The following is a 72089-nucleotide window of genomic DNA, read 5'->3' on the forward strand; positions in this document are numbered from 1 at the left end:
CTACGCCATGCACTAAGAGTTCCCTAATTAATCACAGGGCCATGGGGTACAAGGCCTATGCCCGATTGCTGCACACATGGAAGTCACAGGAGCCTGACTAGGGGTAGATGACTCTTACCACTGGTGGGGATGGGGTGCCACTGAGCCTGCTTCACAAAGGGTCCTTGCCTGCAAAGCTCACCCTGGTCTAGTGTAACCCACTGCCCACCTCTCCCACGCAGACACCTCCCATGCACGCTGAATCAGCTGAATGAGAGTGTACTCACCCCCTGGTGGCTGCTGTGATGCCCTCAAGTGCCCATCCAACTCTGGATACGCCACCGCCAGGATCCGGAAGATCAGGGGGGTCATGGTGCGACAGACACCCCTCCCACGTTGGGAGGCCATCCCCATCTGGGCCTCCGCCATCTTCTTGATCCAGCAGCGATTGTCCTCCCATCTTTTACGGCAGTGGGTGCTCCGTCTGTGGTGGTCCCCCAGGGTCTGGACGTCCTTGGCGATGGCACGCAAAATATCCTTCTTCTGGTGGGTGCTGACCTAGAGGAATAGTACAGGGGAAAAGGAGTATATATAACCGTCCGGACCGTCATTGTCATTGGCCCACGTTCCCACCCTTGCCCTGACGCACATACACTCACCGTCGTTTCATCAACACCTCATTCCCCCCCATTCTCCTATCAACACCACTCCAAACAGGCATTGCCCATACAGCATGCTCACAGTGTACTCACGTGTTTGTCTGGAGGACCGTAGAATAGCGTGTACTGGGGGAGGACCCCATCCACTAGTTTGTCCAACTCCTCCAAAGTGAAGGCAGGGGCCCTTTCCCCAGACAATGTAGCTATTGTCGCTTCCAGACTGAGGTCACAGCAGCACTTGCAGTGTAGGTCCTCTCCTGTCGAAGATCAGGTATCAAGTGAGTGAACAGAGAGAAAATGGCAGTCACGTCCACGTCGGTGCGTACCGTCACCGCCGGCGTACATCGTCATTGGCTCCTGGGACCCATAGGGTCCAATGTTAACCAATGCAAGATTGCGCCACGGTCTTCGACAGCCTACCGCGACGGTGTACAACACCAGCGCAGTGACCTCATATCCCATTGTCCCACCTTACAGGTCAGGCAGCCGCCATTTCAGGGGGCCACATGGCATTAATTTTAAATGCGTCACATATATCCAGGCCTTGCATGCACACTAAGACAGGCACATAGCGGATTGACAAATGTGTGGAATAAAGTTGTGTTTTCGTACCTCAGTGTTGGCTGACCCTCTGCTCGCTGTTCTCATCCATAGAGCACGTCTGCTGGGGCAGCTGAGGAGATGGCGGCATCCTCCGGTGTACAGACCACTGGTGGACCTGTCGACAAGGGAAGAGCGAAATGTAATTGTCACCTACAGACTTGACCGTGCCACAATCCATGAATTGTGTGCCCAGTTGGAGCCAGACCTGATGTCAGCTACCCGCCATCCCACAGGTATACCCCCTCTAGTGCAGGTCCTGTCAGTACTCCATTTCCTGGCAAGTGGGTCTTTTCAAACAACAGTGGCCATAGCATCAGGGATATCCCAGCCTATTTTCTGCAGGAGGATGGTCCTGAAGGAGGTGTTGTGGTAGCTGTGGAGCCTGTAGACAGTGAGGAAGAGGAGGCAAATGAAGAGGATATCGACAACAGAAGCATTGTGATTCATTAATACTTCCAGTGAGACACAGGTAAGAAGACATCACTGCCTCCTACATCTGATACACTTGTTTTACCTCTCATCTGTCTGTCACTTTCACCCCGTGTATGGACCCTGTTTTGTCACTTTCCCTTTCGATTTTACAGATGTGGGTCCCACTGTGTGGCCTCTGCTATGTTTCCTCATGGAGTAGAGTTGTGTGACATAGGTATGTTGACAATACAATGGATATTGCTGTTTCCCTCGGTTATTGCAAATACACATTTGTGAAAGCACAGACTGACTCCAGATAGTTTTGTGATTTAAGGGTGTTTATTTAAGTTCTAAATAGTGGAGGGGGTTGTAAAATGGTCAGGGGTGATGGTGGAGGAATCTCCATGGCAGAGTCCAGTCTATTAGTCTCACATGTGCATTGTCCAAAGGGGTATAGGAAGTGGAGCTGGGGCAGTTTAAGGATGGACAGGGTGACAAAGTGAGACAGAAGGATGACAATCAGGGTGATCTAATTTCTTGGCGGGGTTCTTGGCATTGTTCTCTGTCTGTGTCCTGGATCTCAGGGACCGCTTGCGGGTGGTTCTCCATCTGCAGGGGGTGGGGTGCTGGTGTTGTGGTCCTGTGGCAGTGCCTCCTGTCCACTAGCGCCGGCGGAGGTGGTGGGCAGTTCATCGTCCAGGCTAGTATCAGGGGCCCCTTGTTGTGCCACAGTGTCCCTTCTGGTGTTCATGAGTTCCGTCAGCACCCCTACAATGGTGCCCAGGGTGGTATTGATGGATTTGAGTTCCTCCCTGAATCCCAAATACTGTTCCTCCTGCTGCTGCTGGGTCTCCTGAAACTTGGCCAGTACCGTTGCCATTGTCTCCTGCACAGCAACCCTCCCAGTTCCCCTGTGTTTCTGGGACTCTGTCCCCTGAACTGTGTGCCCACTACCACTGCCCCCAGGTCCCTACTGTTCTTGGGGTGGTGGGTTAGCCTGGGTTCTCTGTAGTGGTGGACGCACTGCTACTTGACGTGTCCTGGGGATAGAGGTATGGGCCCGCAGGGTGGGTGCTGTGCTGCTGTTTCCAGAGGGGGGAGGCTCTGTTGTGGCTTGTTCCAGTGTGAGGGGAACCGACTGTCCCGAGGTTCCAGATGGGCCAGGCTGGTAATCTAGATCCAGTTGGACAGAGCTGCTGTCATCACTGTGGGCCTCTTCTGTGGGTGGAGTGGACATATCTGTAACCTCCTGTCCAGTGACATTGGGTAGGGGTCCTGCAGGGGTGTAAAGGCATGATTATTGAATCTGTGTGTGCCATGGTGTGCAATGGATGTGGTGTGCAATGGATGGGTGACCCGGTACCCCAGTGCTTGTATTCCTGTGTTGGACTTTGTGTGCTAATTGTTTAGGGGTCTGTGTGGGTATGTGTAGTGGCCAAGCATTGGTGATGGGTGTCCATGCTTTGTTGTTGCATGCAGGGCTTGATGTTGGGATGTGTGGTTTGTGATAGTGGGTGAGGGTGAGGGAGGGGGTATGTGATAGAATGCAGGTAGGGTGGGGGATGTAATAGTTAAGATTTGACTTACCAGAGTCCATTCCTCCTGCTACTCCTGCGAGGCCCTCAGGATGCAGTATAGCCAAGACCTGCTCCTCCCATGTTGTTAGTTGTGGGGGAGGAGCTGGGGGTCCGCCGCCATTCCTCTGAACTGCGATGTGGTGTCTTGAGACCACGGAACGCACCTTCCCCCGTAGGTCGTTCCACCTCTTCCTGATGTCATCCCATGTTCTTGGGTGCTGTCCCACTGCGTTGACCCTGTCCACGATTCTGTGCCATAGCTCCATCTTCCTAGCTATGGTGGTGTGCTGCACCTGTGATCCGAATAACTGTGGATCTACCCGGATAATTTCCTCCACCATGACCCTGAGCTCCTCCTCAGAAAACGTGGGGTGTCTTTGCGGTGCCATGGGGTGGTGTGGGTGATGTGTGAGGTGGTGTGTGTTGTGATGTGTGGGGTGATATTTAGGGGTGTGTGGTTTTTTGTGCGTGGATGTGTATGTGTGATGGTGTTGTGTGCCTCTCTCTGCTGGTGTTGTAATTGCTGTGCTGTCTCTCTGGCCTTCGTCTAAATTTTTGGTAGTAAGGGTTTGTGGGTAATGTGGGAGGGTGTTTTATATTGCATTGGGTGTGTGGGAGTGGTGTGTGTATGTGTATCAGGTGTGTGTATTTTGAATTGTCCAATGTGGTTGTGTTTTGTAAATGTGTGTGTATTTTGAGCGCGGTGGTGTGTACCGCCAATGGTTTACCGCGGTTGAAAGACCACCACATGGATTAGTGGGTCCTGATAGTGTGGGAGTATTCCTGTTGGCCTGACGGTGGAGGTTTTGTTATCGCCAGTTTATCACTGACCTTTGGTGTGGCTGACTTGTGTGGGTTTCTAGATTTTGGCAGATTCTGAGCTGTGGGTCGTAATAGCTGTGGCGGAATTCCGCAGCTGCGGTGGTGTGTTGGCAATCTTCTGCATGGCGGTAAGCGGCATTTAACAACAATGTTGTAATGAGGGCCCTAATCTTTAGGTACTAGCTAAGTGTAGAAAATGATGCCCAGAATGGTGATAATAGAATATTTTTCCATAATTTGCTGTATCAAGTACAGTATAATATTCAAGCTCAGAAAGCATAGAATCAACAGTTTCAACATCCCAATGATCATAAACAACCCTAGGTGTAATATTTTCATTCATTGAGATATAGGGAATTTCAATGACCTCAGTAGGGCTGAATTTATCATATGGTACTTTATCCCACACAATCCCATTAGGAATCAGAATAAGTGAAAAGGGAAAACACTCTTCTGACCTTAATGGAAGAAAGGTAAGGTGTCAAAACCTCATCCCCCAGTTCAACAGCAGGGCATTGAGAATGATAGTGACCATTTATCAATAAAAAGAAAACAATGACAAACACAATCTAAAGCATGAAGGCAAGCAATGTCAGTAGTGTCCGTAGTACCCTGGATGGACCAAATAATTGTTTTTAAGCCAGTTAAAATGCATACATGCTGCTGAAACAGGTGGGGTAACAGATGCAGAGCAATTTGAAGAAAAGGTGCCATGTCGACAAAATAAGTTATAACCAGAAGCTGGTTGTGCAAAAACAGGAGCCGGTGCAGAGCTAGTAGATAGTCCCATTGGATATGGTTCTCAATAAATGATGCTATCCATCTGTGTTGAATTGGAATAATAGAGATCTAGATGTTTCTTGTTAGTTAAGTGGTGACAGGAGGTAGCAGAAGTTTGTTTTTCACCCCCCTCCAAGCTTGGTAAGACAACTGTAGCAGTGGTGCTTGCAGAAGCATTGTTTAGTGTTTGAAGAGGTATATCTCGTTGGGTAGTGAGGAAGGCTAAGGAACTACACAGGAATCATTGTGGTCTATTGTGCAGGATTGGCCACATGGTGCAATTTGACATTGTTAATTGAAAAAAATAGGTTTTCTTTAGAATCTGGCAGTGGTGGTATGATGACAGTTCTTGTGCTGTATATTCCCAGGACTGGAACCTATGATCTATTGGATGGGCCAAACTCCTTTTTTACCGCAATCTTTTTTTGTACTAGATCCCCAAAACTTCAGAATCCAGCAGGTAGATGTTGTTGGCAAATCCCACATTGCCAAGGTGGCGGCATAGGCAGATGAATTTTCATCATGGAATTGTTGTGTTTCCTGAAAAACATTAACAGATTCATTTATGCCAAATGGTGTTTCTGCTGCCTCTGTGCCAGGGCCATCAAGATCTGGGACATACATGGGTATCCCACAAAGGACCTCGTATGGGGTGCATCCTCCCAATGACCTTCTGGTCAGAATATTTAATGTTCTCTGGACCCCATATAGGTGACAAAGCCAACTGCGACCAGAACCTAATACCCTTGCTGTTAAGGATTGGTTTAGCGTTTGGTTCTTTTGCTCCACAACAGAATAACCCTCAGGATGATATTGAGATAAGAAATGGAGTTGAACCCCCATCTTTGTCAAGGTGTCCCTAAATGCACTGGAGGCAAAGACAGGGATGGTCTGACTGGAATGCTGCAACTGAATATGTACCGATAAAGTCTTGCAAATCTTTAATAACAATTTGGGCTTCAGCTGATCGTTCTGGCCAAACGCACAGGAATATATAACATGAATCAACAGTGACTAAAATGTATTTGTATGAACCATCAGGTTTTAGGGGACCGCAATGGTCCAGGTACACACATTGTAGTACACTAAGGGGCTCATTTACAAGCCCCTTGTGCTGCTGTAGTGTAATTTCATTTGATACTGCAGTGGCGCAGAACAGTCCCCAACCCCATGCTATATTTGCAAACTGGTGCAATCGGACAATTGTGCCAGTCTGTAAACCCTTGCGCCACAGTATACCTTCACCAGGTATAATGAATGCAAGGGAGGCGTTCCCCACTAGTGTGCACGCTGAAATGGTGCAGTAAAATCAACAAGATTTCACTGCATCAGTCTTTTGTCATTTTTTAATGCCTGCTCAGGGCAGGTGTTAAAGTGATGCTGTGCTGTTTCCATAGGGCCACTCAGCATTGCTGGACTAACATAAAAAATGTTGACGCTAGTCCAGCAAAGCACCACAACTGCATAAGAAATTCTGACTCAGATGTGCTAACGAGCGTCACGGTGCACTGTATCATAAATAAAGTGATACCATGTGGTTGTTAGGGGACGCAGGGCGGTACAAGAAAACTGGCACATTGTGATTGATGTACCAGTATGTTCTAAATGATGCCCTAAGCGGGCATCAATCATGATTTGTTTTGTAAAAATAGGACACTGAGTAATGCAATTTTGGTTTTATTGAAGTTAAATTTGTAGCCCTAGGCAGAAATCCTAAAATGGTGCAATCCACATGGTCCAAATGTGCATTGAGGTCATCAGCTGTAAGGTAGATGCCATTGACATAAGATAATGCCTCAGGATCAATATCATGTAATAGGCTGTTCTTACACCCTTGGGGCAAATGACAAAATCACCTCTGAGAGCCTAGCGCTCTGAAGGCACTTAGATCACGGCTTTTCAGTGCTAGATCGTGGCAGAAAAAACATTGCAAATGTTCAAGTTTGTTTTGTATTTTATCACACTATATTGTTGATAAGTGGTTTGTGCATTTTGGATTGCAAATGTGCATGTTTGACTATTTAAATGGCTGTAACCTAGGACGATTCTGCTATGGGGAATAACAGGTTGTTCATTGCAGAGACACAGGGTTCTTTTACTCCCTGGTACTTAAGTTGTGTGAGACCCTCTCTCATGAGTGCTTTAGCTTCATGTTTAATCAGATATGGAGGCTGGATCTGTGGAGCGGATTGGTATTACATGGTAGGGGGAATGTCTATCCCATTCTATGTGGTTGCGGTACAGCACAGAAGCCTGTGTCAAAGCCCAATCAGCAGCGTAGGCTTTCTTTACTACGTCCTGAACTAGTATTGGCAAAGAAGGTAAATTGACATCTTGCACTTCTGGGAGAACGGAGAAAAATTCAGGTGGCCAACCTTTTTCTGCCAATAAAATATCATAATTTAGTGTTCATCTTCTCCAGAAGATTACTTTAATAGTGTGCTCTATGCCTCCCTCAATCTGTATGTTCAATGTGTATACCCTGTTGAGTCAGGAAACATGTCTGTCTGCTGTTTTGACTTCAAGGAAGTTGGTGTCACACCCAGAAGATCTATAAGACTCTGGCGACACTGTCTAGCAGAGTCACTGCCTACGTCCTGTTCTTCAACAATTTTCTCAGTACAAGTGGCTTCTTTAATTGGAATTGCTGCCACATTTTCTTTTTAAAATTGGGTTTTGCAGTGGAAGTTTATCTTTGTTTTCATATGAAAGACTCTAAGGAGCACTGTGAGTCCTTTTTGGCTTCACGTAATCGCTTCAGTGTTCTGACCATCCTTTCCTGTAACTTCATTTATCCAGTGTGTCCTAGAAGAAATGAGATTGACACCTGTCATATATTGATATCTATCTGGCGTTTTTAAATTTTCCCTATATCCAAGGTTGTATCTTTTTTCTGAGGTCTCCGGTGGTAGAGATTCTCCTCTTTGTGTTTCAATATTTATTTTGTTTTTCTTTATCCAAGCATTTTTTGGAGCTCACTTGTGCTTGCTAGGACCCTCCTTGGTGGAAGTACTCTGCAACTGAGGTTTAGTTAGTCTGGCCCCCAGACTATCCAGAACTATACTAGTTTTGGAAATAATCTTTTGCACCTCACACTCCTTGTCCCACTAAGGAACCTCCCAGCATTGCTGGTGAATTGCCAGTGCTTCTGCTTCCTCTTTTATATTGCTTACAATTATTAAGTACAATGTGTCAAAATTGTGCATTTGTGCATCAGTTTCACCCCCAAGTCCAGGGCCAGGGTTGCCCATGTTCATTTTGAATGTGTTTCAACACTTTCTCTAAATTCACAAGTGTCGATGTAGCATGTGTGGTGGTTTATATTATGGCAAAGACTGTGTTCCAAGTGCCTTAGTCCTCTTTTGAGGGAACCATTCCAAATAGAAAGCACATTGTGGGAATTCTATGTTTATCTTAGGGTCCTGTATGCAGAAAGACTGCTTCCAGGTGGTTTGTTTTTTTGGCACAACTCAGAATGGAACCTTTTCCCGCTCAGTGGGTGCTTTCCACCTATTGAATGAACAGTTTGTGGATTTATCCCTGTAGTGTCCAATTGATTTATACCTGGGGCAACCCTCCCAGGGTCAGTGTTTGAGGTCCACATTACAAAATATATTATTAATGATCTATATGTTGCTACTAGCTCGTGGTATAGTGTGCATATGTCAGCTACTGGCAGAGCTTGCACATTGGGATGTGGTGTGTATGTGGACAATGTTGACCATGTAGGACCATCATTGCTTAAAGGACCCAGCCTAACCTAATGGGTTGTATTACATGTGGAAAGGTCACATTAAACCAATCTTGGTGTTCTTGATAATTTAGAGGTATTACTAAATATTGGTATGGTCTGTACTGTAGTGACACATTCGCTATTCTGTACGTATGAAATGTGTTAGAGTCAGTGTTTATTTCTGGGAAGGTGACCCATGAGTCGAATATTTCCGTTCTGTAAGCCTCTTGAGCTTCAACTACTAAAGTGACATCATCCCCGCCCTTATTTGTTAATCCATTAGCTAAAAGAAACTGTGTAACTTATTGCCTACAGTTCTCTCAAACACTTACTGTTTGTGCTATATTAAAAATAGATATCACAGTTGCTAATCCTTTTAAGATTCAAGCTTGAACAACCTGGAGCCCAGATAGGTGTTCTGTATTCAGCTGAGGAGATTTTCCCTAAGACAAAGGATGTCTCTGTATAATGGTACTTAAGTTAAGTTTGGTGTAGGTGAGACAAAGATACTCAGTGATCTGTGTAATTAGTGGCTTACCAACGTTGGCAGTGCCATGCCATAGGACTCCCATTATTGGAATAAGACTGCTGGATTAAGGGCAGCAACACTACCGCTTGTGGGTGACTGAGTCAATTCCACATTGTCTTGGTAGCTGTCGGCACAACTATTTGGCTAGCTAGCAGCACCAAAGCCAAACCTGAAAGAAAAGGTGATATGCTGCAGCATGATGCATGGCACTTTGTGGCTTCTTAGGGGAAGTCATGGTCGATAAGTCTCATCCATTTCTTTTGTTAGCAAAATGTCTCACACACATATAGGCCAGAGAAAATTATGCAGGATTATCGATAAAAAACTGCTATCTACAACAAAATATATGAACTGCAATTATTGGGGCAACAAGACATAACATTATTAGAATGGTGGTGACCAGAAGGAAGTAAATAAACAGTCAAAACCATATTGGAATAACATAAATAGATGAATTGTACCTAACCGCTAAGCGGGAGCATAGTGGTGATAGCCCATTCTGTCTATACTTGGTACATGAGATGAGCACCCACCCCATTACCTGGAAGTTAGGGGTCTGTCCACCATCTCCTGGGTTGGTTGTAGAGAGAGGGCTAAGGTCTGCAACAAACTGGCATGTACTGTTGACGGAATCCTGGCTGGAATGACCTCCTTGTTGTCCCTTGGCCTGCATAGTGTTTTTCTAAGAACACACACTTCTGTTCTGTGAGAAGGCCTGGCGTGGGCAGGTGCCTAAGTGTCAGACTGTTTACATACTCTTGTGGTGACAATTGCTAGCTAGATTCTCATATACTGTTCTTGTCAGCCTTGGACAGAGGGACAGAGGTAGATGGTGAAATGTCATTGACAAAATAATAATAGTAATGCTTTCTCAGAATCACAAAGTTACAGCTGATTAGAAAATAAAAGCATCCCAACTGAAAGCAGACTAACTGAAAATGAACAAAACTGAATAAATTAAATCAAAGCACATATGTAGGTGAAAGGCCATAGGCTGCAGGCCTAAGCTAAGCTAAAATATGTGTGCCTGAGCAGATTGTAAAATAAACCAACAACATACTTTTCTTAATCAAATTGCCTTTTTACTAGTATTGAGTTAAACTATTTGTATTTATTTACTTAACCTCTATTCCAAATTTCCTAAACCTAAACTACATTTGGAACTCTTAATGCATTGCAAAGAAATGATCTTTGCTTCTCAGCCCCCTTTGATGGGCCAACTCAGTCTCCATTTTCAAAGCAAAGATGCATACTACACAAACATGACATATTTACCTGTTCCCAATCAACGGTTAGCACCAAAAACAAATTTAGGAGTTTTTCCCTACCAGAATGTATACAGCTTAAAAGGGGCATGTCCAACCACTGAATTTCAATCTACCCTGTGCTATATTTAACTTAGGGGTGAATTAAAAGCAATGAAAAAGGTGTTTATCGCTTGGCATAGGGGTAATCTTGCCAGGTCGATTTGGTAGTTTAAAACTGCCAGTTTGACCTGCAAACACAGGCCTGGGGTATGTTTTAAGGGGTTACTTAAGTGGGTGGCACAATCAGTGCTGCAGAACCACCAGTCTGTAAAACACACAATGCTCATAGAGGAATCTTTTGCATATACATATTTCAGCAATATTAAATACTATTAATGTTATAATTAACCATAGATCAAATTCCATAAATTAATTAATCATCAAACAGCGTGTAATTTGTTTCTGGGAAAATGAAGATTTTTTATATTTTCACTAATAATATAACCATCAACATAGCAAAGCAACAAAGTTTTTTTTTTTACAAATGCACTGGTGACCCCTCTAGTCTTTTACATCCAAGGGACAGAAGGAGAGCACCAAACCTCCTGACTCTCCAACCACAAAAGGTTTGAGTCCTTTATGCAGTCTTTCAAACAATCAAAAATCAATCCTAAGGGACTCCAGTAGCTCATGTGAAGATTTGCGTCATGGAGAGTATAAGATCAATGTTTTTGTCTCCCAAGGCTCAAACCGTCCATGAGACCATCCTCAGGACCATGTTTCAAAGTGGATTAAATCACAATAATTGTTCCTTTCAACATCAACTTCCTAGAACAGCACTGCTGAATTATTTTCATCTGGTACAGTCAACGCTAGTCATTTTCTCAAGTATAAAGAAAGGACGATGTAATTTCACCACAGATACATCAACTCCCACCGGACTTGAATCAAGTCATAAAGCTTGTAGGAGGCTGGCCTGGTTTGTAGTGGGTACCTAAGGTACTTACACCATATAACAGGTCAAGATATCCCTTATTAGTGAAATGTAGACAGTGTTTAGAAGCCATGCACTCTAGGGGTTTTGTGGATGAGCAGCCAAGGCCTAACCAGGAGGCTTGCAAAGCTTATCCAATACCACTGTAGTCATGCAGTACTCACACACATGAAAGAAAATACTCAGGTTTACAAACACAATGGTACTTTATTTTGGTGACACAAATGCCAAAAATATCATAGAGACAATACTCCCTTAGGAGGTAAGTAATACACAAATTGTATACATTAGTATGCAGAAAAAGCTGCAAAACCAGTTAGAAAACAGTGCAAATAGTGAAAATCACAATAGTTAGAAATAGGCATGGGGCAACACAAACCATATGCTAAGAAATTTAAATGCGAAAGTTGTTTTCGCACCGAGGAAAGAGTAGTGTGTAGAGGGGTGCTCTGTAAATAATAGAACCCACTGCAAAGCCCAGTAAAGCAGGAGTAAATCACAGTAACTTTCCTAGAACACTCAAGAACACAAGAAAGATTATGCAAGAACCAGAAGAGACTGCAAGACACCAGCAATGGATTCCTGGACCTGAAGACCTTTGGAAGAAGGGGACCAAGTCCAAGAAGCATTGAAGAGTCCAGGGAGAACAGGAGCCCCTGCTTACCCAGATGAAGGTGCAAAAGAAGAACCACCGGTAAAGAACAAAAGTTAGTGCTGCACCCAAGAAGACAGATGTGGGTGACTGGTTGGTGCAGAAGATGTCCCACGCCATATGGATGATTGCAGTGTGGTTTGCCTTGCTGGATTCCGCCAACAAGGCTTGGCACACGCAAAGCTTGCATTAATTGGAAAATGGCGCTGCGTGGGACCAGGAGGGAACTGATGGGCTCTGCCCAGGAGGAGGGTAAGAGGGGGCTCTCAGCAATTCAGAGAGCCCTCAGATGACCAGGCAGCACCACAGGAGTCCCACAGCATAGGGACATAGAAGGTGCAAAAGGAGGCCCATGCAGCACTACACAAAGGGAACTCTGCCGCTGAAGAGCCATTCAAGAAGCTGTGCGTCACAGGAGAAAATGCTGTGGGCCAGAGCTGCACAGTGCAAAAAGAACTTCATGGAATGATGCAAACAAGCCTTGGCAACTGCAAAACACATGGTACACGGGGGTACTGTCTTGCGTGGGGAAGCAAGCTTTTACCTCCAATAAAGTTGGACAGTAGGATGTCTGAACCATCAGGACCACTGCAGTCTACCACCCGTGATGCTGGATCCACGCACTTCGTTAGATGAGGGGACCCATGCCACTGGTCGTCACTGCAGAGGGGTGCCTGCTGATGCAGTGGAGTGACACCTTCTCTCCAGGGGAGATTCCTTCAGTCTTCTAGTACAGGCTGAAGACAGGTGTGTCCTCTGAGGATGCATGACCAGGAAACAGTTGCAGTTGCTGGCAGGATCTGAAGATACAATGCTGTAGAAGTTGTCTCTGCTTCTTTCTTGCAGTTGTAGAGTTCCTGGAGGGTCCAGATGCAGTTTCTTCGGTAAGAAGATGATGTATAGGATGCAGAGGATTCCTGCTGGAGTCTTGAAATCCAAATCTGAAGAACCTCCTAAGAGAGAGACCCTAACTAGCCCTGAAAGGGGGATTGGTCAGCTACACAGTTAAGCACCTATCAGGGGAAGGCTCTGACGTCACCTGCTGGCACTGGGCACTCAGATGCTCCTAGAGTGCCCTGTCAACTTGGAATCTAAGATGGCAAAACCCAGGAACCCTCTGTAGGAGCTCTGAGCACCACCCCTGGCTAGTGACTAATTTTACCAAATCTGATTGGCACACTGGAACACCCTTATAATTCCCTAGTATATGGTACTTAGGTAAACAGGGTATTGGGGTTCCAGGAGATCCCTATGGGCTGCAGCATTTCTTTTGCCACCCATGGGGGGCTCAGACAATTCTTACACAGGACTGGCACTGCAGCCTGAGTGAAATAACATCCACGTTATTTCACAGCCATTTTACACTGCACTTAAGTAACTTATAAGTCACCTATATGTCTAACCCTCACTTAGTGAAGTTTAGGTGCAATGTTACCTAGTGTAAGGGCACCCTGGCACTAGCCAAGGTGCACCCACATTGTTCAGGGTAAATTCCCAAGACTTTGTGAGTGCCTGGACACCATTACATGTGTGAACTACATATAGATCAATACCTATGTGTAGCTTCACAATGGTAACTCCGAACATGGCCATGTAACATGTCTAGCATCATGGAATTGTCACCCCAATACCATTCTGGTATTGGGGTGACAATTCCATGCATACCCGGGGCTCCAGCATGGACCCCGGGTACTGCCAAACTAGCTCTCTGGGGTTTTCTCTGCAACTACTGCTGCTGCCAACCCTCAGAAAGGTTTCTGCTCCCCTGGGGCCTGGGCAGCCAAGTCTCAGGAAGGCAAAACAAAGGATTTCCTCTGAGAGAGGGTGTTACACCCTCTCCATTTGGAAATAGGTGTTAAGGGCCTGAGAGGAGTAGCCTCTTCTGGCCTCTGGAAATACTTTGAAGGGCACAGATGGTGCCCTCCTTGCATAAACCAGTTTACACTGGTTCAGGGATCCCCCAGCCCCTCCTCTGGCGCGAAACTGGACAAATGAAAGGGGAGTGACCACTCCCCTGTCCATCACCACCCCAGGGGTGGTGCCTAGAGCTCCTCCAGTGTGTCCCAGACCTCTGCCATCTTGAATGCAGAGGTGTGAGGGCACAGTGGAGACCTCTGAGTGGCCAGTGCTAGCCGGTGATGTCAGAGACCCCTCCTGATAGGCTCTCACCTGGTTAGGTAGCCAATCCTCCTCTGAGGGCTATTTAGGGTCTCTCCTGTGGGTTTCTATTCAGATAACGAATGGAAGAGCTCACCAGAGTTCCTCTGCACTTCTCTCTTTGACTTCTGCCAAGGACCGACCGCTGACTGCTCTAGGACAACTGAAAAACCACAACAAAGTAGCAAGAAGACTACCAGCAACATTGTAGTGCCTCATCCTGCTGGCTTTCTCAACTGTTTCCTTGTGGTGCATGCTCTAAGGGCTGTCTGCCTTCATTCTGTACTGGAAGCCAAGAAGAAATCTCCTGTGGGTCAACGGAATCCTCCCCCTGCCAACGCAGGCACCAAACTTCTGCATCACCGGTCCTCTGGGTCCCCTCTCATCTTGACGAGCATGGTCCTGGAACACAGGAGCTGGATCCAAGTGTCCCCGACAGTCCAGTGGCCCTTCTGACCAAATTTGGTGGAGGTAAGTCCTTGCCTCCCCACGCCAGACAGTAATCCTGTGTACTGCGTGAACTGCAGCTGCTAGGGCTTATGTGAACTTTTGCAAGACTTCCGTCATGCAAAGCACAGCCCGGGTCCCCAGCACTCCATCCTGCATTGCTCAACTCGCTGAGTTGACCTCCGACTTTGTGGGACCCTCTTTTGTTTTGCTGAGATGACTGCCATTCTCAGATCTTCTGAACACCTGTTCGGGTGCTTCTGTGGGTGCTGCCTGCTTCTGCGTGGGCTCTCGCTGTTGCTGAGTGCACCCTCTGTCTCCTCTTCCAAGGGACGACCTCCAGGTCCTTCCTGGGCCCTGGAAGCACCCAAAATCCTTAACCGCAACTCTTGCAGCTAGCAAGGCTTGTGTGCGGTCTTTCTACGTGGAAAAACTCTGCATCCTCCAGCACGCCGTGTGACATCTTCTGACAAAAGGAGAAGTTCCCTTGGTGCAGAATCTTTGACTTCTACCACTCGGAGGCAGCCCTTTTGCACCTACATCTGGGGTTTAGTGGGCTCCTGCCCCCCCGGACACTTGCGTGACTCTTGGACTTGGTCCCCTTCCTTTGCAGGTCCTCACGTCCAGGAATCCGTCTTCAATGCTTTACAGTCAGTTGTTGCCTTTGCAGAATCCCCTATCTCGACTTTACTGTCTTTCTGGGGTAGTAGGGTAACTTTACTCTTACTTTTCAGGGTCTTAGGGTGGGGTATCTTGGACAGCCTTAGTGTTTTTTTACACTCCCAGCGACCCTCTACACACTACACTAGGCCTGGGGTCCATTCGTGGTTCGCATTCCACATTTGGAGTATATGGTTTGTGTTGCCCCTAGGTCTATTGCCTCCTATTGCATTATATTGTGTTCTACAGTGTTTGCACTACTTTTCTAACTGTTTACTTACCTGAGTTTGGTTTGTGTGTATATTTTGTGTACATTACTTACCTCCTAAGGGAGTATATCCTCTGAGATACTTTTGGCATATTGTCACTAAAATAAAGTACCTTTATTTTTAGTAACTCTGAGCATTGTGTTTCTTATTATAGTGCTATATGATATAAGTGGTATAGTAGGAGATTTGCATGTCTCCTAGTTCAGCCTAAGCTGCTCTGCTATAGCTACCTCTATCAGCCTAAACTGTTAAAACACTTCTAATCTACTAATAAGGGATCACTGGACCTGGCACAAGGTGTAAGAACCACTAGGTAGCCACTATAAGCCAGGCCAGCCTCCTACAAGAGAACATAACTACTGGGGTCCTGATTAGCAGGATACCAGTATACATAGTCAAACTTACTGACAAACAGGCCAAAATCGGGGGTAACCATGCTAGAAAGAGGCCATTTTCCTACAAGATGTTTATTGGATCCTGCTTGGCATTGATTCTCTAAATTGAAGCATGCATTTAGGCAGGGAGGAGTACACTCGATCACAGGCAAAGAGGTCCTGGACTTTTGAGAAAGTAGTTGGGGGGCAGGACTCCGTCCCACAGAGGCCAGCAGAGAGGTCCAGGTCATGTCGTGTTCAGACTGATCAGCTGGGAAGCAGGAAAATGACTCTGGAATCTTGTTTTTTCTCAATAGCTCAAGGAGGTCAGTCAAATGACTCTTGTGGTCGTTTCTCGGGTCCTTGCTTCAAAGCAAGCATATCAAGTCTTCCTTCAGGATTCTCAGACAGAAAGGGCAGTCATTACTTGTCCTTATCATCACAGGTCCGGAAGTACTTGGATTTCATGTTTGTGGGATGTTTATTCCCCGTTCCATACACCCCTTTCTCTAACTCCTAAAATGTTCTGGTCAGTTCCTTTCGTTCCTTTGGTTTTGTCTCTAGCCTGGCTACTGAAACAAAGGGCAGGCAGGCACAGGTGTGAGCTCCATCTGCCAGTGACAGGATAGTCATCTTCTGAAGTCATGAATGGCTTGGTACACCCCCAGGGTATTCTTTGAAGCACAACCACAGCGGGACACATATCCAGTTAGAAAGACTCACACTTCCCCACATCCTGGTCTTTTGTCCACTGTCTGGGAGCAACACACATCACCCCACAGGACAGCCTTCAATGATCAGGTGACCCTGGACACTGGAGGAAAGGCACATATGACTTATGTAGAAAACTACCCATATTTTAAATGTGGCAATCCTCAGAGATCCTGCCAGTAAGAACCTCAGTTTTCCACACCTAAGTCGTTTGGTCACTTCCTAGGAGCAATACACATCACACCACAGGAGATCTGTTACAATCAAGTGACCCTGGACAATGACACTAAGGCACATTTGGCTTAGGCTGGAAAATGTTAATTTTCTAAAAGTGGCAGTCTCAAAATTGTCATTTAAAATCTTGACCATTAGGTTGGATTTTAAATTCCTAACCCAACGATTCCTTCAATCATTTTCTAGGTAATCCCAAACCGAAGTTATGCATTATAAGGAGTTATAAAATAAATAACCCAGTGCTTTTCCCCGGGAGAACCAGTCTCACTACAATGAAAAACGTCTTTGAAGGATTTTCACTGCTAAGGTATCTAAACCTAAATACACAAGTCCTACATTTTAAATACCATGCATCCCACCATTAGGGCATTTAAAGCCTAACCTTGGGGTTATTTCTAAGTATTAAAAAGTAAAGAGTGTTTATTTTGCCACGCCGTAATGGCAGTTTAAAACCAGAATACAGGCTGTCATGGCAGGCTAAAGACATGCTTTTCAGTGCTACTATAGGGTTGACACAATGGATTTAACAGCCAGCTGATAGCATTATAATTACAGGCCCCAAGTACATATAGGCCCTCATTACAACCCTGGCGGTCGGTGTTAAAGCGCCGGTAATACCGCCAACAGGCCGGCGGTAAAGAAAAGGGAATCATGACCATGGTGAAAATCGCCAACAGATACAGCCACTTCAACACTCCGACCGCCACAGCGGTAGAAACAAACACTGTGGTGGTAACAGACAACAGACAGGTGGAAGACAATGTACCGCCCACTGTATTACAAGGCACCAATCCGCCAGATTTTCTGGGGCGGTACCCACGCCATCAAAAGAACAGTGGAAACAGTACACAGAAGGGAAACCACTCACCTCTCAACACCCAACGAGGAACCAGGACGCCATGGAGCCCGAGTTACAGGTGCTACCAATGTTGGTTTACCTCCTCTTCTACCAGGAACATCAAAGACGGCAGGGATGACCACGGTGAGTACTACACCAAGTACACAGGGGAGGGGGATGGAAAAAGAGAGTGACACACACACGCAACACGCAACACCCCCACCCCCACCTTCCCCCCCAACACCATACACACAAATACATGCAGCAACATTACATATACACCCCGTAACCCTCTGGAAGAACGCAAGAACAAAATGAAATGAGTTTAACAAGTGTAATCATCGAAAATCCAGAAAGGGAAACGTCTGTAACAGATCATTATGTACAAATATGTACAGCAACTACACAAGTCCGGATAGTGTTCCATTCATTGTCCGTGGACCAGTGGTCCCAAAATGCATGGGTGAAGCCCACACATGATACCTGCCTCAAAACGGAGAGAACACTGCGGGCATCAGGTCGAAAAAAACAGGCACCTCAGGGGGAAGGTGAGGGGGCACTTCAGCCGGATGATGGGACAACACCACTGCTCCACGAGGGGGCTCCATGCCCCACTGTTTGGTCCTGGGGAGTGCAAAGCCACAGTCTCACAAGTCTCTCAGGTGGGTGGGTTGCCCACTGTTTGGTCCTGGGGAGTGCAAAGCCACAGTCTCACAAGTCTCTCAAGTGGGTGGGTTGCCCACTGATAGCTCCCGGGGAGTGCAAGGTCACAGTCTCTCCAGTGGATGTATCTCTCCTGGGGAGTGCAAAGCCACAGTATCACAAGTCTCTCATGTGGGTGGGTTGCTCACTGTTTGGTCCTGGGGATTGCAAAGCCACAGTCTCACACGTCTCTCAAGTGGGTGGTTTGCCCACTGATGGGTTCTGGGGAGTGCAAAGCCACAGTCTCACAAGTCTCTCAGATGGGTGGGTTGCCCACTTTTTGGTCCCGGGGAGTGCAAAGCCACAGTCTTAAAAGTTTCTCAAGTGGGTGGGTTACCCACTGATAGCTCCCGGGGAGTGCAAGGCCACAATCTCTCCAGTGGATGTATCTCTCCACTGGTTCTGGAGGGGGCTTGGTGCCCAGAGTGCTTCATCCTGCCAAGGACTGGGGTAGTGGATGCTGTTCTCCACTGGTTCTGGAGGGGGCTTAGTGCCCAGAGTGCTTCATCCTTCCAAGGACTGGAGTAGTGGATGCTGTTCTCCACTGGTTCTGGAGGGGGCTTAGTGCCCAGAGTGCTTTATCCTGCCAAGGACTGGGGTAGTGGATGTATCTCTCCACTGGTTCTGGAGGGGGATTAGTGCCCAGAGTGCTGCACATGGTGTGTGGCAGTTCCCATTCCCCCACCTGGGTGTCAGAGCCACGAGATATCCCGGGAACAGGTAGCATGATACTCCATGGAGGCAGAGACACACTCCACCCTGCGGCGACATAGCCTGCCAACTGCTGGTACTGCCAGTGCTGGTTGTGGTGCCTCCTGTACTCTGTGCAGGGTCCAGGATGTATCCTGCAGCCTCGGAATACTGCCCACTGGGGATGTTGTTCATGTTGGCTATGGTGGCACTGGCTGAGCACGGCGCAGGGCAGGTGGTGGTGGTTGCGGCGGTGTCAGCGGCAGAAATGCTGCGGCGGTGCATGTGTCAGCACCTGTGGAGGGAGACACCAGGACATCCCCTGCAGCCTCGGACGGCTGCCCACTGGGGATGGTGTTTGGGACTGTAGCAGAGGCAGCATACGTGCAGGTGGGCCTGCAGGTGGCAGTGCAGGTGGCGGTGCAGGCGGGCATGCAGGTGGCGGTGCAGGTGGGCGTGCAGGTGGCGGTGCAGGTGGCATTGCAGGTGGCAGTGCAGGTGGCGGTGGTTGCGGTGGTGGTCACTGCCATACAGGTTGCTGTTCTGTCTTGCAGAAGGGGTGTCACCAGTCCCTCACCTGGAGGCTCATGCCCTGAGCTGACTTCCGTTTAGTCGCGTGTCCCTTCTCCTCCTTGGAAGTCTCTGCTGAGACCTATTTTGTCTTGGAGGAGGCCTTACTGGGTGGTTGGTGCGGCTTTTCCCTATGGCATGTTGTCCCCTTCTTCACCTTCTCAGGTGGCAGAATAGGGTGATCCTTGGCCTCACTAGGTGGCACACTGGTAGCCTTGATGGGTGCGGCCCGCGATGTTACTGGACTTGCAGGGACCACAGTGCTCGAGGATTTCGTGGCTGAGGTGCTGGGCTGGGATCTGGAGATCCTGGCCCTAGGGGAAGGATGGGGGGGAGGTGTAGGGAAGAGGTTAATGTTAGCCAGGAAAAGTTTTTTAGACACACTGGGACGGGAAGATGGAGGGGGTTTGGGAGTGGAGGAAGAGGTCGTGGTTGTAGGAGGTGTATGTCTGCTGAGTTTTGGTGAGGGTGCATGGGCTGGAGGCTGTTGTGAGGTGGATGGCTGTTGACTGGGTATGTGCTGGCATTTGTGTACTTTGGGAGGAGGGCTCACAGACACACTGGGAGGGGGAACAGGGGACGTGTGCATGGTAGTGGGGGTGGGGATTGCACATGAGCGGTGTGTGGTGATGGGCGTGCTGGTGATGGAGGCAGTGGATGAAGATGTAGTACCTGCAGGTGTGAGTGGAGATGGGACTGGGAGGGAGGAGGAGGACGTGGAGGTGGAGGACACAGTGGAGGCAGTGGATGTTGATGTGTCTGCATGGGGATGGTACTTGTGTGAGTGCCTGTGGGATGTGTGGTACTTATGTTTGCCATGTGCACTCTTGTGTGTTGATGAGTGTGCTTGCTGGTCTGATGGTGTGCTTGGGATAGGCTGAGGTACAGGGGATTGGGTCTGGGTAGTGGAAGTTAGAGGGGGGAGGCTGGACACAGGCACAATGGCTGCCATCAGTGCCAAGGCCAGAGCCTGAAATGTTCTCTGTTGGGCTGCCACAACAGAATGAATGCCCTCCAGGTATGCATTTGTTTGCTGCAAATGCCTCTCGACACCCTGGATGGCATTCAAAATGGTTGATTGCCCAACAGTGAGGGATCTTAGGAGGTCAATAGCCTCCTCACTGAGGGTAGCAGGGCTGACTGGGGCAGGGCATGAGGTACATGGGGCAAAGGAGATGCCTACCCTCCTGGGTGAGCGGGCATGGGAAACTCGATTAGGGGCTGATGGCAGGGCAGTGCTGGTAGGGGGGGTGGCAGCTGTACCTTTTGTTGCAGTGGGCACAGAGATACCCGCCACTGCAAGGGAGCTCCCATCAGAGGAGGAGTCGCTGTCACTGGTGTCTCCTCCTGTCCCTGTCATGGAGCTCCCCTCGCCCTCCGTCCCACTGGTGCCTTCAGACTCCGTACATTCACCCTCCAGGGCCATGTGGGTTGCAGCTCCCTCCTGCTCCGGTGCCACTGCTCCTCCGCCAGATGATGCTAATGGACACAAGGACAGGGTGACAAAACACAAAGGGGGGGAAAGACAGAGGAGACACATGGTCAATGTCTGCAACAACACCACCGTTGGCGGACAAAACACACAGGGAGCAGCCCTATGCACTAGGCCATGCACTAACAGTTCTGGGGAAAATCACATGCCCATGGGGGACTGTACCTAGACCCATTTGATGCACAGCTGGAACCCACAGGAGCCTGACTAGGTGTAGAGGTCCACTACTACTTTTGGGATTGGACTGGCACTGAGCCTGCCTAACAATGGATCTACCCTGGCACGTTTGCCCTGGCCTAGTGGAACTCACAGCCCACTTCCCACACCCAGAAACATCATAAAGGGCTCAGAGTCAGCTGCATGAGACTGTACTAACCCCCTTGTGGCTGCTGTGATGCCCTCAAGCGCCCATCCAACTCCAGATATGTCACCACCAGGATCCGGTACATCAGGGGGGTCATGGTGCGATGGGCACCCCTTCCACGTTGGGAGGCCATCCCCAGCTGGGCCTCCGCCATCTTCTTGGTCCATCGGCGCAGGTCCTCCCATCTTTTGTGGAAGTGGGTGCTCCATCTATGGTAGACCGCCAGGGTCCGCACTTCCTTGGTGATGGCACGTCAAATACCCTTCTTCTGGTGGGCGCTGACCTATAGGAAAAGTAAAGTGGATTTTACTCCCCCGTCCGGTTATTCTTACTCATTGGCCACAACCTCCACATACACTGACCATCCTCACATGCTGACCTCTGCCCACCCCATACCTGTATCTTCCATCGACGACACTCTATACATTCATGTCCCATCCATCATGCTCACAGTGTACTCACCTGTTTGTCTGGTGGACCGTAGAGTTGCGTGTACTGGGGAGGACCCCATCCACCAGTTTCTCCAACTCATCCGCAGTGAAGGCAGGGGCCCTTTCCCCAGACACTGTAGCCATTGTCACTTCCAGACTCAGGTCACAGCAGCACTTTCAGTGTAGGTCCTCTCCTGTTGAAGGTCAGGTATCAAGTGAGTGAACAGATAGAAAATGGCGGTCACGTCCACAGCGGTGCGTACCGTCACCGCCAGCGTACATCGTCATTGGCTCCTGGAACCCATAGTGCCCAATGATAACCAGTGCTGAATTGTGCTGCGGTCTTCCTCTGCCTACTGCGATGCTGCACAACGCCAGCGCAGTTACCTCATTTCTCCTTGTCCCTCCTTACAGGTCAGACAGCTGCGATTTCAGGGGGCCACATGGCAGGCCACCTAACTGCGTCACAGCACTTTTGGGCAGGAATACGGACATACAGCGCAAAACACTGATTACATCACATTTGTTCTAAACACCCTTGTGAAATCTATGTGGTGTATGACCCTCTGCCCACCCTTCTCCTCCATAGGGCACGTCAGCTGGGGCAGATGATGAGATGGCGCAATACTCCAGTATACAGACCCCTGGTGGACCTGTCGACAATGGAAGTCAGACACATTATTATCACCTACATACTTGATCTTGCCACAATCCATGAACTGTGTGCCCAGCTGGAGCCAGACCTGATGTCAGCTATCCGCCATCCCACAGAAATCCCCCTTCTAGTGCAGGTCCTGTCAGTACTCCATTTCCTGGCCAGTGGGTCCTTTTAAACAACAGTGGCCATGGCATCAGGGATGTCCCAGACAATTTTCTCTAACATTTTGTCCAGAGTGTTGCCTGCCCTGCTGAAATACATGCACAGCTACATCGTTTTCCCCCAGGTGGAGGATTTGCCTACAGTGAAAGGTGACTTCTATGCCCTGGGACATATCCCCAACGTCATTGGGGCAACTGATGGCACACATGTGGCATTTGTCGTCCCCCCCACAGGAATGGACAGGTGTACAGAAACCGCAAAAGCTACAATTCTATGAATGTGCAGATGGTGTGTTTGGCAGACCAGTACGTCTCTCCTGTGAATGCCAAGTATCCTGGCTCTGTGCATGACGCTTACATTTTGAGGAATAGCAGCATCCCTTATGTGATGGGGCAACTCCAGTGGCACCTTGTGTGGCTAATAGGTGAGCCCAAGGTCCCAACACAGTTTACATAGGTGTCTGGGTATGGTAGAGTCCCTAAGGGTTGGTATATGTCTCACAGTGGTCCCGCTATATTTGCAGGTGACTCTGGTTACCCCAGCCTGTCATGGCTACTGACCCCGGTGAGGAATCCCAGGACAAGGGCAAAGGAACGCTACAATGAGGCACACGGGTGAGCTAGGAGGATAATTGAGCGTACTTTCGGCCTCCTGAAGGCCAGATTCTGTTGCCTCCATATCACAGGTGGCTCCCTATACTACTCACCAAAGAAGGTGTGCCAGATAATCGTGGCATGCTGTATGTTGCACAACCTGACTTTGCAACGCCAGGTGCCTTTGCTGCAGGAGGTTGGGCCTGATGTTGTTCTTGTGGCAGCTGCAGAGCCTGTGGACAGTGAAGAAGAGGAGGCAGAAGAAGAAGATATAGACAACTGAAACAACATCATCATGCAATACTTCCAGTGAGACACAGGTAAGAGACTGGCACTGCTCATCTCATATCATACTACAGTAGGACATTGCATGATTCTGCCTTTTTACCTCTGTGTATAGACCCTGACATTTCACTTTGGCTTTCCATTTCACAGATCTGCTCCTGCTATGCTTACTGCTGCCCAACAACTGTCTAATATTGGTATGTGGAAATGAACATTGAAATTGCTATTTTTCAGATAGGTTGCAATTACACATTTGTGAAAGTACAGACTGACTCCAGATTGATTTGTGATTCAAGGGTGTTGATTTCTGTGCTAATAAGTAGAGGGGGCTGTGCAATGGACTGGGGTGATGGTGGAGGAATGTCCATGGTGGAGTCCAGTCTATTGGCGTCGCAGGTGCATTGTCCAAGGGGGCATAGGAAGTGGAGTAATGGCAGTTCAAGGCGGACAGGGTAACAGTGGATCAGCAGGGTGACGATCAGGAGAGTCTAATTTCCTGGCGGGGGTCTTGGCAATGTTCTCTGTCTTGTTCCTGGATCTCAGGGACTGTTTGCATGGGGGTTCTCCTTCTGCAGAGGGTGGGGTGCTGGTGGCCGGTTGGTCCTGTGGCGGGACCTCCTGTCCACTAGTGCCGGCAGAGGTGGAGGGCTGTTCATCGTTCAGACTAGTGTCAGGGGCCTGTTGGTGTACCACTGTGTCCCTCTTGGTATTGGCCATGTCTGCCAGCACCCCTGCAATGGTGACCAGGGTGTTGTTAATGGACTTCAAGTCCTCCCTGATCCCAATGTAGTGTTCCTCCTACAGCCGCTGGGTCTCCTGAAACTTGGCCAGTACCGTGACCATGGTCTCCTGGGAATGATTGTATGCTCCCATGATATTGGAGAGTGCCTCATGGAGAGTGGGTTCCCTCGGTCTGTCCTCCCCCTGTCGCACAACAGTCGTCCCAGCTTCCCTGTTATCCTGTGCTGCTCTCCCCTGAACCGTGTGCACGATGCCACTGACCCCAGGTCCCTGATTGTCTTGGGTTGGTGGGTTTGCCTGGGGTCCCTGTAGTGGTACACACACTGTTGACTGACGTACCCTGGGGACAGAGGGATGGGCCCGCTGGGTGGGTGCTGTGGGGGTGTTTCCTGAGGGGGGAGGTTCAGTGGTTGTTTGTGACAGTGGCAGGGAAACCGACTGTCCCGAGGTCCTAGATGGGCCGGGCTGGCCATCTTGATCCAGGCGTGCAGAGCTGCTGTCGTCACTGTGGGCCTCTCCTGTGGGGGGGACTGAATATGTCTGGTACCTCCTGTCCTGTGATATTGGGTAGGGGTCCTGTAGGGGGGTAAATGCATAGTTATTGTATCTGTGTGTGCCATCTTGTCCAATGTGTGAGTTACCCTGTACTCCTGTGCTTGGCCTATTGTCTTTGGCCTTGTGTGATTGTTAATTTTGGGGCCTGGGTAAGTATCTGTACTGGACATGCTTTCGTGATGGGGGTCCATGCATTGGTGTAACATGCAGCGCTTGGTATCGGGATGTGTGGGTTGTGATAGTGGGGTATCTGTGGGGTGTTGGGGTGATGGGTGTGAGGGTTGGGCTAGGAGTTTATGATAGCATGCAGGTAGGGTGGGGGGATATAGTGGTACCAAAGTCCAGTCCTCCTGCTACTCCTGCGAGGCCCTCAGGATGCATGATTGCCAAGACTTGCTCCTCCCATGTTGTTAGTTGTGGGGGAGGAAGTGGGGGTCCACCGCCAGTCCTCTGTACTGCTACCTGGTGTCTGGATACCACGGAACGCACCGTTCCCCGTAGGTCGTTCCACCTCTTCCTGATGTCATCCCGTGTTCTTGGATGCTGTCCCACTGCGTTGACCCTGTCGACAATTCTCCGCCATAGCTCCATCTTCCTGGCAATGGATGTCTGCTGCACCTGTGATCCGAATAGTAACACATGAATTCCCTTGCCTATTTGTTTATGACTATTGATTTTCTCTTTCAAAATCATCATTTATGAATATACAACATATTTACTCATTGATATACTGTCAACCTGAAAGAAAGCATTGTGATGCTCTGTGTGAGCCTCAGGGTGGCCTGCCTGCCTCCTTCATTTTTACTGATCTTGTTTTTGTTGGTCGTAGGATTCTGCACACTTTACCACAGCTAACGTGCGTGTCCTCACTCCTCAAAACATGGTAACGTTGGCTTATCACCAATTGACATATTTAATTTACTAATTTGTCCTATTAAAGTGATACTATGTATACCCAGACCCTGCAAATTAAGGGGCATATTTATACTCCATTTGTGCCGAAATTGCGTTGTTTTTTTTGACGCAATTTCGACGCAAAACTAACTCCATATTTATACTTTGGCGTCTAGCGCCAAAGTCCATGGAGTTAGCGTCATTTTTTAGCGTGGACACCTACTTTGCGTTAATTATATGCAAGGTAGGCGTTCCCGTCTAAAAAATCAACTCCGAGGCATGTGCGTCGGATTTATACTCTCGGGCAAAAATCACGCCCGGGAGTGGGCGGGTCCCAAAAAATGACGTACGGCCGCTTTTGCGCCGTTTTTTAGTGCCTGCAAAAGGCAGGCGTTAAGGGACCTGTGGGCTCTGAAGGAGCCCAGAGGTGCCCTTCCATGCCCCCAGGGACACCCCCTGTCACCCATGCCCACCCCAGGAGGACACCCAAGGCTGGAGGGACCCATCCCAGGGACATTAAGGTAAGTTCAGGTAAGTGTTTATTTTTTATTTTTTTTGTGGCATAGGGGGGCCTGATTTGTGCCCCCCTACATGCCACTATGCCCAATGACCATGCCCAGGGGACAGAAGTCCCCTGGGCATGGCCATTGGGCAAGGGGGCATGACTCCTGTCTTTGCTAAGACAGGAGTCATTTCTATGGGGGTTGGGAGTGAAAAAAAATGGCGCAAATCGGGTTGAGGCGAAAAAATTGCCTCAACCTGACTTGCCCCATTTCTTGACGCCCAAGCCCCATATCCCCCTACGCCGGCGCTGCCTGGTGTACGTCGTTTTTTTTAACGCACACCAGACGGCGCCGGCGGCTAACGCCGGCTAACGTCATTCAATAAATACGGCGCCCGCATGGCGCTTCAGAATGGCGTTAGCCGGCGCTAATTTTTTGGACGCAAAAATGCGTTGGCGCAGTTTTGCGTCAAAAAGTATAAATATGGGCCTAAATGCTACAAGAGGGGCTGCAGCACGTATTGTGCCACTCATTTAAGTAGCCCTCTAAACATGTCTCAGGACTTCCAATCAAGCTGGTGTATGCAGTTTTAAACTGCCATTTCAACCTGACAAGATAAATGTTTTGCCCTGCCCAAACCTTTGTTTTTGATACCGATAAGTCACCCTTAGGGTAGGCCCTGGATACCCAATAGTGAAGTGTGTGTGTATTAAAAATGTTGGACATGTGCTTTTAAGTCTTACATGTCCTTCTAGTGAAAAAATCATAAATCCATTTTTCACCACTGCAAAGCTTACCTCTCATGCGGGACAACATTGGAGTTACATTATCACACATAATAAGCTATAATTTCTAAATGAGAACAGGTAGCTAGTTCATGTTTTGTGTATTTGGAAATGATATGAAAAATCCTCTCTTACGATAAAGTCAGATTTTTAAGTGCATTTTTTAAAAATGACACCTTTTGAAAGATTCCAAATGAATACTAAAAGTTCACAGAGCCTTTTAATTATAGGCTTGTTAGCCATTTATCTTGGAACGGGGTTATCTCTTATTGACGGTGCTTCGTTTCTGATTTAAAACTACATGTGATGTCATTTTCATACAATGTGGACCTGTTACCATTAAGTCAATCGTTCACCAACCAACACTTTTGAAATGGGCAAGACTAACAATAAGTTTTGTGTTTTTCAACACAGAACTGGTGTTTGCAGAGAAAAAGCTCTGTCTGTTGATACATTGTTGCTGCACTGCAGCAATGTATTTTGCTTCTATTATTGTTGTCATATGTTTGCACTCTACGGTTTTGTTCCAAACCAAAGCGCATGTCAATATTGTTTTGTAATGCCCACAGATCCTAAGTTTTGCTAGGCATGCCAGACATTTTTACGAATACACAGCTATTAGCTTTCTGGCTTTCCAAACTTGGTACAGCCACACTAAGTCCAAATTATTGTTTTTATATATCATTAGAACACAATTCACTTTGTCAGATTTTAATATGGTGTTTTTTTTATTTGTATTTCAGCACTTGATTGTGGAATGACCAATTACTAATGCCATGTACTGCCCGAGATTTTATGTTGAAAATTGAACAATGAAATTATACTCTGTCAGAATTCCTCCTGCAGTTCTCATGTTAAATCTTTCCATTTCCATTTGAGAAGGTCCAATTACGAATGAGCAGGGGTATATGTACTAATGGACATGAGGAACTATTTGGTGTACTTGTGTAACGGTGTATTTTGTACATATTTTACTTTTATGTTGCCCTAAGGTTTTTAGTTTTGTTTTGCGTTAGGATGTTCATAACCTCCTAGATTTTTTTATTGTTTTTGTTTAAATATTCACAGCCATGAAGAAGTTCACTTCATGAATGAAACGTGTCAGCCTCTAGTCTTTATGAAAATGAAATAAAGAAATTAAAAAGACAAAGATACTTTAAAATTGGATGCTTTGGACTTTTCATCTTTCAGTGCACCTTTTGGGGCACTTTTCCATAGTGTTTTTTCTATACTTTTCTGCTCCGCAGAGGTACAATTCAACGGCTGGTACTAAGGTATATGTGCACCTGACCTTACTTTATGGAACATTGAGGGAGGTGTGATGTTTAGTTGCCCATTATTGTATTTTGATTTGTAACCTTTTGAAAGCTGCCATGTTCCTGCCTTTTGGTGCCTGTAGCCTGACTTTGGGTCACATGACTGGGTTGAGTTAACATTTAGGCTTTGTGTATTCCCCATAGACCGCCAAACAAAATAGAGAGCTGGGTATGCTTGTTTGGGCCATCAACGGCAGGAGGGGAGTTCAGAGCTGGGCATTGCCCTACTTCTACTTGACTAGACTGTGTCCTGCCTCCACTCAAATAGCTGCAAATCCCGTGTAGTTAGTCTAGAGCCAGGACAGGGAAGACAGGATACCTGTGGACTTCAAAGGCAGAACTGGGTATACATATTGAACCTCTCACACAAATTCTTCACTACACTTCTGGATCTGTGGATACTCTGCCAGGAAGAACTGCTGTGCTGCTAAAAGGACTGCCACTCTGCTGGACTGCTGCCCTGCTGGACTACTGCCAAGCTGAACTGCTGCTTTGCTAATCTGCTGCCTGCTGCCCTCTTGCCTGGATAAAAAGGACACAAGTAACCTTTGAATCCAGGTAGTGAGAATGACTCCGAGGGCTAGTTGGCTGGCCTCCTGATTAGAACATCAGAGACAGAAGGCTCCAACAAACTTAAATCCAGTACCTTGACTCTGCCATCTGTGAGCCCTCTCCTGCCAATTGGTTCTATCATGGTCCTGCATTCATGGAAGTGAGCCTAAAGGTGCTCTGCCAACATCAACTGTGGACCCAGCAGAACAAACGCATCTCATATGCTACACAGTGCAATCCTGAGCAGAACCAAGACATAGCCTGTGCTGTGAGGATTCTCTCAGTGAAAGAACTCTGTATCAACTTTGAAGCCTGTATCAGAAACACCACCTCTGCAAAGCTTTCCTAATACCAGCCCTTGCATTGCAAATCTCTTGGCGAAGACGTGGGTTCTCACATTACATTCTCACAGTTCTTCAGAACCAATACATCGCCCTCATTGCATGACACATCCTCAACACTGGACTTTGCACTGCAACACCTCATCAGCAGGATCCTAGACGACAATGTGGGACCTTACCTTGCAGCCTCAGAACCTCTTGGAACAGACTCATCAACTCAACTGCACAGCACATGCTCGGCGTGGGACCTCACAATGTTCCGTAACCAGGGTATAAAGCACTCTTGTTCAGAGAGCCTAACTGGGTCCCTGTATCTGGTCCACAATCCATTGTGTTGGGCCTGAACTTGTGACTTTGTCTCATTGTGCCACTATGTGTGCTTTGTACTTTTTTATACTATTTTTAGTGATATCAAGTTCTACAGATTGGATTATTGCCACTTTGTCCATGTAGGAAAGTACCATCTTTCTTGGCATGTTACCCCCAATTTTACATGTATGTCAGTATGTTTTTGCCTGTCTCACTGGGATCCTGCTAGCCAGGACCCCAGTGCTCATAGTTTGTGGCCTAAATGTGTATGCCTGTTTAGTGCCTAACTGTGTCACTGAGGCTCTGCTAATCAGAACCTCAGTGCTCATGCTCTCTCTGCCTTTAACTTTGTCACTATAGACTAGTGACTACATTTACCAATTTCGAATGGCATATTGGACCCCCCCTTATAAGTCCCTAGTATATGGTACCTAGGTACCCAGGGCATTGGGGTTCCAGGAGATCCATATGGGCTGCAGCATTTATTTTGCCACCCATAGGGAGCTCAGACAAACCCTTACACAGGACTGCAATTGCATCCTGCGTGAAATAACACCCACGTTATTTCACAGACATTTTCACTGCACTTAAGTAACTTACAAGTCACCTAAATGTCTAACCGTCACTTGCTGAAGGTTAGGTGCAAAGTTACTAACTGTGAGGGCACCCTTGCACTAGCAAAGGTGCCCCCACATAGTTCAGGGCCATTCCCCCAGACTTTGTGAGTGCGGAACACCATTACACACGTGCACTACATATAGGTCAATACCTATATGTAGCTTCACAATGGTAACTCTGAATATGGCCATGTGACATGTCTAAGATCATAGAATTGTCCCCCCATTCCAAAAATTTAATTGGGGAGCCAATTGCATGCATCCTGGGGGCTCCACAATGGACCCCCAGTACTGCCAAACCAGCTCTCTGAGGCTTGCACTGCAGCTACAGCTGCTGCCACCTCACAGACAGGGTTCTGCCCTCCTGGGGTCTGGGCAGCCCAGTCCTAGGAAGGCAGAACAAAGCATTTCCTCTGAGGGCAGGGTGTTACACCCTCTCCCTTTAGATATAGGTGATAAAGGCTGGGGAGGGGTAGCCTCCCCCAGATTCTGGAAATGCTTTGAAGGGCATAGATGGTGCCCTCCTTGCCTAAGCCAGTCTACACCGGTTTAGGGAACCCCAGTCCCTGCTCTGGCATGAAACTGGACAAAGGAAAGGGGAGTGACCACATCAGGGATGGTGCCCAGAGTTCCTCCTGTGTGTCTCAGACCTCTGCCATCTTGTTTTCAGAGGTGTGAGGACACCCTGGAGGCCTCTGAGTGGCCAGTCCGAACAGGTGATGTCAGAGACCCATCATGGTAGGGGCATACCTAACTAGGTGGGCAATCCTCCTCTGAGGGCTCTTTAGGGTCTCTCCTGTGGGCTTCTCTTCAGATTACGACTTACAAGAATCCAGCAAGACTCTTCTGCACTTCTCTCTTTGACTTCTGCCAAGGATCGACTGCTTACTGCTCCAGGACGCCTGCAAGACTGCAACAAAGTAGCCAGAAGACTACCAGTGACATTGTAACACCTAATCCTGCCGGCTTTCTCAACTGTTTCCTGGTGGTGCATGCTCTGGGGGCTGCCTGCCTTCACCCTGCACTGAAAGCCACAAGGAAATCTCCTGTGGGTTGACGGAATCTTCCCCCTGCTTCAGCAGGCACCAAACTTCAGCTTCACTGGTACTCTGGGTCCCCTCTCATCCTGATGAGCGTGGCCCCTGGAACACAGGTGGTGGACCCAAGTGACCCAGACCATCCAGAGGTCCAACTGTCTGAATTTGGAGGAGGTAAGTCCTTGCCTCCCCTCCCCAGACAGTAATCCTGTGCACTGTGTGATCTGCAGCTACAAGTGCTTCTGTGCATATTTCCAAGAAATCCTGCAATCACAGCCAAGCCTAGGTCCCCAGCACTCCATCCTGCAAATGCTCAGCTCCCTGAGTTGACCTCCGGTGTCGTGGGACCTCTCTTTGCAGTGTTGAGACGACTGCTGTGTTCAGTCTTCTTGAACCCATGTTCAAGAACTTCTGTGGGTGCTTCCCTCCTTCCAGTGGGCTCTCTAAGTTGCTGAGAGTCCCCTCTGTCTTCTCTCCTGAGTGGCGACCTCCTGGTCCTTCCTGGGCCCGGGCAGCACCCTTTTTCTTCAATCGCGACTCTTGCAGGTAGCATGGCTTTTTTGCAGTATTTTGCCAAGGAAACAACTCTGCATCCACCAGCACGCTGTGGAACATCTTCTGCGCAAAGCAAAATCTCCTACCTCCTTTCGTTGGTGCAAAACCAGCATCTTCTTCCAACTGGAGGGATCATTTTGCACCTTCATCCAGGGTTTAGTGGGTTCCTGCCCCCCCAGGACACTTTAGTGACTCTTGGACTTAGGCCCCTTCCTTTACAGGTCTTCAGGTGCAGGAATCCATCTTCAGTGTGTTGCAGTCTGTTGTGGTGCTTGCAAAATCCTTTATCACGACTTTAGTGTGTTTTGGGGAAAATATTAGTACTTTACTCCTACTTTCCTGGGTCCTGGGGTGATGTCTCCTTTACACCCTAAGGTGGTCATTCTGACCCTTGCGGTCTTTGACCGCCAGGGCGGAGGACCGCGGGAGCACCGCCGACAGGCCGGCGGTGCTCCAATGGGGATTCCGACCGCGGCGGTAAAGCCGCGGTCGGACCGGCACCACTGGCGGGGTCCCGCCAGTGTACCGCGGCCCCATTGAATCCTCCGCGGCGGCGCAGCTTGCTGCACCGCCGCGGGGATTCCGACCCCCCCTACCGCCATCCAGATCCCGGCAGTCGGACCGCCGAGATCCGGATGGCGGTAGGGGGGGTCGCGGGGCCCCTGGGGGCCCCTGCAGTGCCCATGCCACTGGCATGGGCATTGCAGGGGCCCCCGTAAGAGGGCCCCTACATGTATTTCACTGTCTGCTGTGCAGACAGTGAAATACGCGACGGGTGCAACTGCACCCGTCGCACAGCTTCCACTCCGCCGGCTCGATTCCGAGCCGGCTTCATCGTGGAAGCCTCTTTCCCGCTGGGCTGGCTGGCGGTCTGAAGGCGACCGCCCGCCAGCCCAGCGGGAAAGTCAGAATTACCACCGCGGTCTTTCGACCGCGGAACGGTAACCTGACGGCGGGACTTTGGCGGGCGGCCTCCGCCGCCCGCCAAGGTCAGAATGAGGGCCTAAGTGTTTTCTCACACTTCTAGTGACCCTCTACACACTACACTTGCCTAGGGGTGCATTTGTGGTTCGTATTCCACTTACTTAGTATATGGTTTGAGTTGCCCCTAGGCTTATTGCTTCCTATTGTGTTTCACAGTGTTTGCACTACTTTCTGACTGTTTTACTTACCTGATTTGGTTAGTTGTGTATACTTTGTGTATGTTACTTACCTCCTAAGGGAGTATATCCACTGAGATATTTTTGGCATATTGTCACTAAAATAAAGTACCTTTATTTTCAGTAACTATGAGTATTGTAATTCTTATGATATAGTACCTATATGATATAAGTGGTATTGTATGAGCTTTGCATGTCTCCTAGTTCAGCCTTGGTTGCTCAGCTATAGCTACCTCCATCAGCCTAAACTGCTAGAAGACTACTACACTCTACTAATAAAGTACAAGGTGTAAGTACCATTGGTACCCACTACAAGCCAGGCCAGCCTCCTACATTGATGGTGCAGCAGAGGAATAAGTACTTGTAACTGCTTTACCACCTTGTCATTGGTGCTTTTCATAAGAAAATCATATTCCTAATACTTAGACATATACACAAGTAAACTTACCAGTCTAACATTCAATCTAAAAACTTTCTAAAAAGTTTCAAAAATGTTTTTTTTAAAAAATTCTCTGTTCTTGAAAGTTCAAACTTTTTCTCTTATCCCTAACCTCTTTCTTCTCACCATGTCTATGATAGAGGCTACTCCCAAATTTGTGAAAACAACTGTAGGAAGTTGGCTCTGTATGTGCTATTTCAAAGTAAGGAATAGCATGCACAGAGTCCAAGGGTTCCCCTTAGAGGTAAAATAGTGGTAAAAATAGATAATACTAATGCTCTATTTTGTGGTAGTGTGGTCGAGCAGTAGGCTTATCCAAGGAGTAGTGTTAAGCATTTGTTGTACATACACATAGACAATAAATGAGGTACACACACTCAGAGACAAATCCAGCCAATAGGTTTTTATATAGAAAAATATCTTTTCTTAGTTTATTTTAAGAACCACAGGTTCAAATTCTACATGTAATATCTCCTTCGAAAGGTATTGCAGGTAAGTACTTTAGGAACTTCAAATCATCAAAATTGCATGTATACTTTTCAAGTTATTCACAAATAGCTGTTTTAAAAGTGGACACTTAGTGCAATTTTCACAGTTCCTAGGGGAGGTAAGTATTTGTTAGTTTTACCAGGTAAGTAAGACACTTACAGGGTTCAGTTCTTGGTCCAAGGTAGCCCACCGTTGGGGGTTCAGAGCAACCCCAAAGTCACCACACCAGCAGCTCAGGGCCGGTCAGGTGCAGAGTTCAAAGTGGTGCCCAAAACACATAGGCTAGAATGGAGAGAAGGGGGTGCCCCGGTTCCGGTCTGCTTGCAGGTAAGTACCCGCGTCTTCGGAGGGCAGACCAGGGGGGTTTTGTAGGGCACCGGGGGGGACACAAGCCCACACAGAAATTTCACCCTCAGCAGCGCGGGGGCGGCCGGGTGCAGTGTAGAAACAAGCGTCGGGTTTGTAATGGAAGTCAATGGGAGATCTAGGGATCTCTTCAGCGCTGCAGGCAGGCAAGGGGGGGGTTCCTCGGGGAAACCTCCACTTGGGCAAGGGAGAGGGACTCCTGGGGGTCACTCCTCCAGTGAAAGTCCGGTCCTTCAGGTCCTGGGGGCTGCGGGTGCAGGGTCTCTCCCAGGTGTCGGGACTTTGGATTCAAAAGAGTCGCGGTCAGGGGAAGCCTCGGGATTCCCTCTGCAGGCGGCGCTGTGGGGGCTCAGGGGGGACAGGTTTTTGTACTCACAGTCTTAGAGTAGTCCTGGGGTCCCTCCTGAGGTGTTGGATCGCCACCAGCCGAGTCGGGGTCGCCGGGTGCAGTGTTGCAAGTCTCACGCCTTTTGCGGGGAGCTTGCAGGGTTCTTTAAAGCTGCTGGAAACAAAGTTGCAGCCTTTCTTGGAGCAGGTCCGCTGTCCTCGGGAGTTTCTTGTCTTTTCGAAGCAGGGGCAGTCCTCAGAGGATGTCGAGGTCGCTGGTCCCTTTGGAAGGCGTCGCTGGAGCAGGATCTTTGGAAGGCAGGAGACAGGCCGGTGAGTTTCTGGAGCCAAGGCAGTAGTCGTCTTCTGGTCTTCCTCTGCAGGGGTTTTCAGCTAGGCAGTCCTTCTTCTTGTAGTTGCAGGAATCTAATTTTCTAGGGTTCAGGGTAGCCCTTAAATACTAAATTTAAGGGCGTGTTTAGGTCTGGGGGGTTAGTAGCCAATGGCTACTAGCCCTGAGGGTGGGTACACCCTCTTTGTGCCTCCTCCCAAGGGGAGGGGGTCACAATCCTAACCCTATTGGGGGAATCCTCCATCTGCAAGATGGAGGATTTCTAAAAGTTAGAGTCACCTCAGCTCAGGACACCTTAGGGGCTGTCCTGACTGGCCAGTGACTCCTCCTTGTTATTCTCATCATTTTCTCCGGCCTTGCCGCCAAAAGTGGGGCCTGGCCGGAGGGGGCGGGCAACTCCACTAGCTGGAGTGTCCTGCTGGGTTGGCACAAAGGAGGTGAGCCTTTGAGGCTCACCGCCAGGTGTGACAATTCCTGCCTGGGAGAGGTGTTAGCATCTCCACCCAGTGCAGGCTTTGTTACTGGCCTCAGAGTGACAAAGGCACTCTCCCCATGGGGCCAGCAACATGTCTCGGTTTGTGGCAGGCTGCTAGAACTAGTCAGCCTACACAGATAGTCGGTTAAGTTTCAGGGGGCACCTCTAAGGTGCCCTCTGTGGTGTATTTTACAATAAAATGTACACTGGCATCAGTGTGCATTTATTGTGCTGAGAAGTTTGATACCAAACTTCCCAGTTTTCAGTGTAGCCATTATGGTGCTGTGGAGTTCGTGTTTGACAGACTCCCAGACCATATACTCTTATGGCTACCCTGCACTTACAATATCTAAGGTTTTGTTTAGACACTGTAGGGGTACCATGCTCATGCACTGGTACCCTCACCTATGGTATAGTGCACCCTGCCTTAGGGCTGTAAGGCCTGCTAGAGGGGTGTCTTACCTATACTGCATAGGCAGTGAGAGGCTGGCATGGCACCCTGAGGGGAGTGCCATGTCGACTTACTCGTTTTGTCCTCACTAGCACACACAAGCTGGCAAGCGGTGTGTCTGTGCTGAGTGAGAGGTCTCCAGGGTGGCATAAGACATGCTGCATCCCTTAGAGACCTTCCTTGGCATCAGGGCCCTTGGTACTAGAAGTACCAGTTACAAGGGACTTATCTGAATGCCAGGGTGTGCCAATTGTGGATACAATGGTACATTTTAGGTGAAGGAACACTGGTGCTGGGGCCTGGTTAGCAGGGTCCCAGCACTCTTCTCAGTCAAGTCAGCATCAGTATCAGGCAAAAAGTGGGGGGTAACTGCAACAGGGAGCCATTTCTTTACACAAGCCCCCCCCAGCCCACAGGCCAGGAGACTCAGCCCAAGCTGGGAGAGTCTTCCTAGTCTGTCAGGCGAGGAAGAGTAGGAGAAATAGGCTGGTTAGTTGCAGGGCCTACTCTGCCTTACATCCTTCTGTTCAGGTCATTCCCTTTGGGGAACTGACCTACTTCCACAGTGATAGGACCTAGTCTGAATTGCCTCTTGTCTGCCTCTTCAATGTCTCCACCCATTCTTTCTATTTTGGTCTTAGAGGTATCCACCTCTGCTAACTTTATCTTGGCCAGGGTTACCCCTAGCTTACCCAGAGAGGTTACCCAGAGCTGGAGTAACCCCACCATGACCAATAGGGTCAGGGGGCCTAGCTTGCTATTTGGCATGGGGTCAGACCACCATGCTAAGGATAGTGCAGCCATAAAGGCTAACACCCAGCAGAGGCCACTGACAGCTGTCAGTGCCCAGAACCACACCTTTAGCTCTTCACCTAAAGGGGAAGGGGCTAAGTTACAGGCCTCTTTGGGTTCAGGTTGCCTGTCTGCTGTATTAGAGTGGGGGGTTACCACATCTTGTAGTAAACACCCTTCTTCCACTCTTTCTTCTGTTAGCTGAGGAGCCACCCACTCAGGTTTAACAGTTGCCTGACTAGCCAGGACTTCTTGTGGGTCAGGTTGGACTTTATCAGGGCCATTTTTGGAGTTCTCCCCTACTGGAGCAGAATCTCCTTGGCTTGCTGTAACCTTGGCTAAAGGTTGTCCACCCTTCCTACTCTGTTTTCTTTTCTTCTTCTTCTGGGGCCTGCTTGCATTTACTGCAGAGGCAGGACTTCCAGAATCCTTGGGAGAGGACTGGCACTGGACCAGTTCCTCTCTTGGGCTCTGACTAACCTCTGGGTAGTCATTTCCAAGGAGACAATCAAGGGGGAGGTCTGTACTGACTACTACCCTTCTCCAGCTAAGAGTGCCACCCACTTCTATGGGTACTAAAGCCACAGGCCTCTTAGTGACCCTGTCTAGGCTAACTCTTACCCTGGCAGTCTCACCTGGGATGTACTGGTTTGAGAGCACCAGCCTGTCATGCACAATAGTGTGACTGGCACAAGTGTCTCTCAGGGCAGTGGTTGGGATCCCATTCACCAGTAGGTGGTGGAAGTGTCTACTTCCCTCTGGAATCTCCAACTCACCTGTTGGGCCCTGTTTCCAGTTGAAGGCTATGAAGACCTCCTCATCTGAGGAGTCATCTCCCATGGCTACACTGGTTACCCCTGGAATCTTGTTCTGGGGTTTGTTTTTGGGACAAGAAGTGTCCTTGGTGTGGTGCCCAGACTGTTTACAGTTGTGGCACCATGCCTTAGTGGCATCCCAGTTCTTACCCTGGTACCCACCTTTGTTTTGGGTTGTGTCTTGGGGCCCACCCACCTGTTCTGGTTTTTGGGGGCCTACAGAGGACTCTTTTTCTTGGTTTCTAGTGTCACCCACTTTCTCCTGGGGAGTTTTTGTAACCCCTTTCTTTTGGTCACCCCCAGTGGAAGTTTTGGTTACCCTAGTCTTGACCCAGTGGTCTGCCTTCTTTCCCAATTCTTGGGGAGAAATTGGACCTAGGTCTACCAGATACTGATGCAACTTTTCATTGAAGCAGTTACTTAAAATGTGTTCTTTCATAAACAAATTATAAAGCTCAACATAGTCACACACTTCATTTCCAGTTAACCAACCATCTAGTGTTTTTACTGAGTAGTCTACAAAATCAACCCAGGTCTGGCTCGAGGATTTTTGAGCCCCCCTGAATCTAATTCTATACTCCTCAGTGGAGAATCCAAAGCCCTCAATCAGGGTACCCTTCATGAGGTCATAAGATTCTGCATCTTTTCCAGAGAGTGTGAGGAGTCTATCCCTACACTTTCCAGTGAACATTTCCCAAAGGAGAGCACCCCAGTGAGATCTGTTTACTTTTCTGGTTACACAAGCCCTCTCAAAAGCTGTGAACCATTTGGTGATGTCATCACCATCTTCATATTTTGTTACAATCCCTTTGGGGATTTTTAGGATGTCAGGAGAATCTCTGACCCTATTTAAGTTGCTGCCACCATCGATGGGACCTAGGCCCATCTCTTTTCTTTCCCTTTCTATGGCTAGGAGCTGCTTTTCCAAAGCCAATCTTTTGGCCATCCTGGCTAACTGGATGTCCTCTTCACTGGGGCTATCCTCAGTGATTTCAGAGGTGTTGGTCTCTCCTGTGAGGGAACCAGCATCTCTGACTATTATTTTTGGAGTCAGGGTTTGAGGGACCCTGTTCTCCCTAGATAGGACTGGTAGGGGGGAATTTTCCTCCAAGTCACTATCCTCTTCCTCTGAGTTGCCACCCTCAGAGGGGTTGGCCTTTTCAAACTCTGCCAAAAGCTCCTGGAGCTGTATTTTGGTAGGTTTGGGGCCCATTGTTATTTTCTTTATTTTACAGAGTGACCTTAGCTCCCTCATCTTAAGATGGAGGTAAGGTGTGGTGTCGAGTTCCACCACAGTCACATCTGTGCTAGACATTTTGCTTCTAAAAGTTGGAATACTTTTTAAGAATCTACAACTGGTTCTAGAATCTAATTCAAACTTTTACAAACTTTTAAACTCTAAAAGAAATGCTAAACAGGATCTAACACAAGGCCCTAGCAGGTCTTTTAAGAATTTAGAAAACTTTTCAAATTGCAAAAATCAATTTCTAATGACAATTTTGGAATTTGTCGTGTGATCAGGTATTGGCTGAGTAGTCCAGCAAATGCAAAGTCTTGTACCCCACCGCTGATCCACCAATGTAGGAAGTTGGCTCTGTATGTGCTATTTCAAAGTAAGGAATAGCATGCACAGAGTCCAAGGGTTCCCCTTAGAGGTAAAATAGTGGTAAAAATAGATAATACTAATGCTCTATTTTGTGGTAGTGTGGTCGAGCAGTAGGCTTATCCAAGGAGTAGTGTTAAGCATTTGTTGTACATACACATAGACAATAAATGAGGTACACACACTCAGAGACAAATCCAGCCAATAGGTTTTTATATAGAAAAATATCTTTTCTTAGTTTATTTTAAGAACCACAGGTTCAAATTCTACATGTAATATCTCCTTCGAAAGGTATTGCAGGTAAGTACTTTAGGAACTTCAAATCATCAAAATTGCATGTATACTTTTCAAGTTATTCACAAATAGCTGTTTTAAAAGTGGACACTTAGTGCAATTTTCACAGTTCCTAGGGGAGGTAAGTATTTGTTAGTTTTACCAGGTAAGTAAGACACTTACAGGGTTCAGTTCTTGGTCCAAGGTAGCCCACCGTTGGGGGTTCAGAGCAACCCCAAAGTCACCACACCAGCAGCTCAGGGCCGGTCAGGTGCAGAGTTCAAAGTGGTGCCCAAAACACATAGGCTAGAATGGAGAGAAGGGGGTGCCCCGGTTCCGGTCTGCTTGCAGGTAAGTACCCGCGTCTTCGGAGGGCAGACCAGGGGGGTTTTGTAGGGCACCGGGGGGGACACAAGCCCACACAGAAATTTCACCCTCAGCAGCGCGGGGGCGGCCGGGTGCAGTGTAGAAACAAGCGTCGGGTTTGTAATGGAAGTCAATGGGAGATCTAGGGATCTCTTCAGCGCTGCAGGCAGGCAAGGGGGGGGTTCCTCGGGGAAACCTCCACTTGGGCAAGGGAGAGGGACTCCTGGGGGTCACTCCTCCAGTGAAAGTCCGGTCCTTCAGGTCCTGGGGGCTGCGGGTGCAGGGTCTCTCCCAGGTGTCGGGACTTTGGATTCAAAAGAGTCGCGGTCAGGGGAAGCCTCGGGATTCCCTCTGCAGGCGGCGCTGTGGGGGCTCAGGGGGGACAGGTTTTTGTACTCACAGTCTTAGAGTAGTCCTGGGGTCCCTCCTGAGGTGTTGGATCGCCACCAGCCGAGTCGGGGTCGCCGGGTGCAGTGTTGCAAGTCTCACGCCTTTTGCGGGGAGCTTGCAGGGTTCTTTAAAGCTGCTGGAAACAAAGTTGCAGCCTTTCTTGGAGCAGGTCCGCTGTCCTCGGGAGTTTCTTGTCTTTTCGAAGCAGGGGCAGTCCTCAGAGGATGTCGAGGTCGCTGGTCCCTTTGGAAGGCGTCGCTGGAGCAGGATCTTTGGAAGGCAGGAGACAGGCCGGTGAGTTTCTGGAGCCAAGGCAGTAGTCGTCTTCTGGTCTTCCTCTGCAGGGGTTTTCAGCTAGGCAGTCCTTCTTCTTGTAGTTGCAGGAATCTAATTTTCTAGGGTTCAGGGTAGCCCTTAAATACTAAATTTAAGGGCGTGTTTAGGTCTGGGGGGTTAGTAGCCAATGGCTACTAGCCCTGAGGGTGGGTACACCCTCTTTGTGCCTCCTCCCAAGGGGAGGGGGTCACAATCCTAACCCTATTGGGGGAATCCTCCATCTGCAAGATGGAGGATTTCTAAAAGTTAGAGTCACCTCAGCTCAGGACACCTTAGGGGCTGTCCTGACTGGCCAGTGACTCCTCCTTGTTATTCTCATCATTTTCTCCGGCCTTGCCGCCAAAAGTGGGGCCTGGCCGGAGGGGGCGGGCAACTCCACTAGCTGGAGTGTCCTGCTGGGTTGGCACAAAGGAGGTGAGCCTTTGAGGCTCACCGCCAGGTGTGACAATTCCTGCCTGGGAGAGGTGTTAGCATCTCCACCCAGTGCAGGCTTTGTTACTGGCCTCAGAGTGACAAAGGCACTCTCCCCATGGGGCCAGCAACATGTCTCGGTTTGTGGCAGGCTGCTAGAACTAGTCAGCCTACACAGATAGTCGGTTAAGTTTCAGGGGGCACCTCTAAGGTGCCCTCTGTGGTGTATTTTACAATAAAATGTACACTGGCATCAGTGTGCATTTATTGTGCTGAGAAGTTTGATACCAAACTTCCCAGTTTTCAGTGTAGCCATTATGGTGCTGTGGAGTTCGTGTTTGACAGACTCCCAGACCATATACTCTTATGGCTACCCTGCACTTACAATATCTAAGGTTTTGTTTAGACACTGTAGGGGTACCATGCTCATGCACTGGTACCCTCACCTATGGTATAGTGCACCCTGCCTTAGGGCTGTAAGGCCTGCTAGAGGGGTGTCTTACCTATACTGCATAGGCAGTGAGAGGCTGGCATGGCACCCTGAGGGGAGTGCCATGTCGACTTACTCGTTTTGTCCTCACTAGCACACACAAGCTGGCAAGCGGTGTGTCTGTGCTGAGTGAGAGGTCTCCAGGGTGGCATAAGACATGCTGCATCCCTTAGAGACCTTCCTTGGCATCAGGGCCCTTGGTACTAGAAGTACCAGTTACAAGGGACTTATCTGAATGCCAGGGGTGTGCCAATTGTGGATACAATGGTACATTTTAGGTGAAGGAACACTGGTGCTGGGGCCTGGTTAGCAGGGTCCCAGCACTCTTCTCAGTCAAGTCAGCATCAGTATCAGGCAAAAAGTGGGGGGTAACTGCAACAGGGAGCCATTTCTTTACAACAACTTATGACAGTCTTGATCAGGAGGTAGAGGTGGGGCGGTACCCAGATAGATTCAGGGGTGGGTCCTGAGAATTCTGGTGAGGGTACTTCCAAAGACCTTTCACTCAACAGGTCACCTATTGAAGCAGGTAGTGGGAGTGGGTCAGACAGCAGTAGGACACCTTTTACTCTCAAAGCCTGGTCACTAGGGTTCAGGCAGTCAGAGAAAGGTCCACTTCTGCACATTCTCACATTTCCTCTGTATCAGAGGTTTCCCAAGCCTCCCACCCTGAGGACAGCACTCTAGACAAGGAACTCAGAAAGCTGAGGTTGGAAGAGGCCAGGCTGAGGCTAAAGCAGAAAACAGTTGGCCTTAGATATGGAATCCTAAGATGTAGAGAGAGAAAGGCAGAAGTTGGGGTTAGTTCTCCTTGGTGGCAGCAACAGCAGCAATCTTGATCGTCATCCTGTTAGAGAAACAGATTCAAGAAACCTGCATAAGATTGTCCGCCCTTACAAGGAGGGGGATGACATTAACAAGTGGTTTTCTGCACTTGAGAGGACCTGTATGGTACAGTTGGTCCCTCAAAGGCAGTGGGCTGCTATATTGTGGCTATCTTTTACTGGCAAAGGTATGGACAGACTCCTTACTGTCAGGGAGAGTGATGCAAACAATTACAAAGTTTTGAAGATGGCACTCTTAGATGGATTTGGCTTAACCACTGAACAATACAGGATAAAGTTCAGAGATACCAGAAAAGAGACTTCTCAAGACTGCAAAGACTTTGTAGACTGTTCATTGAAGGCCTTGGTGGGATGGTTACATGGCAGTAAGGGGACTGATTATGAAAGCCTATATAATCTGATTTTGAGAGAGCATATCTTGAATAATTGTGTGTCATACTTGTTGCATCAATACTTAGCAGACTCTGATCTAACCTCTCCCCAAGAATTTGGAAAGAAGGCAGACAAATGGGTTAGAACAAGAGTAAGCAGAAAAGCGCATATAGGGGGTGACAATGATGGCAAGAAGAAGGATGGTAAGTCTCATGACAAGGTTGGGGACAAAGACAAAAGTAAGTCTTCTTCAGGCCCACAAAAATCCTCTGGGGGAGTTGGGTCCAAATCCTCTTCTCACAATCAAAAGAAGCCATGGTGTTATTTATGTAAAAGTAAGAGCCATTGGGCAAGTGATCCCACCAGCCCAAAGAAAAACACCAAGGCTCACACCACCACAACCCCTACTGCGTCCAATAGTGTCCCTGGTAATAGCAGTGGTGGTGGCAAGAACACTACAAATAGCCTGACAAATGGTGTAGCTGGGCTCCCCATTGGTAATGTAGTGGGGGTTGGTCAAGTTAGGGAGACCACAGAGGCTGATTTAGTCTCTGATGCTGTGTGAGAAAACAGGGCTGATTGCAGAGGCCCCCTAACTTTTTGCCCCCATTTTCCACTTTATGCTGGTGTTTTCCTGACTCTGATGGTGCCCTGGGTACTGCTAACCAGTCCCAGGGCCTGTGCTCTGTGTAAAATGGATATGCAAATTAGGCTAATTATAATTAGCTAAGTTAACCTACCTATATGTCCCTAGTATATGGTAGGGCATGTAGGTTTAGGGACCACAGCATAGGTGGTGCACCCATAGGTGCACTGCTGAGGTGCCCAGTGTCATTTTAAAGGCAGGCCTGCCTTGCTGGCTGCTTTTAAATTAAAGTTATATGCAAATTCGACTTTGGAATTAAAAGTAGTTCCAAAGTCTTAAACTACCTTATTTTTACATATAAGTCACCACTAAGGTGTGCCCTATGTGCCCCTAGGGCTGGGTGCCATGTAACTATAAGCAGGGACTTAATAAAAATAGATTTATAAACCCTGGTGAGGTAAAAACAGCCAAATTCGTTTTTCCCTCATTGAAGTAAATGGCCTTCATAGGCTAGAATGGGGAGACGTTATTTTAAATTTTAAAGTCTCCTTAAATGTTGCATACCAATAATTTGGTATCAAATGAATTGTTGTAATAAATCCCACAACTTACAGTTGTGGGATTTAATATAACTTGTTCAGGTAAAAAGTTTTTGACTTTACCTAAAAAGTTGCCAATTTCAGCCCACCATTGTTTTTGCTGCTGTGCTCTGATTGGCCAGCCTGCAGCAGCTTAGCCAAGCTGCCTTGATGAGGTGTGAAGTGGCCTGGCTTCACACAAAGGAATGTGCCTGTGGGAGAGAATCTCCCCTCAGCAGATGGTGAGGCAGGAAGGGGGAGGGCTGCCAAACTGGTCTTCAAAGGCAGAGAAGGACATTTGGAGCAACCAGCAACACCCCCACATCCTGCAACCCCAGACAACTAGGTGCCCCCTTGATTAGATTAGGAGAGGGCAGGAGAGGGGTGTGTTTATGATTTTTAGCCACACCAGTGGGTGGGCTCAGCCAGATGTAACCTCCAAAAATCAGATTCAGCCATGTTGGATTTTTAGAGAATGTTGCCTTCTGGGATGGATTTTTGCCACACTTCCCAGGAAGTGGTCATCACAGGGGGACGACCCTGTACCTGATTGGAGAACCAGGACCCCCCTGCTTTTCACCCAGGAGCAAGAATAAAACTGGCAGACCTGCACCCACACCTCAGATCCCCACCAGATTTCAACAAGAAAAGAACTAAAGGAAAAGAAGGACTGCCCTGCTGGACCCCTGGCCTGCACCTGGAACCTGCACTCAGAAGGACTGCACGAGCTGCACACTTGGGCTTCACCACAAGAAGGACTTTGCCTGGCTTCAACTGGTTCAAGGAGGGACTCCCTGTTTGCTACAGGTGAAAAATTGCTAACCAGAGTCCCCTGCACCAACTCCTGAAGAAAGCGACCAGCTGACCACTGCCCAGTGGACAAAAAGGAGTATGCGCCAGGTGCATTCTGGGAGTTGTAGTCCGCACCCCCCAAGGACCATCTCAGAACTTCTGGACCCTTGGGGTGAGCTGTGGACCCCAAAAGAACCTTAAAAGGACATCTGGGTGAAGCCCCAGAAGTTTGGAGAAGATTTGAGAATTTTTGTAAAAAAGCTCCATAGAGGGACCGACCCGCCGCGGAAATTCTAGCCGGCTTGCCTCAACCGCGACCCGGCCTGATTTGGTGGTTCGTCCCGGTAAAGAAAAATCTCAGAAAAAGAGACTAAGGGGGTTATTCTAACTTTGGAGGAGTGTTAATCCGTCCCAAAAGTGACGGTAAAGTGACGGATATACCACCAGCCGTATTACGAGTTCCATAGGATATAATGGACTCGTAATACGGCTGGTGGTAAATCCGTCACTTTTCCGTCACTTTTGGGACGGATTAACACCTCCTCCAAAGTTAGAATAACCCCCTAAGTCCGAAGGTAAAAAGTTGACCGGGACCTCCCAGCCATCGTATCCGAGAAGGGCTCCATGGATGTCGGATCAAGATCCAGGTTTAACCCGGTCGAAGGATTTTCACTTCGAAAAAACGACTAAGTCCGAAGGTAAAAATCTCCACCGAGGAATCCAGCATCGCGTATCCGGAGAAGGGCTCCAGGAGGTCGGATAGGACTGGCAGGTTCGTCCCGCTGAAGAAAATCTTCAAAATAAAGACTAAGTCAGAAGGTAACTTTTTAACCGAGGCCTCCCGCGACCTGTAGCCGAGCAGGGCTCCATCGCGGTCGGCCTGAAACTTTGACTTTGCCCCGGTCGAGGTGCAACCAGATGACCCGATTGGCGCTTTTTGTTTCTAAGCGCTAGAAAAATAATAATTCTTTAAAAATGTATATCTCCGGTTCCCCTTATCCGATTTTATTCGTTTTTGTGTCATTTTAAAGATAAAAATATAAACTATTTTTATAAATTGGTTTTGGATTTTTAAACTGTTTCCTGTGTTTTATTTAATTACTGTTTTGTGATATTTGAATGCTTTACACATTGTCTCCTAAGTTAAGCCTTGACGCTCGTTGCCAAGCTACCAAGGGTTGAGCTGGGGTTAATTTACTGAGACCTAACTGGACCTAAGTGGAGGTTAGTGGCTTGTTGCTAGGTGTAGGTACCTACCTGCCCTTACCAATAACCCATTTTCCAACATTTTTGGTGGCAGCGGTGGGATCCTGTACTTGTGTTCAGTATCACGTTACAGTTTTAAGTAAAACAAATTAAAAATCCTTGAAATTGTCTTAGTGCAAAAATTGCTTAAAAAAAATAAATAAATAATAATAATTTTTAATTTGGAATAATTTCTATTATTGAATTTTTGTAATTTTTCTAAATTATTGTTTCCAATTTTTGCAAAAAGTTTTTGTTGACACAAAACTAGGGAACCATGGAGCTTGATCTGGCTAGCCTACCCACACTGACAGTAGTCCAGCTTAGGGGGTTGTGTACTGAAAGAGGGTTGCCTGCAACCACGGACCTCAGGAAGCAAGTCCTGATCAAATCCCTGACAGCATGGGCTGAGGCCCAAGAGGTAGACCCAGGGGAAGCTCCAGAGGAGGGAGAAACAGGGGAGGATGATAGCTCTAACCACTCAGGGGAGGGAGGGCATCTGAGCCTAAGTGAGGATGAGGAAGACCGGTCCTCAGTACATACAGTCACTAGGGACAGACCCAAAGCTAGTGGTGGGAAGGGGGTCCCTTCAGGAGGAGAGAACCCATCCATCAGGGAAAGAGAGCTGGAGGCCCAGCTAGCATACATAGCTTTGGAAGCAGACAAGCTGGCCCTAGAAAAGAAAAAGTGGGCAAAGAAAGAGAAAAGAGATAGTGTCAGCGACAGAGAAGTTGAGGTGTCCATGGGTGGGGGAATTTGCCCCAGGTTACCCAAGGGGGTGGTTCTTGCTTATGTAGAGGGGGATGATTTAGACAAGTGGTTGGAGGCCTTTGAGAGGGCACTTAAAATGAGAAGGGTTAGGCCTCAATACTGGGGTTCCCTTTTGTGGGAGTTGGTCCCCAACTCAGGGAGGGATAGGCTTCTGACCTTAAGGGGGGAGGAGGCAAATTCGTACCCTAGTATGAAGAGGTGCTTAAACAAGAAGTTTGGTCTGACCCCAGAGCAGTATAGAATGAAGTTCAGGGACACCCAGAAGGTCAGTACCCAGTCTTGGGTTGACTTTGTAGACACCTCACTTAAAGCACTAGAGGGCTGGATTATTGGTAACAAATTAAATACTTATGAGGGGTTATACAATCTGATCATGAGAGAGCACATCTTGACCAATTGTACCCAAGAAAGGTTACGCCAGCATCTAGTGGACTCTAAGCAGACCAACCCTAGAGAGCTAGGGGAGGCAGCTGATGAGTGGTTGAGAACCAGGGTGGTTGTCAAGTCCCAGGGGGGAGACTCCAAGAAGGGGGGGGGCAGGTCCCCAAAAACCTAAGGAGGGAGGTGGTAAGCCCACCACAGAGACTCCCTATGTACCCCAGAACCCTAAGAAGGAGGAGAGTAAACCCCACTCCCACTCTGACAAGCAGAGACAGGGAGACCCAGGGTTAAAAAAGCTCTTGGACAATAGGGCTTGCTTTGACTGTCAGCAGACAGGTCACTTCAGAGGAGATGCAGCCTGTCCAAAGAAGGTGGTTAGCACTGGGCTGTCCAGTGTAGCCATGGAGGAGGACTCCTCAGATGATGAAGTCCTCCTAGCATTGAGCTGGGAGACAGGACCAGATGGTAAGCTGGTGATCCCTGAGGGTGGAAGTAGGCACTTCCACCCCATTCAGGTGAAAGGGATCCCTACCACGGGCCTGAGAGACACCTGTGCCAGTCACACTATAGTGAGTGACCGGTTAGTGACCCCAGACATGTATGTCCCAGGAGAGACAAGGAAAGTCAGGATAGCCACAGGGGAGGTCACCTCCAAACCTGTAGCCATAGTGCCCCTAGAGAGGGAGGGTATCCTTGACTGGTTTAGGGTGGTAGTCAGTGCTGACCTCCCCCTAGATTGTATCCTGGGCAATGACCTCCCAGAGGTGGGTCTGGTCCCAGATGGGGCGGTTGCCCAGGGCGCCCCCCCAAACCAAAGTCCTGGGGAGTCAGTCCCTACAGTTAGGAGACAGGGGTCCCCAAGAAAAGGAAAGAAGAAAAAGAAGGGTAGGCCACTCTTAAAGAGAGTTCCAGGGAGCCAAAGGCCTTCTGCCCCAGTAGGGGGGGAGCCCAGAGTTGGCACTGGTGAGGCCTCCCCTGACCCCAAGGAAGTCCTGAGTAGTCAGGCAGCTGTCCAGATGCAGGGTGTTGCCCCTGCACTGACAGAAGGGAGAGTGGAAGGAGGGTGTCTGCCACAGGAAGTGGTAGCCCCCCACTCTAGACAGAAAGAGGGGTGCCAGGACCCCAAAGTTGCCCCTAAAGCAGCTCAGCCACCAGTCAGTGGAGAGCTTAGGGTGTGGTTCTGGGTACTGACAGCTGTCAGTAGCCTCTGCTGGGTGCTAGCCTTCCTGGCAGCACTGTACTTGGCCTGGGAGGCAGACCCCAGGGCCAATAGCAAAGTAGGCCCCCTGACCCTGCTGGTCATGGTGGGGTTGCTCAAGTGTTGGGTGACCTCTTTGGGTAAGCTAGGTGTTGCCCTAGCAAAGTTAGGAGTAGGGGAGGTGGGCACCTCACTACCCAAGCTGGCAGAGAGAGAGGAGGAAGACCCCCTAGAGGGAAGTTTCAGTTTGAGATGGGTCCTTTCACTGTTGGGATGGCTTCACTACCCAGAGGGAGTGACCATGACAGGAGGATGTAAGGCAGAGTATGCCCTGCAAAGGGACAGCCAGTTTTCTTCACTGTCTTCCTCGCCTAACAAGCCAGGAAGACTCTCCCAGGGTTGGGCTGAGTCTCCTGGGCGTGTGGGCTGGGGGGGGCTTGTGTGAGAAAACAGGGCTGATTGCAGAGGCCCCCTAACTTTTTGCCCCCATTTTCCACTTTATGCTGGTGTTTTCCTGACTCTGATGGTGCCCTGGGTACTGCTAACCAGTCCCAGGTCCTGTGCTCTGTGTAAAATGGATATGCAAATTAGGCTAATTATAATTAGCTAAGTTAACCTACCTATATGTCCCTAGTATATGGTAGGGCATGTAGGTTTAGGGACCACAACATAGGTGGTGCACCCATAGGTGCACTGCTGAGGTGCCCAGTGTCATTTTAAAGGCAGGCCTGCCTTGCTGGCTGCTTTTAAATTAAAGTTATATGCAAATTCGACTTTGGAATTAAAAGTAGTTCCAAAGTCTTAAACTACCTTATTTTTACATATAAGTCACCCCTAAGGTGTGCCCTATGTGCCCCTAGGGCTGGGTGCCATGTAACTATAAGCAGGGACTTAATAAAAATAGATTTATAAACCCTGGTGAGGTAAAAACAGCCAAATTCGTTTTTCCCTCTTTGAAGTAAATGGCCTTCATAGGCTAGAATGGGGAGACTTTATTTAAAATTTTAAAGTCTCCTTAAATGTTGCATACCAATAATTTGGTATCAAATGAATTGTTGTAATAAATCCCACAACTTCCAGTTGTTGGATTTAATATAACTTGTTCAGGTAAAAAGTTTTAGACTTTACCTAAAAAGTTGCCAATTTCAGCCCTGCATTGTTTTTGCTTCTGTGCTCTGATTGGCCAGCCTGCAGCAGCTTAGCCAAGCTGCCTTGATGAGGTGTGAAGTGGCCTGGCTTCACACAAAGGAATGTGCCTGTGGGAGAGAATCTCCCCTCAGCAGATGGTGAGGCAGGAAGGGGGAGGGCTGCCAAACTGGTCTTCAAAGGCAGAGAAGGACATTTGGAGCAACCAGCAACACCCCCACATCCTGCAACCCCAGACAACTAGGTGCCCCCTTGATTAGATTAGGAGAGGGCAGGAGAGGGGTGTGTTTATGATTTTTAGCCACACCAGTGGGTGGGCTCAGCCAGATGTAACCTCCAAAAATCAGATTCAGCCATGTTGGATTTTTAGAGAATGTTGCCTTTTGGGATGGATTTTTGCCACACTTCCCAGGAAGTGGTCATCACAGGGGGACGACCCTGTACCTGATTGGAGAACCAGGACCCCCCTGCTTTTCACCCAGGAGCAAGAATAAAACTGGCAGACCTGCACCCACACCTCAGATCCCCACCAGATTTCAACAAGAAAAGAACTAAAGGAGAAGAAGGACTGCCCTGCTGGACCCCTGGCCTGCACCTGGAACCTGCACTCAGAAGGCCTGCACCAGCTGCACACTTGGGCTTCACCACAAGAAGGACTTTGCCTGGCTTCAACTGGTTCAAGGAGGGACTCCCTGTTTGCTACAGGTGAAAAATTGCTAACCAGAGTCCCTGCACCAACTCCTGAAGAAAGCGACCAGCTGACCACTGCCCAGTGGCCAAAAAGGAGTTTGCGCCAGGTGCATTCTGGGAGTTGTAGTCCGCACCCCCCAAGGACCATCTCAGAACTTCTGGACCCTTGGGGTGAGCTGTGGACCCCAAAAGAACCTTAAAAGGACATCTGGGTGAAGCCCCAGAAGTTTGGAGAAGATTTGAGAATTTTTGTAAAAAAGCTCCATAGAGGGCCCGACCCGCCACGGAAATTCTAGCCGGCTTGCCTCAACCGCGACCCGGCCTGATTTGGTGGTTCGTCCCGGTAAAGAAAAATCTCCGAAAAAGAGACTAAGGGGCATATTTATACTCCGTTTGCGCTGAATTAGCGTCGTTTTTTTCGACGCAAATTCGGCGCAAAACTAACGCCATATTTATACTTTGGCGTTAGACGCGTCTAGCGCCAAAGTATGAGTAAAGAGCGTCATTTTTTTGCGTGAACGCCTTCCTTGCGTTAATGAGATGCAAGGAAGGCGTTCCCGTCTAAAAAAATGACGGCGACGCAAATGCGTCGTATTTATACTTTTTTTTTTGGCATAGTGGGGCCTGATTTGTGCCCCCCTACATGCAACAATGCCCAATGACCATGCCCAGGGGACATAAGTCCCCTGGGCATGGCCATTGGGCAAGGGGGCATGACTCCTGTCTTTACTAAGACAGGAGTCATGTAAATGGCGTCTGGGCGTCGTTTCAAATGGCGCAAATCGGGTTAAGATGACTTTTTAGCGTCAACCTGACTTGCGCCATTTTAAGACGCTCTAACGCCATTTTTCCCAACGCCGGCGCTGCCTGGTGTGCGTGGTTTTTTTCCACGCACACCAGGCAGCGCCGGTCTGCTTGCGCCGGCTAACGCCATTCAATAAATACGGCGCCCGCATGGCGCTTCAGAATGGCGTTAGCCGGCGCAAAAATTTTTGACGCTAAACTGCGTTAGCGCAGTTTAGCGTCAAAAAGTATAAATACGGGCCTAAGTCCGAAGGTAAAAAGTTGACCGGGACCTCCCAGCCATCGTATCCGAGAAGGGCTCCATGGACGTCGGATCAAGATCCAGGTTTAACCCGGTCGAAGGATTTTCACCTCGAAAAAACGACTAAGTCCGAAGGTAAAAATCTCCACCGAGGAATCCAGCATTGCGTATCCGGAGAAGGGCTCCAGGAGGTCGGATAGGACTGACAGGTTTGTCCCGCTGAAGAAAATCTTCAAAATAAAGACTAAGTCAGAAGGTAACTTTTTAACCGAGGCCTCCCGCGACCTGTAGCCGAGCAGGGCTCCATCGCGGTCGGCCTGAAACTTTGACTTTGCCCCGGTCGAGGTGCAACCAGATGACCCGATTGGCGCTTTTTGTTTCTAAGCGCTAAAAAAAAAATAATTCTTTAAAAATTCATATCTCCGGTTCCCCTTATCCGATCTTATTCGTTTTTGTGTCATTTTAAAGATAAAAATATAAGCTATTTTTATAAATTGGTTTTGGATTTTTAAACTGTTTCCTGTGTTTTATTTAATTACTGTTTTGTGATATTTGAATGCTTTACACATTGTCTCCTAAGTTAAGCCTTGACGCTCGTTGCCAAGCTACCAAGGGTTGAGCTGGGGTTAATTTACTGAGACCTAACTGGACCTAAGTGGAGGTTAGTGGCTTGTTGCTAGGTGTAGGTACCTACCTGCCCTTACCAATAACCCATTTTCCAACATGCTGGAATTGACTTTGCCACCTTTGTTGCTTGTCCCCTTAATATGGGTAAGTACAAGCAACTACCCCTAATAAATGGTGTTGTGGTTGATACCTACAGGGACACAGGAGCCAGTGTCGCCATGATGATAGAGACACTGGTTGCCCCTGAGCAACACCTACTTGGTCAGCAGTACCAAGTGACTGATGCTCATAACAACACTCTTAGCCACCCCATGGCTGTTGTGAATCTCACCTGGGGAGGGGTTACTGGCCCAAAGAAAGTTGTGGTAGCCACTGATTTACCTGAAGACTACTTACTAGGAAATGATTTGGAAACATCAGCTTGGGCCGAAGTGGAGTTGGAGGCTCATGCAGCAATGCTAGGCATTCCAGGGCATAACTTTGCTCTCACAAGTGCTCAGACCAAGAAGGAAGGAGGACAGGGAAACATGGATCCTGGAAAAATAGACCAAGTGCTCCCAAAAGCTAGGGGTAAAAAGGGTAAATCCTTGTCCACTATCCCTCCCTTTCCAGAAGATTCCCCTTTTGAGGAGGAGGAATCTTCTCCCTGTGCAGAACCTACACCAGAATAGTTAGCAGCGGACACTGCTGAGATTTTGGATACGGAGGGCCTGCTAGGGAAGAGCTGAGTGTGGCACAGCAGATCTGTCCCACACTAGAGGGTCTAAGACAGCAAGCCGTTCAAACAAAATGGGGATGTCACTGATACCCACAAAGTCTATTGGGAAGACAACCTTCTTTATACTGAGGCAAGGGACCCTAAACCTGGAGCTGCCAGGAGATTGGTCATCCCCTTGCAGTATCGGGAGTGTCTTCTGAATTTTGGCCAATGACATTCCTTTGGCTGGGTATTTGGGCCAAAGTAAAACATGGGTCAGACTTGTTACACTGTTTCATTGGCCTCATATGTCAGAGGACACAAAGGAGTTCTGTTGCTCCTTTGTGACCTGCCAAGCCAGTGGCAATACTGGTGGCACACCTAAGGCCCCCTTAATTCCAATTCCAGTGGTTGGGGTGCCCTTTGAGACATTGTTGGCCCACTTAACCCTCCAACAGCTTCAGGAAACAGATTCATCCTAGTAGTAGTGGACCATGCCACTAGGTATCCTGAAGCTATACCCTTAAGGATCACTATTGCTCCAGGACGCCTGCAAAACTGCAACAAAGTAGCCAGAAGACTACGAGCGACATTGTAGCACCTAATCTTTCTGGCTTTCTTGACTGTTTCCTGGTGGTGCATGCTCTAGGGAAGGGTTCCCCTCCTCAACCAGTAATCCAATTTCATACAAACAAAATCATGCATTTTCGGACATAAATAAATAATAATACAAACACAAATAGGCATATGCTTGGACTAGGTTCAAAAGCAGAAATAAAGCATGAACATGGCACCATGATCAAACAAAAAATTGGCAACTGAGTACTGATGCACCACCATCTGTGAAGCAACAGGTAACAAAATTCCCTTTGGAGGCTGAGGCAGGAACAAAAGGTTCAACAATTGACACCTCAACCCCAAGACAAAAAATGTATGTTAACCCCTTCGCTGCCAGGCCTTTTCCCCCTCCTGTGCCAGGCCTTTTTTTGCCTATTTGGGGCAGTTCGCGCTTAGGCCCTCATAACTTTTTGTCCACATAAGCTAACCAAGCCAAATTTGCATCCTTTTTTTCCAACATCCTAGGGATTCTAGAGGTACCCAGACTTTGTGGGTTCACTTGAAGGAGGCCAAGAAATTGGCCAAAATACAGTGAAAATTTAGTTTTTTTTTTAAAAAATTGAAAAAGTGGCTGCAGAAGAAGGCTTGTGGATTTCCCCCTGAAAATGGCATCAACAAAGGGTTTGTAGTGCTAAACTCAGCAGCTTCCAAGCTTTCATGAACAGGCAGACTTGAATCAGAAAACCCAATTTTTCAACACAATTTTGGCATTTTACTGGGGCATACCCCATTTTTGCAATTTTTTGTGCTTTCAGCCTCCTTCCAGTCAGTGACAGGAATGGGCATGAAACCAATGCTGGATCCCAGAAACCTAATCATTTCTGAAAAGTAGAGAAAATTCTGAATTCAGCAATGGGTCATTTGTGTAGATCCTACAAGGGTTTCCTACAGAAAATAACCGCTGAAAAAGAAAAATATTGAAATTGAGGTGAAAAAAACATCAATTTTTCTCTACGTTTTACTCTGTAACTTTTCCCTGCAATGTCAGATTATGGAAAGCAATATACCGTTACGTCTGGTGGACTCCTCTGGTTGCGGGGATATATAGGGCTTGTAGGTTCATCAAGAACCCGAGGAACCCGGAGCCAATAAATGAGCTGCACCCTGCAGTGCGTTTTCATTCTATACCGGGTATACAGCAATTCATTTGCTGAAATATAAAGAGTAAAAAATTGCTATCAAGAAAACCTTTGCATTTCCAAAAAGGGCACAAGATAAGGTGTTGAGGAGCAGTGGTTATTTGCACATCTCTGAATTCCGGGGTGAACATACAAGCATGTGAATTATAGGGAATTTCTCAAATAGATTTCTTTTTTACACACTCTCCTATATTTGGAAGGAAAAAATGTAGAGAAAGACAAGGGGCAATAGCACTTGTTTTGCTAATCTATGTTCCCCCAAGTCTCCCGATAAAAATGATACCTCACTTGCGTGGGTAGGCCTAGCGCCGGCGACAGGAAACACCCCAAAGCGCAACGTGGACACATCCTAAATTTTGGAAAAAAACAGAGGTGTTTTTTGCGAAGTGCCTACCTGTAGATTTTGGCCTGTAGCTCAGCCGGCACCTAGGGAAACCTACCAAACCTGTGCATTTCTGAAAACTAGGGACGTAGGGGAATCCAAGGAGGGGTGACTTGCGGGGCTCGGACCAGGTTCTGTTACCCAGAATCCTTTGCAAACCTCAAAATTTGGCTAAAAAAACACATGTTCCTCACATTTCTGTGGCAGAAAGTTCTGGAATCTGAGAGGAGCTACAAATTTCCTTCCACCCAGCGTTCCCCCAAGTCTCCCGATAAAAATGATACCTCACTTGCGTGGGTAGGCCTAGCGCCGGCGACCGGAAACACCCCAAAGCGCAACGTGGACACATCCAAATTTTGGAAAAAAACAGATGTTTTTTGCGAAGTGCCTACCTGTAGATTTTGGCCTGTAGCTCAGCCGGCACCTAGGGAAACCTACCAAACCTGTGCATTTCTGAAAACTAGAGACCTAGGGGAATCCAAGGAGGGGTGACTTGCGGGGCTCGGACCAGGTTCTGTTACCCAGAATCCTTTGCAAACCTCAAAATTTGGCTAAAAAAACACATGTTCCTCACATTTCTGTGGCAGAAAGTTCTGGAATCTGAGAGGAGCTACAAATTTCCTTCCACCCAGCGTTCCCCCAAGTCTCCCGATAAAAATGATACCTCACTTGCGTGGGTAGGCCTAGCGCCGGCGACAGGAAACACCCCAAAGCGCAACGTGGACACATCCTAAATTTTGGAAAAAAACAGAGGTGTTTTTTGCGAAGTGCCTACCTGTAGATTTTGGCCTCTAGCTCAGCCGGCACCTAGGGAAACCTACCAAACCTGTGCATTTCTGAAAACTAGAGACCTAGGGGAATCCAAGGAGGGGTGACTTGCGGGGCTCGGACCAGGTTCTGTTACCCAGAATCCTTTGCAAACCTCAAAATTTGGCTAAAAAAACACATGTTCCTCATATTTCTGTGGCAGAAAGTTCTGGAATCTGAGAGGAGCTACAAATTTCCTTCCACCCAGCGTTCCCCCAAGTCTCCCGATAAAAATGATACCTCACTTGCGTGGGTAGGCCTAGCGCCGGCGACCGGAAACACCCCAAAGCGCAACGTGGACACATCCTAAATTTTGGAAAAAAACAGAGATGTTTTTTGCGAAGTGCCTACCTGTAGATTTTGGCCTGTAGCTCAGCCGGCACCTAGGGAAACCTACCAAACCTGTGCATTTCTGAAAACTAGAGACCTAGGGGAATCCAAGGAGGGGTGACTTGCGGGGCTCGGACCAGGTTCTGTTACCCAGAATCCTTTGCAAACCTCAAAATTTGGCTAAAAAAACACATGTTCCTCACATTTCTGTGGCAGAAAGTTCTGGAATCTGAGAGGAGCTACAAATTTCCTTCCACCCAGCGTTCCCCCAAGTCTCCCGATAAAAATGATACCTCACTTGCGTGGGTAGGCCTAGCGCCGGCGACAGGAAACACCCCAAAGCGCAACGTGGACACATCCTAAATTTTGGAAAAAAACAGAGGTGTTTTTTGCGAAGTGCCTACCTGTAGATTTTGGCCTCTAGCTCAGCCGGCACCTAGGGAAACCTACCAAACCTGTGCATTTCTGAAAACTAGAGACCTAGGGGAATCCAAGGAGGGGTGACTTGCGGGGCTCGGACCAGGTTCTGTTACCCACAATCCTTTGCAAACCTCGAAATTTGGCTAAAAAAACACATGTTCCTCACATTTCTGTGGCAGAAAGTTCTGGAATCTGAGAGGAGCTACAAATTTCCTTCCACCCAGCGTCCCCCCAAGTCTCCCGATAAAAATGATACCTCACTTGCGTGGGTAGGCCTAGCGCCGGCGACAGGAAACACCCCAAAGCGCAATGTGGACACATCCTAAATTTTGGAAAAAAACAGAGGTGTTTTTTGCGAAGTGCCTACTTGTAGATTTTGGCCTCTAGCTCAGCCGGCACCTACGGAAACCTACCAAACCTGTGAATTTCTGAAAACTAGAGACCTAGGGGAATCCAAGGAGGGGTGACTTGCGGGGCTCGGACCAGGTTCTGTTACCCAGAATCCTTTGCAAACCTCAAAATTTGGCTAAAAAAACACATGTTCCTCACATTTCTGTGGCAGAAAGTTCTGGAATCTGAGAGGAGCTACAAATTTCCTTCCACCCAGCGTTCCCCCAAGTCTCCCGATAAAAATGATACCTCAATTGCGTGGGTAGACCTAGCGCCGGCGACAGGAAACACCCCAAAGCGCAACGTGGACACATCCTAAATTTTGGGAAAAAACAGAGGTGTTTTTTGCGAAGTGCCTACCTGTAGATTTTGGCCTGTAGCTCAGCCGGCACCTAGGGAAACCTACCAAACCTGTGCATTTCTGAAAACTAGAGACTTAGGGGAATCCAAGGAGGGGTGACTTGCGGGGCTCGGACCAGGTTCTGTTACCCAGAATCCTTTGCAAACCTCAAAATTTGGCTAAAAAAACACATGTTCCTCACATTTCTGTGGCAGAAAGTTCTGGAATCTGAGAGGAGCTACAAATTTCCTTCCACCCAGCGTTCCCCCAAGTCTCCCGATAAAAATGATACCTCACTTGCGTGGGTAGACCTAGCGCCGGCGACAGGAAACACCCCAAAGCGCAACGTGGACACATCCTAAATTTTGGAAAAAAACAGAGGTGTTTTTTGCGAAGTGCCTACCTGTAGATTTTGGCCTGTAGCTCAGCCGGCACCTAGGGAAACCTACCAAACCTGTGCATTTCTGAAAACTAGAGACCTAGGGGAATCCAAGGAGGGGTGACTTGCGGGGCTCGGACCAGGTTCTGTTACCCAGAATCCTTTGCAAACCTCGAAATTTGGCTAAAAAAACACATGTTCCTCACATTTCTGTGGCAGAAAGTTCTGGAATCTGAGAGGAGCTACTAATTTCCTTCCACCCAGCGTCCCCCCAAGTCTCCCGATAAAAATGATACCTCACTTGCATGGGTAGGCCTAGCGCCGGCGACAGGAAACACCCCAAAGCGCAACGTGGACACATCCTAAATTTTGGAAAAAAACAGAGGTGTTTTTTGCGAAGTGCCTACTTGTAGATTTTGGCCTCTAGCTCAGCCGGCACCTACGGAAACCTACCAAACCTGTGAATTTCTGAAAACTAGAGACATAGGGGAATCCAAGGAGGGGTGACTTGCGGGGCTCGGACCAGGTTCTGTTACCCATATTCCTTTGCAAACCTCAAAATTTGGCTAAAAAAACACATGTTCCTCACATTTCTGTGGCAGAAAGTTCTGGAATCTGAGAGGAGCTACAAATTTCCTTCCACCCAGCGTTCCCCCAAGTCTCTCGATAAAAATGATACCTCAATTGCGTGGGTAGACCTAGCGCCGGCGACAGGAAACACCCCAAAGCGCAACGTGGACACATCCTAAATTTTGGAAAAAAACAGAGGTGTTTTTTGCGAAGTGCCTACCTGTAGATTTTGGCCTGTAGCTCAGCCGGCACCTAGGGAAACCTACCAAACCTGTGCATTTCTGAAAACTAGAGACTTAGGGGAATCCAAGGAGGGGTGACTTGCGGGGCTCGGACCAGGTTCTGTTACCCAGAATCCTTTGCAAACCTCAAAATTTGGCTAAAAAAACACATGTTCCTCACATTTCTGTGGCAGAAAGTTCTGGAATCTGAGAGGAGCTACAAATTTCCTTCCACCCAGCGTTCCCCCAAGTCTCCCGATAAAAATGATACCTCACTTGCGTGGGTAGACCTAGCGCCGGCGACAGGAAACACCCCAAAGCGCAACGTGGACACATCCTAAATTTTGGAAAAAAACAGAGGTGTTTTTTGCGAAGTGCCTACCTGTAGATTTTGGCCTGTAGCTCAGCCGGCACCTAGGGAAACCTACCAAACCTGTGCATTTCTGAAAACTAGAGACCTAGGGGAATCCAAGGAGGGGTGACTTGCGGGGCTCGGACCAGGTTCTGTTACCCAGAATCCTTTGCAAACCTCGAAATTTGGCTAAAAAAACACATGTTCCTCACATTTCTGTGGCAGAAAGTTCTGGAATCTGAGAGGAGCTACAAATTTCCTTCCACCCAGCGTCCCCCCAAGTCTCCCGATAAAAATGATACCTCACTTGCGTGGGTAGGCCTAGCGCCGGCGACAGGAAACACCCCAAAGCGCAACGTGGACACATCCTAAATTTTGGAAAAAAACAGAGGTGTTTTTTGCGAAGTGCCTACTTGTAGATTTTGGCCTCTAGCTCAGCCGGCACCTACGGAAACCTACCAAACCTGTGAATTTCTGAAAACTAGAGACCTAGGGGAATCCAAGGAGGGGTGACTTGCGGGGCTCGGACCAGGTTCTGTTACCCAGAATCCTTTGCAAACCTCAAAATTTGGCTAAAAAAACACATGTTCCTCACATTTCTGTGGCAGAAAGTTCTGGAATCTGAGAGGAGCTACAAATTTCCTTCCACCCAGCGTTCCCCCAAGTCTCCCGATAAAAATGATACCTCAATTGCATGGGTAGACCTAGCGCCGGCGACAGGAAACACCCCAAAGCGCAACGTGGACACATCCTAAATTTTGGAAAAAAACAGAGGTGTTTTTTGCGAAGTGCCTACCTGTAGATTTTGGCCTGTAGCTCAGCCGGCACCTAGGGAAACCTACCAAACCTGTGCATTTCTGAAAACTAGAGACTTAGGGGAATCCAAGGAGGGGTGACTTGCGGGGCTCGGACCAGGTTCTGTTACCCAGAATCCTTTGCAAACCTCAAAATTTGGCTAAAAAAACACATGTTCCTCACATTTCTGTGGCAGAAAGTTCTGGAATCTGAGAGGCGCTACAAATTTCCTTCCACCCAGCGTTCCCCCAAGTCTCCCGATAAAAATTATACCTCACTTGTGTGGGTAGACCTAGCGCCGGCGACAGGAAACACCCCAAAGCGCAACGTGGACACATCCTAAATTTTGGAAAAAAACAGAGGTGTTTTTTGCGAAGTGCCTACCTGTAGATTTTGGCCTGTAGCTCAGCCGGCACCTAGGGAAACCTACCAAACCTGTGCATTTCTGAAAACTAGAGACCTAGGGGAATCCAAGGAGGGGTGACTTGCGGGGCTCGGACCAGGTTCTGTTACCCAGAATCCTTTGCAAACCTCAAAATTTGGCTAAAAAAACACATGTTCCTCACATTTCTGTGGCAGAAAGTTCTGGAATCTGAGAGGAGCTACAAATTTCCTTCCACCCAGCGTCCCCCCAAGTCTCCCGATAAAAATGATACCTCACTTGCGTGGGTAGGCCTAGCGCCGGCGACAGGAAACACCCCAAAGCGCAACGTGGACACATCCTAAATTTTGGAAAAAAACAGAGGTGTTTTTTGCGAAGTGCCTAGTTGTAGATTTTGGCCTCTAGCTCAGCCGGCACCTACGGAAACCTACCAAACCTGTGAATTTCTGAAAACTAGAGACCTAGGGGAATCCAAGGAGGGGTGACTTGCGGGGCTCGGACCAGGTTCTGTTACCCAGAATCCTTTGCAAACCTCAAAATTTGGCTAAAAAAACACATGTTCCTCACTTTTCTGTGGCAGAAAGTTCTGGAATCTGAGAGGAGCTACAAATTTCCTTCCACCCAGCGTTCCCCCAAGTCTCCCGATAAAAATGATACCTCAATTGCGTGGGTAGACCTAGCGCCGGCGACAGGAAACACCCCAAAGCGCAACGTGGACACATCCTAAATTTTGGAAAAAAACAGAGGTGTTTTTTGCGAAGTGCCTACCTGTAGATTTTGGCCTGTAGCTCAGCCGGCACCTAGGGAAACCTACCAAACCTGTGCATTTCTGAAAACTAGAGACCTAGGGGAATCCAAGGAGGGGTGACTTGCGGGGCTCGGACCAGGTTCTGTTACCCAGAATCCTTTGCAAACCTCAAAATTTGGCTAAAAAAACATATGTTCCTCACATTTCTGTGGCAGAAAGTTCTGGAATCTGAGAGGAGCTACAAATTTCCTTCCACCCAGCGTTCCCCCAAGTCTCCCGATAAAAATGATACCTCACTTGCGTGGGTAGACCTAGCGCCGGCGACAGGAAACACCCCAAAGCGCAACGTGGACACATCCTAAATTTTGGAAAAAAACAGAGGTGTTTTTTGCGAAGTGCCTACCTGTAGATTTTGGCCTGTAGCTCAGCCGGCACCTAGGGAAACCTACCAAACCTGTGCATTTCTGAAAACTAGAGACCTAGGGGAATCCAAGGAGGGGTGACTTGCGGGGCTCGGACCAGGTTCTGTTACCCAGAATCCTTTGCAAACCTCGAAATTTGGCTAAAAAAACACATGTTCCTCACATTTCTGTGGCAGAAAGTTCTGGAATCTGAGAGGAGCTACAAATTTCCTTCCACCCAGCGTCCCCCCAAGTCTCCCGATAAAAATGATACCTCACTTGCGTAGGTAGGCCTAGCGCCGGCGACAGGAAACACCCCAAAGCGCAACGTGGACACATCCTAAATTTTGGAAAAAAACAGAGGTGTTTTTTGCAAAGTGCCTACTTGTAGATTTTGGCCTCTAGCTCAGCCGGCACCTACGGAAACCTACCAAACCTGTGAATTTCTGAAAACTAGAGACCTAGGGGAATCCAAGGAGGGGTGACTTGCGGGGCTCGGACCAGGTTCTGTTACCCAGAATCCTTTGCAAACCTCAAAATTTGGCTAAAAAAACACATGTTCCTCACATTTCTGTGGCAGAAAGTTCTGGAATCTGAGAGGAGCTACAAATTTCCTTCCACCCAGCGTTCCCCCAAGTCTCCCGATAAAAATGATACCTCAATTGCGTGGGTAGACCTAGCGCCAGCGACAGGAAACACCCCAAAGCGCAACGTGGACACATCCTAAATTTTGGAAAAAAACAGAGGTGTTTTTTGCGAAGTGCCTACCTGTAGATTTTGGCCTGTAGCTCAGCCGGCACCTAGGGAAACCTACCAAACCTGTGCATTTCTGAAAACTAGAGACTTAGGGGAATCCAAGGAGGGGTGACTTGCGGGGCTCGGACCAGGTTCTGTTACCCAGAATCCTTTGCAAACCTCAAAATTTGGCTAAAAAAACACATGTTCCTCACATTTCTGTGGCAGAAAGTTCTGGAATCTGAGAGGAGCTACAAATTTCCTTCCACCCAGCGTTCCCCCAAGTCTCCCGATAAAAATGATACCTCACTTGCGTGGGTAGACCTAGCGCCGGCGACAGGAAACACCCCAAAGCGCAACGTGGACACATCCTAAATTTTGGAAAAAAACAGAGGTGTTTTTTGCGAAGTGCCTACCTGTAGATTTTGGCCTGTAGCTCAGCCGGCACCTAGGGAAACCTACCAAACCTGTGCATTTCTGAAAACTAGAGACCTAGGGGAATCCAAGGAGGGGTGACTTGCGGGGCTCGGACCAGGTTCTGTTACCCAGAATCCTTTGCAAACCTCAAAATTTGGCTAAAAAAACACATGTTCCTCACATTTCTGTGGCAGAAAGTTCTGGAATCTGAGAGGAGCTACAAATTTCCTTCCACCCAGCGTTCCCCCAAGTCTCCCGATAAAAATGATACCTCACTTGCGTGGGTAGGCCTAGCGCCGGCGACCGGAAACACCCCAAAGCGCAACGTGGACACATCCTAAATTTTGGAAAAAAACAGAGATGTTTTTTGCGAAGTGCCTACCTGTAGATTTTGGCCTGTAGCTCAGCCGGCACCTAGGGAAACCTACCAAACCTGTGCATTTCTGAAAACTAGAGACCTAGGGGAATCCAAGGAGGGGTGACTTGCGGGGCTCGGACCAGGTTCTGTTACCCAGAATCCTTTGCAAACCTCAAAATTTGGCTAAAAAAACACATGTTCCTCACATTTCTGTGGCAGAAAGTTCTGGAATCTGAGAGGAGCTACAAATTTCCTTCCACCCAGCGTTCCCCCAAGTCTCCCGATAAAAATGATACCTCAATTGCGTGGGTAGACCTAGCGCCGGCGACAGGAAACACCCCAAAGCGCAACGTGGACACATCCTAAATTTTGGAAAAAAACAGAGGTGTTTTTTGCGAAGTGCCTACCTGTAGATTTTGGCCTGTAGCTCAGCCGGCACCTAGGGAAACCTACCAAACCTGTGCATTTCTGAAAACTAGAGACTTAGGGGAATCCAAGGAGGGGTGACTTGCGGGGCTCGGACCAGGTTCTGTTACCCAGAATCCTTTGCAAACCTCAAAATTTGGCAAAAAAAACACATGTTCCTCACATTTCTGTGGCAGAAAGTTCTGGAATCTGAGAGGAGCTACAAATTTCCTTCCACCCAGCGTTCCCCCAAGTCTCCCGATAAAAATGATACCTCACTTGCGTGGGTAGACCTAGCGCCGGCGACAGGAAACACCCCAAAGCGCAACGTGGACACATCCTAAATTTTGGAAAAAAACAGAGGTGTTTTTTGCGAAGTGCCTACCTGTAGATTTTGGCCTGTAGCTCAGCCGGCACCTAGGGAAACCTACCAAACCTGTGCATTTCTGAAAACTAGAGACCTAGGGGAATCCAAGGAGGGGTGACTTGCGGGGCTCGGACCAGGTTCTGTTACCCAGAATCCTTTGCAAACCTCAAAATTTGGCTAAAAAAACACATGTTCCTCACATTTCTGTGGCAGAAAGTTCTGGAATCTGAGAGGAGCTACAAATTTCCTTCCACCCAGCGTTCCCCCAAGTCTCCCGATAAAAATGATACCTCAATTGCGTGGGTAGACCTAGCGCCAGCGACAGGAAACACCCCAAAGCGCAACGTGGACACATCCTAAATTTTGGAAAAAAACAGAGGTGTTTTTTGCGAAGTGCCTACCTGTAGATTTTGGCCTGTAGCTCAGCCGGCACCTAGGGAAACCTACCAAACCTGTGCATTTCTGAAAACTAGAGACTTAGGGGAATCCAAGGAGGGGTGACTTGCGGGGCTCGGACCAGGTTCTGTTACCCAGAATCCTTTGCAAACCTCAAAATTTGGCTAAAAAAACACATGTTCCTCACATTTCTGTGGCAGAAAGTTCTGGAATCTGAGAGGAGCTACAAATTTCCTTCCACCCAGCGTTCCCCCAAGTCTCCCGATAAAAATGATACCTCACTTGCGTGGGTAGACCTAGCGCCGGCGACAGGAAACACCCCAAAGCGCAACGTGGACACATCCTAAATTTTGGAAAAAAACAGAGGTGTTTTTTGCGAAGTGCCTACCTGTAGATTTTGGCCTGTAGCTCAGCCGGCACCTAGGGAAACCTACCAAACCTGTGCATTTCTGAAAACTAGAGACCTAGGGGAATCCAAGGAGGGGTGACTTGCGGGGCTCGGACCAGGTTCTGTTACCCAGAATCCTTTGCAAACCTCAAAATTTGGCTAAAAAAACACATGTTCCTCACATTTCTGTGGCAGAAAGTTCTGGAATCTGAGAGGAGCTACAAATTTCCTTCCACCCAGCGTTCCCCCAAGTCTCCCGATAAAAATGATACCTCACTTGCGTGGGTAGGCCTAGCGCCGGCGACCGGAAACACCCCAAAGCGCAACGTGGACACATCCTAAATTTTGGAAAAAAACAGAGATGTTTTTTGCGAAGTGCCTACCTGTAGATTTTGGCCTGTAGCTCAGCCGGCACCTAGGGAAACCTACCAAACCTGTGCATTTCTGAAAACTAGAGACCTAGGGGAATCCAAGGAGGGGTGACTTGCGGGGCTCGGACCAGGTTCTGTTACCCAGAATCCTTTGCAAACCTCAAAATTTGGCTAAAAAAACACATGTTCCTCACATTTCTGTGGCAGAAAGTTCTGGAATCTGAGAGGAGCTACAAATTTCCTTCCACCCAGCGTTCCCCCAAGTCTCCCGATAAAAATGATACCTCAATTGCGTGGGTAGACCTAGCGCCGGCGACAGGAAACACCCCAAAGCGCAACGTGGACACATCCTAAATTTTGGAAAAAAACAGAGGTGTTTTTTGCGAAGTGCCTACCTGTAGATTTTGGCCTGTAGCTCAGCCGGCACCTAGGGAAACTTACCAAACCTGTGCATTTCTGAAAACTAGAGACTTAGGGGAATCCAAGGAGGGGTGACTTGCGGGGCTCGGACCAGGTTCTGTTACCCAGAATCCTTTGCAAACCTCAAAATTTGGCAAAAAAAACACATGTTCCTCACATTTCTGTGGCAGAAAGTTCTGGAATCTGAGAGGAGCTACAAATTTCCTTCCACCCAGCGTTCCCCCAAGTCTCCCGATAAAAATGATACCTCACTTGCGTGGGTAGACCTAGCGCCGGCGACAGGAAACACCCCAAAGCGCAACGTGGACACATCCTAAATTTTGGAAAAAAACAGAGGTGTTTTTTGCGAAGTGCCTACCTGTAGATTTTGGCCTGTAGCTCAGCCGGCACCTAGGGAAACCTACCAAACCTGTGCATTTCTGAAAACTAGAGACCTAGGGGAATCCAAGGAGGGGTGACTTGCGGGGCTCGGACCAGGTTCTGTTACCCAGAATCCTTTGCAAACCTCAAAATTTGGCTAAAAAAACACATGTTCCTCACATTTCTGTGGCAGAAAGTTCTGGAATCTGAGAGGAGCTACAAATTTCCTTCCACCCAGCGTTCCCCCAAGTCTCCCGATAAAAATGATACCTCACTTGCGTGGGTAGGCCTAGCGCCGGCGACCGGAAACACCCCAAAGCGCAACGTGGACACATCCTAAATTTTGGAAAAAAACAGAGATGTTTTTTGCGAAGTGCCTACCTGTAGATTTTGGCCTGTAGCTCAGCCGGCACCTAGGGAAACCTACCAAACCTGTGCATTTCTGAAAACTAGAGACCTAGTGGAATCCAAAGAGGGGTGACTTGCGGGGCTCGGACCAGGTTCTGTTACCCAGAATCCTTTGCAAACCTCAAAATTTGGCTAAAAAAACACATGTTCCTCACATTTCTGTGGCAGAAAGTTCTGGAATCTGAAAGGAGCTACAAATTTCCTTCCACCCAGCGTTCCCCCAAGTCTCCCGATAAAAATGATACCTCACTTGTGTGGGTAGGCCTAGCGCCGGCGACAGGAAACACCCCAAAGCGCAACGTGGACACATCCTAAATTTTGGAAAAAAACAGAGGTGTTTTTTGCGAAGTGCCTACCTGTAGATTTTGGCCTCTAGCTCAGCCGGCACCTAGGGAAACCTACCAAACCTGTGCATTTCTGAAAACTAGAGACCTAGGGGAATCCAAGGAGGGGTGACTTGCGGGGCTCGGACCAGGTTCTGTTACCCAGAATCCTTTGCAAACCTCAAAATTTGGCTAAAAAAACACATGTTCCTCACATTTCTGTGGCAGAAAGTTCTGGAATCTGAGAGGAGCCACAAATTTCCTTCCACCCAGCGTTCCCCCAAGTCTCCCGATAAAAATTAGACCTCACTTGTATGGGTAGGCCTGGCGCCCGCGACAGGAAACGCCCCAAAGCGCAACGTGGGCACAGCCAAATTTTTGAAGGAAAACAGAGGTGTTTTTTGCAAAGTGCCTACCTGTAGATTTTGGCCTGTAGCTCAGCCGCCACCTAGGGAAACCTACCAAACCTGTGCATTTCTGAAAACTAGAGACCTAGTGGAATCCAAAGAGGGGTGACTTGCGGGGCTCGGACCAGGTTCTGTTACCCAGAATCCTTTGCAAACCTCAAAATTTGGCTAAAAAAACACATGTTCCTCACATTTCTGTGGCAGAAAGTTCTGGAATCTGAAAGGAGCTACAAATTTCCTTCCACCCAGCGTTCCCCCAAGTCTCCCGATAAAAATGATACCTCACTTGTGTGGGTAGGCCTAGCGCCGGCGACAGGAAACACCCCAAAGCGCAACGTGGACACATCCTAAATTTTGGAAAAAAACAGAGGTGTTTTTTGCGAAGTGCCTACCTGTAGATTTTGGCCTCTAGCTCAGCCGGCACCTAGGGAAACCTACCAAACCTGTGCATTTCTGAAAACTAGAGACCTAGGGGAATCCAAGGAGGGGTGACTTGCGGGGCTCGGACCAGGTTCTGTTACCCAGAATCCTTTGCAAACCTCGAAATTTGGCTAAAAAAACACATGTTCCTCACATTTCTGTGGCAGAAAGTTCTGGAATCTGAGAGGAGCTACTAATTTCCTTCCACCCAGCGTCCCCCCAAGTCTCCCGATAAAAATGATACCTCACTTGCGTGGGTAGGCCTAGCGCCGGCGACAGGAAACACCCCAAAGCGCAACGTGGACACATCCTAAATTTTGGAAAAAAACAGAGGTGTTTTTTGCGAAGTGCCTACCTGTAGATTTTGGCCTCTAGCTCAGCCGGCACCTAGGGAAACCTACCAAACCTGTGCATTTCTGAAAACTAGAGACCTAGGGGAATCCAAGGAGGGGTGACTTGCGGGGCTCGGACCAGGTTCTGTTACCCAGAATCCTTTGCAAACCTCGAAATTTGGCTAAAAAAACACATGTTCCTCACATTTCTGTGGCAGAAAGTTCTGGAATCTGAGAGGAGCTACAAATTTCCTTCCACCCAGCGTTCCCCCAAGTCTCCCGATAAAAATGATACCTCACTTGCGTGGGTAGGCCTAGCGCTGGCGACAGGAAACACACCAAAGCGCAACGTGGACACATCCTAAATTTTGGAAAAAAACAGAGGTGTTTTTTGCGAAGTGCCTACCTGTAGATTTTGGCCTGTAGCTCAGCCGGCACCTAGGGAAACCTACCAAACCTGTGCATTTCTGAAAACTAGAGACCTAGGGGAATCCAAAGAGGGGTGACTTGAGGGGCTCGGACCAGGTTCTGTTACCCAGAATCCTTTGCAAACCTCAAAATTTGGCTAAAAAAACACATGTTCCTCACATTTCTGTGGCAGAAAGTTCTGGAATCTGAGAGGAGCTACAAATTTCCTTCCACCCAGCGTTCCCCCAAGTCTCCCGATAAAAATGATACCTCACTTGCGTGGGTAGACCTAGCGCCGGCGACAGGAAACACCCCAAAGCGCAACGTGGACACATCCTAAATTTTGGAAAAAAACAGAGGTGTTTTTTGCGAAGTGCCTACCTGTAGATTTTGGCCTGTAGCTCAGCCGGCACCTAGGGAAACCTACCAAACCTGTGCATTTCTGAAAACTAGAGACCTAGGGGAATCCAAGGAGGGGTGACTTGCGGGGCTCGGACCAGGTTCTGTTACCCAGAATCCTTTGCAAACCTCAAAATTTGGCTAAAAAAACACATGTTCCTCACATTTCTGTGGCAGAAAGTTCTGGAATCTGAGAGGAGCTACTAATTTCCTTCCACCCAGCGTCCCCCCAAGTCTCCCGATAAAAATGATACCTCACTTGCGTGGGTAGGCCTAGCGCCGGCGACAGGAAACACCCCAAAGCGCAACGTGGACACATCCTAAATTTTGGAAAAAAACAGAGGTGTTTTTTGCGAAGTGCCTACCTGTAGATTTTGGCCTCTAGCTCAGCCGGCACCTAGGGAAACCTACCAAACCTGTGCATTTCTGAAAACTAGAGACCTAGGGGAATCCAAGGAGGGGTGACTTGCGGGGCTCGGACCAGGTTCTGTTACCCAGAATCCTTTGCAAACCTCGAAATTTGGCTAAAAAAACACATGTTCCTCACATTTCTGTGGCAGAAAGTTCTGGAATCTGAGAGGAGCTACAAATTTCCTTCCACCCAGCGTTCCCCCAAGTCTCCCGATAAAAATGATACCTCACTTGCGTGGGTAGGCCTAGCGCTGGCGACAGGAAACACACCAAAGCGCAACGTGGACACATCCTAAATTTTGGAAAAAAACAGAGGTGTTTTTTGCGAAGTGCCTACCTGTAGATTTTGGCCTGTAGCTCAGCCGGCACCTAGGGAAACCTACCAAACCTGTGCATTTCTGAAAACTAGAGACCTAGGGGAATCCAAAGAGGGGTGACTTGAGGGGCTCGGACCAGGTTCTGTTACCCAGAATCCTTTGCAAACCTCAAAATTTGGCTAAAAAAACACATGTTCCTCACATTTCTGTGGCAGAAAGTTCTGGAATCTGAGAGGAGCTACAAATTTCCTTCCACCCAGCGTTCCCCCAAGTCTCCCGATAAAAATGATACCTCACTTGCGTGGGTAGACCTAGCGCCGGCGACAGGAAACACCCCAAAGCGCAACGTGGACACATCCTAAATTTTGGAAAAAAACAGAGGTGTTTTTTGCGAAGTGCCTACCTGTAGATTTTGGCCTGTAGCTCAGCCGGCACCTAGGGAAACCTACCAAACCTGTGCATTTCTGAAAACTAGAGACCTAGGGGAATCCAAGGAGGGGTGACTTGCGGGGCTCGGACCAGGTTCTGTTACCCAGAATCCTTTGCAAACCTCAAAATTTGGCTAAAAAAACACATGTTCCTCACATTTCTGTGGCAGAAAGTTCTGGAATCTGAGAGGAGCTACAAATTTCCTTCCACCCAGCGTCCCCCCAAGTCTCCCGATAAAAATGATACCTCACTTGCGTGGGTAGGCCTAGCGCCGGCGACAGGAAACACCCCAAAGCGCAACGTGGACACATCCTAAATTTTGGAAAAAAACAGAGGTGTTTTTTGCGAAGTGCCTACTTGTACATTTTGGCCTCTAGCTCAGCCGGCACCTACGGAAACCTACCAAACCTGTGAATTTCTGAAAACTAGAGACCTAGGGGAATCCAAGGAGGGGTGACTTGCGGGGCTCGGACCAGGTTCTGTTACCCAGAATCCTTTGCAAACCTCAAAATTTGGCTAAAAAAACACATGTTCCTCACATTTCTGTGGCAGAAAGTTCTGGAATCTGAGAGGAGCTACAAATTTCCTTCCACCTAGCGTTCCCCCAAGTCTCCCGATAAAAATGATACCTCAATTGCGTGGGTAGACCTAGCGCCGGCGACAGGAAACACCCCAAAGCGCAACGTGGACACATCCTAAATTTTGGAAAAAAACAGAGGTGTTTTTTGCGAAGTGCCTACCTGTAGATTTTGCCCTGTAGCTCAGCCGGCACCTAGGGAAACCTACCAAACCTGTGCATTTCTGAAAACTAGAGACTTAGGGGAATCCAAGGAGGGGTGACTTGCGGGGCTCGGACCAGGTTCTGTTACCCAGAATCCTTTGCAAACCTCAAAATTTGGCTAAAAAAACACATGTTCCTCACATTTCTGTGGCAGAAAGTTCTGGAATCTGAGAGGAGCTACAAATTTCCTTCCACCCAGCGTTCCCCCAAGTCTCCCGATAAAAATGATACCTCACTTGCGTGGGTAGACCTAGCGCCGGCGACAGGAAACACCCCAAAGCGCAACGTGGACACATCCTAAATTTTGGAAAAAAACAGAGGTGTTTTTTGCGAAGTGCCTACCTGTAGATTTTGGCCTGTAGCTCAGCCGGCACCTAGGGAAACCTACCAAACCTGTGCATTTCTGAAAACTAGAGACCTAGGGGAATCCAAGGAGGGGTGACTTGCGGGGCTCGGACCAGGTTCTGTTACCCAGAATCCTTTGCAAACCTCGAAATTTGGCTAAAAAAACACATGTTCCTCACATTTCTGTGGCAGAAAGTTCTGGAATCTGAGAGGAGCTACAAATTTCCTTCCACCCAGCGTCCCCCCAAGTCTCCCGATAAAAATGATACCTCACTTGCGTAGGTAGGCCTAGCGCCGGCGACAGGAAACACCCCAAAGCGCAACGTGGACACATCCTAAATTTTGGAAAAAAACAGAGGTGTTTTTTGCGAAGTGCCTACTTGTAGATTTTGGCCTCTAGCTCAGCCGGCACCTACGGAAACCTACCAAACCTGTGAATTTCTGAAAACTAGAGACCTAGGGGAATCCAAGGAGGGGTGACTTGCGGGGCTCGGACCAGGTTCTGTTACCCAGAATCCTTTGCAAACCTCAAAATTTGGCTAAAAAAACACATGTTCCTCACATTTCTGTGGCAGAAAGTTCTGGAATCTGAGAGGAGCTACAAATTTCCTTCCACCCAGCGTTCCCCCAAGTCTCCCGATAAAAATGATACCTCAATTGCGTGGGTAGACCTAGCGCCGGCGACAGGAAACACCCCAAAGCGCAACGTGGACACATCCTAAATTTTGGAAAAAAACAGAGGTGTTTTTTGCGAAGTGCCTACCTGTAGATTTTGGCCTGTAGCTCAGCCGGCACCTAGGGAAACCTACCAAACCTGTGCATTTCTGAAAACTAGAGACTTAGGGGAATCCAAGGAGGGGTGACTTGCGGGGCTCGGACCAGGTTCTGTTACCCAGAATCCTTTGCAAACCTCAAAATTTGGCTAAAAAAACACATGTTCCTCACATTTCTGTGGCAGAAAGTTCTGGAATCTGAGAGGAGCTACAAATTTCCTTCCACCCAGCGTTCCCCCAAGTCTCCCGATAAAAATGATACCTCACTTGCGTGGGTAGACCTAGCGCCGGCGACAGGAAACACCCCAAAGCGCAACGTGGACACATCCTAAATTTTGGAAAAAAACAGAGGTGTTTTTTGCGAAGTGCCTACCTGTAGATTTTGGCCTGTAGCTCAGCCGGCACCTAGGGAAACCTACCAAACCTGTGCATTTCTGAAAACTAGAGACCTAGGGGAATCCAAGGAGGGGTGACTTGCGGGGCTCGGACCAGGTTCTGTTACCCAGAATCCTTTGCAAACCTCAAAATTTGGCTAAAAAAACACATGTTCCTCACATTTCTGTGGCAGAAAGTTCTGGAATCTGAGAGGAGCTACAAATTTCCTTCCACCCAGCGTTCCCCCAAGTCTCCCGATAAAAATGATACCTCACTTGCGTGGGTAGGCCTAGCGCCGGCGACCGGAAACACCCCAAAGCGCAACGTGGACACATCCTAAATTTTGGAAAAAAACAGAGATGTTTTTTGCGAAGTGCCTACCTGTAGATTTTGGCCTGTAGCTCAGCCGGCACCTAGGGAAACCTACCAAACCTGTGCATTTCTGAAAACTAGAGACCTAGGGGAATCCAAGGAGGGGTGACTTGCGGGGCTCGGACCAGGTTCTGTTACCCAGAATCCTTTGCAAACCTCAAAATTTGGCTAAAAAAACACATGTTCCTCACATTTCTGTGGCAGAAAGTTCTGGAATCTGAGAGGAGCTACAAATTTCCTTCCACCCAGCGTTCCCCAAGTCTCCCGATAAAAATGATACCTCACTTGCGTGGGTAGGCCTAGCGCCGGCGACAGGAAACACCCCAAAGCGCAACGTGGACACATCCTAAATTTTGGAAAAAAACAGAGGTGTTTTTTGCGAAGTGCCTACCTGTAGATTTTGGCCTCTAGCTCAGCCGGCACCTACGGAAACCTACCAAACCTGTGAATTTCTGAAAACTAGAGACCTAGGGGAATCCAAGGAGGGGTGACTTGCGGGGCTCGGACCAGGTTCTGTTACCCAGAATCCTTTGCAAACCTCAAAATTTGGCTAAAAAAACACATGTTCCTCACATTTCTGTGGCAGAAAGTTCTGGAATCTGAGAGGAGCTACAAATTTCCTTCCACCCAGCGTTCCCCCAAGTCTCCCGATAAAAATGATACCTCAATTGCGTGGGTAGACCTAGCGCCGGCGACAGGAAACACCCCAAAGCGCAACGTGGACACATCCTAAATTTTTGAAAAAAACAGAGGTGTTTTTTG

The sequence above is a fragment of the Pleurodeles waltl genome, chromosome 2_1, assembly GCF_031143425.1.
Source record: "Pleurodeles waltl isolate 20211129_DDA chromosome 2_1, aPleWal1.hap1.20221129, whole genome shotgun sequence".
Lineage (NCBI taxonomy): Eukaryota > Metazoa > Chordata > Amphibia > Caudata > Salamandridae > Pleurodeles > Pleurodeles waltl.